The 72,089-nt window shown below is 44.2% G+C and overlaps 1 protein-coding gene across 1 annotated transcript; it reads left to right on the top strand.

The window, feature by feature from the left end:
• Positions 1–19,265: 19,265 nt before the first annotated feature.
• On the top strand, positions 19,266–38,886 carry LOC146189523 (uncharacterized). The gene is made up of 5 exons (XM_084605292.1): positions 19,266–19,404; positions 33,959–34,072; positions 35,439–35,518; positions 35,838–35,931; positions 36,157–38,886. Exons 1-5 carry the CDS (start codon positions 19,266–19,268, stop codon positions 38,568–38,570), a joined length of 2,841 nt encoding a protein of 946 aa, XP_084461418.1. The 3' UTR covers positions 38,571–38,886.
• The last annotated feature ends 33,203 nt before the right edge of the window (positions 38,887–72,089 follow it).

Here is a 72,089-nt window from a genome sequence, read left to right on the forward strand (position 1 = left end):
TTCTTAGATACGATTACTGCACGCAAACATGCATTATTCAGTGTATATGCCTGACTACACTCCTTACCGATCGTTTTTCTTCCGCATCATACGTTACACCGCATGCCTGCATTGTCCTGCGCCCTACGCTAGCTTAGAATGCTACGTGTTGCCGCCCTGGTTGCAATTCCGTCACCTTAATTTCCTAATGCTCCTCCTCCAGCAAGACGGGCTTGATTAGCCTCTGACCAGCTGAAAGGCCAATTGAACTTAGTGAAGCAGGCCAACGACATTCTCGCTCCTTAATAATGTGTTTATCAATGTTGTTCCCCGCTCCATCCACCCAATAAAAGGAAATGGTAATAGCTGGAATACTCGAATACTGTAATGCGACGAATGTTCAGAATTAGTGAGTGTTCGACTGAGATGTCAGAGTAGTTCCTGGAAACTGTAATATAAATAATGCCTTTTTGTATTTATCCTCAAAACGTCCCAGAACAGAATCAGGCTGAGTCGCTTTGAAACAAAAAGCCCAATAACCAAATCGCACCTATTCAATACTTTGAACGACGTGTTTTAGGATTAGCTTGGTAGCACGACACTGAGACGTACAGTCTTTGTCAAAAATATACGGCCCAAGGGTTTCGCTTGTAAGCCCTGTAACGCAGCTTCTAGTAGCAATACATAAATATGAATGTAAGCTAGAGTAGAATGAGGACAAGCTTTGTCATCTATAAGATTTCGAACGCCAGAGTTGCGATACGGGCCCCGTTACGGGGCTTAGAAGGAAAATCCCTGGGCCGTATACTTATATAGCGCCTAGCTTATATAACACCTACACCTATTTTTATGCCGGCCAAATTAATGCCTCATTCCTGCGCCTTTTCCGTGTCTTCCTGGTCGAACCACGCCATATAAATATGTTTTATCGCATCCAATGGTACTGTATTCTCCACAAGCTAGTCTTTGGTGTGCCCATTCTAGGGGCACGTAAAATTCACGCAGACATGACGGGGCGCCGTGGAATTATTTCACGGCCTGCATTCATCAATTTTCTCTCCTTCATTGCTGTGCGTTATATAAGAGGATATGACCAACAGTATTTTATGCTATCAATATCTTCAGTTTTCGCTAGAGTACATTAAAACGTTTCGAGTTTTGGTGACAAGCTTCAGACTACAGACAGTTCATAGGGCTTTGTAGCCAGGTAAAAGCCTTACGCAGTCATTTGAGCCCCTGGAAAAACAGTCGTTGAAACAATTATAGCCCATAAAGTTAAGAAATCACCTAACTGGAGCAATATTTTGCACTCATTAAAGCCTTTTTTGTCCACTTTGCACTACAGGGTCGGTTGCCGCTCTTCTCCTGCCAGTGGTCCCCTCTCTAGCAGTGTTTTTTCTAGAACCCCCAATGGATCAGCAAAATGGCTCAAAAACTTTGGACGACCAAAATGCAACAAACCGTTCTCGGGGAACGCCATCTGTGATGTTGCCGTACGAGTGCCCCTGGTGTAAGTCTGACGTTATAGAAAATTGCAAAACGAACGCACACTGAACGAGCAAAGGCTGGCTTCAATGATACTATTTCTAATCTTGTAGTGGAAGTTTTCTTGAATCGGTGTAAATAGTTTGCGCGCAGTTGTCATAAGCCCTATGTTATTGTTTTCTAGGTACAGCTGTTCAGGTTGTGTTTTACGGATTCAATATTTTTCGCGGGGCCTGTTTTCTTTGGAAGCAAAAAGCAAGGCACACGTGTGCTGAGCCATGCCAGTGTATGCTAAAGAGCCCCAGGCAGTCAAAATTTTCGAGAGCTCTTCACTACGGAGTATCTCATAGAAGTACCCGTTTTTTGAAGACACACTACTAACCAAAAGACACCTATTCAATATTTTCCCCATGCGTTTTTATAATAACCTAAGTAGCACAAAGTGGACTATGAAATGAAAACCCGGTGCGTCCGATGTCGGCAATTCTGACTAGCCCCGAGAGGAGCAATGCGGGTGAAGCAACGGGGGCCGACGTAGGTCTGAAGTGGGCAGCCGACAAACTCCCCGATGGACCCAACAAGGGACCAATGCAGGCAGCCTTTATGGGGCTACTAAAATTTCTCTCACATTGCCAAATGAGGTTCAGTTCAGTTCAGTCGTTCAGTAGTGTCCGACTCTTCGTGACCCTATGGACCATATCACGCCACGCTTTCCAGTCTCTCACTATCTTCATAACATCACATAACTTTATCTGCAGCGCGTAAAAAATGCAATCTAACCATCGCGTTCACTGCCTACCCCTTCTCCAGTGACTGCCAACCTTTCCCAACATCAAATCTTTCTCCAGTGACTCGTCTCTTCTAATCAGTAGAATATGACCATCCAATGAGCAGTCAGGACTTATGGTCGACAATATCGACTGATTCGATCTTCTGGCAGTCCAAGGAACTCTCAGGGGTCTCTGCCAGCACCACAATTCAAATGCGTCAATTCTTCGGCGGTCAGCCTTCTTCACAGTCCAACTCTCGCATCCATGCATCACAACTGGAAAGACCATGGCACGAGTTTTACGAATCTTGTTTGGCAGTGTAATGTCTCTGCTCTTTCATCATCATCATAATCAGCCTGACTATACCCACTGTAGGGCGAAGGCCTCTCCCATATTTCTCCACTTAACCCGGTTCTGTGCTAGCTGCATCCACTTGACCCCTGCGAACTTCTTAACCTCATCCGCCCACCTAACTTCCTGCTGCCCCCGGCTACGATTTCCTTCCCTTGGAATCCAGTTTGTTATCCTAAGCGACCATCGATTATCCTCTCTTCGCATTACTTGTCCTGCCATGCCCATTTCTTCTTCTTAATTTCCACTTTGCTCTTTAGTAGGCGGTCAAGGCTAGCCATGGCTCTCTTTCCCAAAAGCAGGCGTCTCCTGATTTCATGGCTGCGGTCTCCTTCCGAGGTAATCTTGGAGCCCAAAAAAAAGAAAATCTGTCACATCTTCCACTCCTTGTCCTTTGATGCTCCAGGACTTCATAGGGCAAGACGCCATGATGTTTGTCTCTTTAATGTTCAGTTTGGTGGAATGTCCACATTCCAGCAAATATCCCTGATGGTCCTACTTTGGATAGATTTAGGAAGCCGCTTTAAATAAACATGTTTTTTTATTAAGGTCGAAGGTTTGCCGGAAAAAGCGGAATACTTATAAAATTCGATAAAATCGCAGGCGCTACCCTCCGGCATTGGCACGCTTAGTTTTTCTCGGAAATTGGTGTGGGGCGGCGATAATGGGAGGAATATATCGATCGCGGGGCGGCGGTGAGCATTGAGGTGCGTGAGAGTCAAGATTCGACTGTCCCGATATGAGAGGTGTTCGTGGACGAAAGGCTGCTGCCAATGTCTCCCTGTACTCTCACTTACTAGCTTTTGTGGGAAGAGGGACAAACCTTTCTACCCGAGTGCTAAATTTAATGCAGGACAAGGTGACTAACCAGCGATAGGTACAGGCGCTCGATCAGCGACCGACCAGAGGCACGACACAGGAGTGAGGAATGACAGGAAAAGAATTGAATTTCTAAAATACAAAAATCTGCACGTTTAAAACTGTTAATTTGTAATCCAAAACAAAGCAGGTGGCACAGTATAAACAGAACCGAACAACAGCCTCCAAATATACAGACGAAGGGACATACAACACAGGACAATTTGGAAGGGAAGAAGTAAAGAAAACGTTCACTAGGTGAGAGTGTAGTGAGTGCTTATAGTTGTTCGGAGTGGTAGGGGCGTATCCGAAGTCAGCGTCCTGCTGTCGTCGTCGGCTCGCCGGAGACATTCCTTGCTGGGCCGGGCACTTTGCGACGAGCCAACGCCCCCTGGCTGACGCACCACACACACGACGGTTAGCAAGCACACCACCACCACTTTCTGAGCTTCGATCCCGGCTCAAGTCTTGACAAAAGCATTGCACCATACGCACGTAGCATCCCTCTCCCCCGCCGCCGTCTGCAGACAGCCCGGGTCCCCGGACGGACGAATCAGCGGCTGCGGTAAGACGTAAACCCTCCGGCCGAAACGTCTCGCCCTGAGCCGCCGGCTGCCCTCGCAGAAGCTGGCATTCCGGGGAACACTGCCTTTCCGGAGTCGGGAGCCCGACATGAGAGGATGGGGGACGGAACTTTTGAGACGGCGCCCTCGGCGCTGGGTTCAACAACCGCGTCTGATGGTCGCAACACCGAAGAATTTTGCTTCAGCACCCGGGCGTTAGGAATGTTATTCACAATAGCATTAAAAAAAAAACACAGTAGAATTCGCGCACGCTCGCAGAAAGCCACACAAGAATATCGCACTGAAATCATATCAATTATAAAACAAGGCGCAATACATACGCATAGACCAATATAACACTGCGCAACACATTGAATACTGAGAACAACGGAAAAACACGATGCTCGCTAGTTGTCAGCAACCAATCGACCGAGTGCTATGGACCCTGGCGCCCGGCTGAGGTATTCAGCCCCGACATTATCTTTCCCCCGTATATTCTACACTGTGAAATCGTACTCCTGCAGTAGAAGTTCCCAACGGAGCAGTCGAGAGTTCATGAGCTGCACCTCGCGGATGTATTTTAGGGGTTGATGGTCTGTCTGGAGGGTGCATTTCTTCCCATAGAAGAAAAAATTAAATCGCTTGGTGGCCCAAACGATTGCGAGGCCTTCTTTTTCGACTGGTGAGTCGGCTCGCTCCCACTGCAATAGTTTCCTACTTGCATAGGCCATGGGATGGAGCAATCCCTCTTTACTCTGGAGAAGTAAGTACGTCTCCCAGACCCTCGTCAGAGACATCCGTGCGAAGCAGGAAGGCTGATCAAAATCGTCCACCTGAAGTATGGGTGGCTCCGAGAAGAGTCTTTTCAATTCTTCAAAGGCGCTTTCCTCTCGGTCCCTCCACTTTACCCTGTTGGACGCTAGCTTCTTAATCACGTCGGTCAAGGAGCTGCCATAGTGGCGTAGTTTGGAATGAAGTCCCTGTAGTAGCCTGACAGTCCAAAGAATGCCCGAACTTGTCGTTAAGTGTAGGCCTCGGAGCGTCGCGGATCATCTCCAGGGTGCTTTTCATTGGGCTTCCGATGTTGTGCCCGAGGAAGGAGAGTTCCTCAAATCCCAAGTAGCACTTTTTCGAATGCACCGTCATTCCAGCTTCCCGGGCTCGATCGAGAACTTTGTTGAGAGCTTCAACGTGGTCCTCCCAGTTTTCGGTCGCTATCAGTATATCATCATAGTAGTGGTACACACTGTCCACTCTCATGAGCTTTGCGAACACGGCTGGGGCAGTTTTATTGCCGAATGGCATGTTGAAGTGGTAATGTCCGCTCGGGCTAGAGAAGGCGGTCTTTTCTTTTGATATTTCTTTCAAGGGCACCTGCCAGTATCCCTTTGCTAGGTCCATCTTCGAAAAGTAACTCCTTGAGCCAACTTCACCAATTAAGCAGTCCTCCTGGGGAAACAGTTCTGCGTCTGCCACTAGCACGTCATTTAGTCGTCGGAAGTCCACACAAAACCGGTGCGAACCGTCCGGTTTCTTGACCAACACAACATGGGCGTTGTAGGGGGAGTGGAACTTTTCAATTACGCTCAGCTGCACCATGTTATGCACCTCCTTCTCAACTGCTTGCTGGACGGCGTGAGGGAGCGGATACTGCTTCAAGTGGATCGGCTTCCACTTCTCCGTCGGTAGAGTGCATTCTGCCCATGTCGCGAAGCCTGGCCGCTCCGTGAAAACGTCCCGATATTTTAATGCCAGGCATTGCAGTTCTTTCGTCTCTTGAGGCATTAGCTGGTCTTATATAGCAATCTCTTTTGGGCCTACCTGGTCTTCCAGCGGCCACATCAATTCGGTGCACTCTTCGTGTGCCGCTACCCTGGAGACAATCTGCAAGGGGGGTTCTGGTTGCGCCACCGGGCAAATTATTTTTAGCATGTTGACGCGGAAAGTCTGTCACTCCCTCGACGTCGATAGTGTAGTCCACTTCGCCTTTTCTTCCCAGGACTGTATACGGGCCTTTCCAATTCATTGTAAGCATGAAGCACTTGATCACCCTCCCGCAATTACCGCGGCTTGCCTTGTTTATCATAGTACACTTTCTACCGCTCTCCTGGCTGACTCTCTGCTTCATGATCTGCTGACTGCTCCTCCTCCTCCAGATCAAGTGCACCTTTGAGAGCAAACGTTCACTCAGCTGCTCCGAATTTTCTGGAAGAGCCAAATTCTCAATGCCCAAAGGACTGGCGGTTTCATCTGCTTACGACAGACCTTAGACTTGAGGCTCACTTCGAAACGTTCACGCGTGTTCGTTTTCTTTGTGACTCCCCGTGTAGAGTCTCTGTGCCAATATCAAAACGCTGGCGCACCAGAAACAGTTCGTATGACTGGAATGCGCAGCTACAGCTCCAAGGTCTGACGGACTACCTTGACGTCAGCACTGACAAATCTCACACTCTCCACATATCACAAGAATCGATTTCCACCGTTTTCTTTTCTTGCACACAGGCCTTTATTTTTTATATGCTTCTTAAACAGTGGTCGGCACTTTTTCAGGAAGTACGATTACTCTTTCTTGTTCTTCACCACCCTTGCGCACTTCACATCTGCTTGCGAAATTGCACAACTAAGTTCATGCGGTACTTTAATAAAACCAAGATATGCTCTTCGTTTTGCACCTCGGCCTCTTTCGTAAGGTCTACAGAAGCCGGCGTGTCCGCTAGAATTACTGCTGAGGCGTCTTCCGCTTACATATTCTTTTGACAGGTTGTATTTGTGATCTCTTCGATGGAGGCTGAGTATCTCTGCTGTTCACTTCATTTCTTGTTCTCACAGCCACTACATTCACCTCCATCGTTCTTTGTTGCTAAATTCTGAATTTGTTTGGACGCTCGCACCGTGGTTATGTTGTCAGGCACAAAATCAACCTGCTGCGCTCCTTAGCAGTCTTTCTTCGTTGGCAGTCCGAAAACAATATTCCTTGCACACATTACAGAAGCGTCTTCCCGCCGTACAACGCGTGCAACTAGTTCGATGCTCTCTTCACTGTCGGAGAGCGCCGTCTTGGTAGGTCCGAGAGTGTTATACGCTTCTATAAGAGGTGCATCCCACAGTACGGCAGCCACTCCTCGGTGACTGTCGACATCGCTTTGGGCCCACTTAGAATTATTATTCTTATCAATCACTCTCCCGGGTGTTTCAGTGTACTGGGGTTCCTTCATTAAAGCCTTTAGAGCTGACGCGAAAAAAGGAAAGTCAGAAATTAGTGTGACCGTGGTGGAACTTTAGACTTGTATCTCTGCAAGCATAACGTGAGAATCGGCGATTAAGTAGAAAGGTGATTCGACGAACAGCGATTTAGGCTTTGAAGGGCTTCTGTGAACTACAACTAGAAGAGGCTGGATGACTGAAGACATCTGGAACGATTTGATGTCTTTCTTCGAGGCGTTGCACAAATTCTCACTATGCAGCGTCACTTCTCTGAAGCTTTCCTGACAGATTTCTACCTGACCAGAAAATGACTTTTGAATAGAAGCGTTGTTTTCCCGCCGTAAGCTGCACTTATCTGTGACGTTCGAGCCTACTGCTGCTTTCGCATAGGATGCGACTGCTGCATGCAGCTCCACTGCTGTCTTCATGAAACAACGACTATCGGAAACAATAGATGCGATAGCAGTGGAGCGTCATCATTCGTGTGGCAGTCTCCTCATACTTCGTGTACATATGTTACTTCTTCTGCAAGGACGTCGATTTCCAAATCAAGCATTTTTTTGTTTAGTGCACGTAAGCCGTCGTTGCATGTTTCCAGCCTGGCGTGAATGAGCTTTATCGCAAGAATATCTACTACGTTTGAATTCAAAAGTTCTTCCGCCTCATGTAAAAGCTGAGCCAGAAAGGTTCGTTGAATGTTGCGCTTCCTTTTGAATCTTTCAATGGTGTCTCGAATAAGCCCTCTTCGTCTCTGTGTGGTGGCGTTCGCTGGCGGAGATCCTGAAATCTTCCTGGAGGGTCATTGGCTTTCACCTTGCAAACTCCAGGAAGGATCGTTGTAGGAGGTCAGATTACCCTCCCGGGTTTAGGTACCAAAAATATAGAAGAATGAGGGCGCTCAGTCTCTACCACGCGCCTTTCCAGTTCCAAAAACTGTTCTTCTTGCCCTTCGTTCAGCTAGCAGATTATTGCCGAATCTGCAGTAGTGCATACTTTCAGGTCAGTTGGTCAATCGACATAATGAAAGATTTTGCGCAAAATAAGCAGAAAGCTAAAAAGAAACACTTACGCGAGGGCCGGTGGGCATGTGTGTTTCTTCTTAGTCATTTTGTAATGCGTTAAAGTATCTGCAATAAATCAATATATAGTTCCTCTAACGCACCTTCCCAGTCTGTGCGAGTAAATCAGGCACAGCAGCACTAAGGCGCCCCTTGCTAGCGAATGCTTTAAGGAGCATCTCTTGAACATTTTGCAGTGCGTATAAGTTAATGTGTGTTTGAGATTGGTACAGGTTTCAAATAATTACCAATATAAAAACTCAACTAATTTACCTAAGAACATTGAAATTTTCGACAAGTAAAAGACGGTGGTATAGGCGATATCATTTCCACGTTTACGGAACACTTAAGCTTCCTCCTAATTTCCTGAGTAGGCGAGGTAAGCAAGTACACAAAAGTACATAAATTATCAAAACACAATCCTCCAGTACTCTTCATATATGTATTGTGCATAAAGTTATTGCTCCCTGCAGTTTCGAAGCGCTGCTGAGGAGATGCTGGAAGGCAATATTGCCGCTAAAACACGTGTCTCTGCTTTTTTATACAATGAATGTACTACCGACTTTGTGACGGAATAATTATACATATCTACGATTTCGTAAACGAACCGAAAACATCAGTGTAGCGGAATATAAGAGGCAATACAGAAAGCAGAGGCTGGAGTTCAACACGCGCGCCTAGCTGCACATTATTTCAATGAGTCATGAGGTATTATGTTTCCTACCGGGGCCAATACTTTGGATGCTTTATATATATTTCGCCCAGGAGTGAGTAAGGAATAAAGCTACAGTGTTGCAATTCATCGGAATGTGGGATGCTGTAACGGGAAGATTAGGTTATTGGGTTTTACACCTATATATAGAGTCATTTGCCGAGTGAACACGCTAAAGCTACGTGTCCGCTAAACTGTTGCGAATCATGCAGTTGCCTTTAAGAATGTTTTTCTTCTGAGAGTCTTGCACATGCTTTCCCAGTCACGAAAGTCCTGCAGAACTGCTCCAGGCTACGCCTGAATGGATCGGTATTCGAGAGCGTTTATAAGTCGGTACGTATATCTCAAATATTAGCTGTAATTTCTCTATGTCGTGTATCATGCGTCGTCGAGGTGGTTTTGCTTAATAATAGACACTGCGCAGATGTACTGAAATTACCTCATAAATAAACATTCGGGTCCATAACGAAAAGTGGAAATTGAGCTGCATGAGCGCGGACATCAAGGCAAACGGCTGAAACGGAGTGCAAAATCCAAGAGTTGAGACTGCGGGAATTCAGAATAACAAAACACAAGCCGCACAAATGTGCACTGTTTTAAAGCGTTATGAATATGTGTGAATGCATAAATAGTTTATGCACCAGTCCACCCGTCCTTTTCTCGGGAGTGGTGGGGGAAGGCTACTTTAAATATCGTTCGAAGGTGGATTCACAAGCTGAGATCATCATAATCATCATCATCATCAGCCTGATTATACCCACTGCAGGGCAAAGACCTCTCCCATATTTCTCCACTTAACCCGGTTCTGTGCTAGTTGCATCCACTCGACCCCTGCGAACTTCTTAAGATTAAGAAGCTGAGATCAAGCATGCCGTTATCCCAACTTCACATCAATTACTTATTATAATAAGCCAGACGATGCGTCACCGAAACAGCTTCACGGTTCTTTCGAATGTAGAAGCATAAAAGATATATTGCACACTGAGCATTGTACGCACGGTGGATGCAAAGCGTGCAACATAAATTGAGCAGCCATGACACGACACCAGCTTAAACGCGCGGCAAAACAAGATCAGTGCCTGGGTCAAAGCAGAAAAATAGTTACAGTATATTCGACTAATCCTGTTCAAGTGTTCCTTAGCTCCTTAGGAGGAGGAGGAGGAAAGGCAGGGAGGTTAACCAGTAAAAGCAAGGTGTTTGCTACCCTGCGCTGGGGGAAGGAGATGGGTGGATATAAAAGTTGTGAGAGAGGGATAATTGAAGTTAATACAGTCACATAATCTAGTGTGCGGAAATGAACCCCGGCGCTTTTTGAGCTTTTCCCTATGTGTAAGAGAGCCATTAATTCGCTGTCGGTTGCTCTCAATCCTGACAGCAGAGCAGGCCAGCGCTTTCAGTGCATTCATATAAGTGGATACCGCTAGTTTTAGTGCAAAACCTGCACGATAGTTTCACTCCGGCGGAGTAAGCGGCTTTATGAACTTCATAAGGACCGCTAACTACACTTACTGAACGTCTAATTATGCAATGACAGTTTCAATGCCTGTAGACGTTTGTATCCAATGTGATGTGATCAAAACGTTTATTACTGCTTTCGTTAGGCCACTCCAGCAAGAAAAGAAATTATGAAACCAATCAAGCTCCCCGTTGAGGGGTATGATGCGACAGTGATAAGCTGCCTAGTTACCGCTTTAAGCAGCTACCGTTTGTAGGCAACAACATGACAAGTAAGACATTCTTTATCAAGGCCGTATAAACGTGCCTGCGTGGCCTATGACTAGGGTACCTGACTCAGCATACGAGATCAATGAAATATTGATTCTTATTCTATGTCTTAACCTTAAATAAAAAACAAGATTTGGCATTTCCTCCCAACTTCCTGATATCATGTGGTCTCTTCTAGTTCCAAAAAACAATAGAACAATCAGTGCTCGGCCATGGTACTGGCATCTAGCAATTTCCGGTGCCATGCCGGTGATTTTCCGCTCACAATGCCGACGCCGCGGCCATATTTTCTGGGTAGCGGCCTTACTAAATTCTTTCTTTCAGCAGTTAAACTCAGTTTAAGGCAAGAGGTAGGGAAGTTCACAGCGCTTTAGTATCCGCCTCGGGTGACTGAATGAATGTCGCCGAATTCTGCCATATTTGGTAACTCAAACATCTTCGCACATCGGTGCAAAGGTACGCTGAATTGTGGAGCAGTTCCGCTAGACCAAAGTGAAAACAAATCGTCTCACAGTTTGTTCAAAACTGTAGCAAACATAATGTTTGTTATTTTTGTTTATTTCACCAGATTTTATCTACACGTTAGTTGGCAAATTCAGTTGACACCTATCAATAGATCATTTAGTTTAAAAATAACAAATACAAATAAAGTGCGCTCTGTACATGTGCGCGATTGCTTATTAGCTGTCTTGCTTATTTAACAAAGTTTATCCTAACTAGATGCGCCATTAAAGAAAGCGTGTCTCAAACACAAACCTATATTGTCAGCCTCAGACCCTTACTTACTCAAATGTGCCGCAGCACATTGCAGTGACTGCATTGAAGGAAAATAGAAAGGGCAGTAATAAAAATGTCAAAAGCTGTTCTCACAAAAAATGACCATATGATGCCGCAAATGTCGTAGAAGCACTCACATCATAGATTCTGTTTTTAAAAGATGAGATGATATATACAGCTCACTTGCTGTCGACGCATAAATAAAATGTGTCTTAGTTCTGCTTTTGAAGCGGCAAGGCAACAACAAAGATAAGAGATGAGATTGGCAGAAATATGGAATTGAAGAGGAACCATGTTTTGATAAATTGAAAAGTTACCTTCCCAGACACAAAGTTAAAAAATTCAGAAAGAAAAAAATTAAAAACAGAAGCACGGCACTTGATGATGTGACAGCTAAGGTTGCCACTTTAGTTATGACCTCAATTGTGCACTTATCTTTGCCTATTTACATTTTACTATACGCCTAACCACTGATTCCTTATTTCTAGCCATGGTAAAGTACACAGTCGTATTGACTCAGACTCGTAAGCCAGCATAGCTTGTGAATTACTCCATCCCCCTCCCCACATAGATGTGCTGCACCCCTCTAAGTACTCTGTAAGAAAGGGTTCACGCAAATAGAATATTGCATGCCTGCTCAGGAATCTAAGAGTTTCGGATAGATTCATATTTTTCCATTCCATCAGGCCAGAACAGAATCCACCGACCAGTCTATGCCACGCCATATCAAAAGCTAATGACCTCTTGCCAGGGGCTGGTCATAATTCAGTGCACGAAAAGCGGGCACCACCAACGCCTGATTTTATGCAGAAACACGGCTTTAAACGCTCTCGCTTTAAGCCCCAAACACCACGCATTTGCGAGTTAGTACGCTCGCCCAGTTGCTCTCAGCGGAGGCGTTGCTGTAAAGGAGTGTTTCTATTCAAACGAGTGTCAGACGTTTTACTGCTTAGTACTTAGCGCCTAGCGTTGTGTCGTAATAATGGTCATTGAATTTAATAACAGAAACAGCATCTTTATTGAACTGTATGCCTGCACCTTTTGAGCGAAATGGCTGGTACCGGACGGGCTGAAGACAGATGACCATTTCGGACAGCTACGAAAAAAAAATTATGACCATTGCTTGATGGACGATTAAACTGCAATAAAAGTAAAGTGGTTCCTTTTTCTTTTCTTCGCCGCTTGTGTCCATGACGCGTTGTCAGCTGGATATCCCAAATGCTCAGATGTTCTTGCTGCGTTGCGTCATCTTGAAGGCAAAAGAGGCACCGGATGGAATATATTGCACCGACAAGACTTCGGTGAGCAAACCTTTATGTCCCTATTGCTAACTAATGGCTTTTATCTGGTAAATTTCGTTCCTTATCGCGCCTTCATGTATGAGCCATATACGATGGGCACCCTGGCTATATTGTGCATGTCAAATATGCATTGTTTCTGCTCAAACCATGCTACGGCACGAATATAAATCTACAGAACATGCACTGAAGCATTAATAATTAGATGGAATCGATATATTGCTGTAACAACACCAAAGGGCGGAAATCGCGTTACGTGCGGTGTTGCCGTTTGCTGTAGGAAAACAAAAGAGCGCTTGGAAAGTTCTGGCGTAAGAAGATGAATACCCTTTTAACAGAGTTGCTGAATTAGCACTTGAAGATATGCTGCTCGTGAATTCTTTCAACCATCGTTCATTTCGCGTGAATATTTTTACTATATGCCTATACCTTTGCATATTGTGAGCACTGTGTGGCGCTTCATCTTCCACGCGGCTGAACGTGCTGCTTCATCTTAATCCTGCTCCCTCTTGTAGATACCCATCGTCATCGCGGAGTGTGATTGGCTGCAGTGTGCGACCAAGGCTTCAGATCTGCGATAAAACCTGATCCTCCAAGCCTTTAATATTTGTGCCTTTACCCTTGCGGCCTGCTTTATGCTGGTTCTTCTGGCGTTCCATCTACTAATCGCAGGTGTAGTTGGATAATGGATCCTAGTAAAGTGGCCTTCGGCCAAAAATGACAGCATCCATACAACGAAAGACGCAGGCGTGTAAGGGATTAGGGCTTCGATATGTTCTAATGGACACATTTTCAGTCTAGAGAGAGTGGTGATGGGGTGAGCTTAGAAAAATGCTATAAATCCGTGTGAGCACGCGTTCAAAAGAATAATATAGCATTTGATCGCACCTTCAGCTAATGTAATCAAACCCCAGAAAAAGGACTTTCGGCAAACTGACACCTTCTTGTGCAGCTTCGTTTTTTAAACTGTCACTAACCAATAACATGCGTCAAGTTCTGCACGTTTTGCACGTTTGGTTAAACCGGGGCTCTATGACCCTCGCTCCAAATAGAATGGTGTGTACACATCATGCGTCTGCTCATGCTCGTACAGGCTCGCGAGGATTTACCACACGGACAGGCACAAAGACAAAGTCTTATAGGCGGAATGGAAGGCCTAGCTCTTGTGCCCTATAAGCAGAATCATGAAAGATTCATGCCAAAAACCATCTGTCATGTTCATATGAGTCAGACTAATGCGAAAGCATCAGAGGCTGTTTTTAGACAAAAACCCTGCGTCACTCCCAGCATTTTCATGAAACAACCTACTAACAACCTGTGTCAAAATGATTTCGACCAGTTAGTGCGTAAGAGAGATGAGCCTGATTAGCAAATACTTATGATGTTACAAAAACTGCGGAGTCCTTCGCAAGATATTAGCCTAATGCCAAGACGCCAGTGCACAGTGCCCCAAAGTATTTATGGTTCATGTAAAGAAGTCGAAGATGAGAGCTTAATTAATGTCGTATACAATCATGACTCATAATGACGACTAAGTACACAGTTAACGAAGCATAGCACTTTGCATGTACGCCGTGGATTATGTTCATGCATTAAGCGCAGTCAGGACTAGCAGTCAGAGCTCTTGGATTGGTGTAAATAATGGATTTTGCATTGTTAGAAAGAAGCGTTCGTACGGAATTATAACATTACATATTTGCCGGAAGCGCAACGTTTAGTTACTGCACCTGACGCAACCAATGCGTTCCTTGGCGTGGGTACCCATTTGTGCTTCTTTTTCCAAACGCGGAGCATACGTGAAACTTAATATAGGTCACTAATGAACCCCTTTGCAGTTTATAGCTGGAAGCTCACCACGTCTACATCTTTGCTCGAAATCAATTATTATTTAGTCATCCAGGTGTTTCAAACAACAGCCATGCACTTTCTTTTCTCAACTTAACAGGTCGCCGCCGTGAAAACCTGTATCAGGGATACGCTTGAGGTCTTCAACGTATGTAACTTTACAAATTGCACATTCCATATATATCCATGCGTTGCATGCACAATGCAGTGTGTCTTCAACAAGCGCTAACGGCTTATTTCTGCTGTGATCGGGTAGAGTAGGTCTAAACTTCTCCTCAGGCGTATGATTTTGATAGGCATGAAACAAACTTCAACTGAATATAATTAACATGTTTTAAAAAAAGCACACTAACAATCGGAAGGAGTTCCGTCGGCTGGGGTTAACGCTGATAATGATCTTTCCGCAGATAGCTTATCACCTTTCTTCTTCCTAGGGTTAGCACCTTTTCTTTTTAACACTGGCTGATTTCCTGGCGTGTGTTTCTTTAATTGAACCATACGTTTTGAAGCCGTTTCCTTTATGAAGGCAGAAATAATTACTGTTTCCCAAGTGGTGTGTCACACATTCATTATCATTAGTTTCTTCACAAATTAGGATTGATTCCAAAGGCACATTGAAAAGCTGTACTCACTACCATTCCCACCTGTGCTTTCAGAAGCATTACAAGGAGATTAATGACTTTTTCGCTGGTGAATTTCAGGTGAGTATCCGCTGGCAGGTGGTTTTTATGGATCCCGCAATCAGTACGAACAAATCCTAATTAGGCAGACAGGTCACCCGTTGATAGAATTCAGTGCCTTGAATATGCTTCTTAGGTTTTCCGCGGAAGCTCTAGAGTCACGGTTGTTTGCCTCGCCTTCGCCATCTTTGAAGAAAATAAGTGTGAATATAAATAATAACAAAATGATGAGTCGTAAGACAAGGAACCGAGCCCAAAAATGACGACATCGTTCTGCTGTTAGTGAATTTCAGAGGCCTCGTAAGGAGTTTTATTCTGTGCGCGTCGGAGATAACTATGATGTCAAAATTAAAATGGAGGCTCTCCGACTATGACGTCATCTTCTTTTTGCTTTTGTTCGATACGGTCTTACCACCTTCACTCTTGCAGCATTCCAGGGCGGCAGAATAACAAATTTAATATTTGTTTCCTTTCTTTTCACCAAATTTTAGTTTTCTCGAGCTTTCAAATGCAACTTTTTAGCAGCCTCCAATACTTTGAAGGCAAAGTTTTTTTTCTCTCGTGAACTGGACAATGGATCTGGTTTTCACTTTATTGAGAAAATGTAATATAGAATTTCTTATTCTTCAACCAAACATATGCGGCACTAAGCGCAACAGCTGTAACTTGCGACATCATCAAAGTGTTTACAAAATATTTTTCATGTCTTATATCAAGCCCACTCGCCAAAACAAAAAGTACCACCATTTAGCAGCTTGTCTAGAACTGCTCGACATGGAAGATACTTAGTAATGAAGGCTTAAGGAAGGAATTTGAAGCAATAACTGATTTGTGCACCAGAGACGTAAATATGTAACGTAGACTAGTAAGATATATGAAATAGTTAGCGATCTTTGGCTCTACATCAGTCCCAAACACAGAAAAAATGCGCAGTGAAGAACTATTTTAATTCTCTCCTTGGATAAATGAGGTATGAATTCAAAAGTAGCGAACATATCGACACTCGATATAAAACTGAACCCGTTGAGGTGTTCCAGCGGTTAAGCCACTCGACTATTCAACTCAATGACGCGAGATCGATTTCCGTGCTTGGCGACCGCTCTTTTTCAGCGGCTCAAAGAAAAATGCTCGTGTGGTGTGCAATGTCAGCTGGGCATGTTAAAAGAAACCTGGTGTTTGAAATTTGATGAGTCCTCCCCTACGGCACCTCTCATAGCCTGAGTCATTGTGGGGTGTTAAACCCTATAAACAGAGCAAACCTTCGTGTCAAGAAAAGCGTTTACGTGCGGTCATCAGTATTTCCTAGCGGAACTGGCGTATCTCAGTTTAGTAAGACAACATCAAGCATAGCTCCCTTCATTTTGTGCCATGTTTTCAAACCCTTCAAAACCTAATAGTGACCACCTGCAGAAAACTGCCAGAATGGATGCAAAAATACCCACCCTTGTGTAGTAAAGCAATCATTTTTTTTTTGCCAAACTTAGTTCAAATTACAGCATAAGCAACCAATGAAACAAGCTACGGAATTTTCCAAATTTTCAAAAACAGCAAAGCGCGAACACTGCTGTCATAACTTAAAAGTTGGGACCTAATAAGAATAATGTATATAAAGATTATTGCCTACAAATCTTCTGTCTTCCTTATTCCAATGAAACTATAATTGAAATCTACCCTATTTACTTTTTATCTCCACCATTGCTAAAGACCTAATTTCCAAGAAACTGTTCCTTATGGCACCTATCAACAGCGAATTTGAGAGTGAAGCGCTGCGCTTCCGAAATCTGATTTGAAACACAGATAGCAGCACCTTCGTCCCCGCAGAACATAAACGTCGTCCAAGCATGACAGTCACCAATTCTACACTCAAGTATATCTCCACACACCTCTTCTTTGCCCAGCAGCTAGTACCACTATCGTCCCAGTGTAACACAACCATCATCCAAGCAGGACAGTCACAAACTTCACCAAATAGTCACACACTAGCAAACAATCACCACCCATGTGCAGTAAGACATGTCTATCCAAAGCACTTCACTTGCGAAGTCCCTAAGCAAAGAAAAATTGTAACCTGCCCAGCATGTCTGCGAAGCAATTAGTGTAAACATAAAAAAATATGTTTTTTAGGTCAGACTGAGGCTGCTGCTACCGGAGCACGTTGTTTCAACTGGAGACTTTTCCACAGGGATTAAGGCCTCTCATAAAGAAGTCGTAGCAAGTGTTCGGTTCCTTTCAGCGCGGTTTTCAAGTGATTACTTGTCACTGTAAAACAAAAGAAATAGTATCGTTAATTGTGTGACATTATGTTCCCTGTGCCTATGTACAGGGCCTTGTACAGCGGAGTCCCAGGTGCAAATGTTTTAAAAATGGTAAAAAGAATACAGGTGACGCCCGAAGCAAAAACCTTCTTTTTTAAATTGCACACCAGAACCTTTCCGGTGAAAACATTTTTGGAGAAAAACGGACTATTCATGCCCTGGGTATCACACTGTTTATTATGCAGGAAGCCAGAAACCATAGACCATGTTTTTTTACACTGTTGGGAAGGAGTATATTTTTGGGACGTATTGCAAAGAACGCTAATGAAAGCGTTTCCGCTAGACCCGCATGGAATTCGGTACTTATGCGTAGAAAGTGAGGATGGGGGGGGTACCATTTGATTTATATATGATCATGTGCCTCCACTGTATATGGCGCTCAAGAATGGCGGATTACCATTGCGGTAAAGATGCACGGCCTTCCAGAAGTTATTTTCAGGAAAGCGTGGACAGGCTTTTGGCAATCGAGAAAGCTGCAGCAGAACCTCCCGAGTGGTTCTCAAGGCTAGACGCTTTGTTGTGTATGCGTGAACTTTAGTGTCATATGTAAATAGCGTATGTAAATAGTATTTTAGTGATTTTTGTGGATTTTGTTATCGTGTCCAGACCAGGCAATAAAGAAAAAAAAAGTAGACGTAGCTCAGTTGGAAGAGCACTGGACGCGACATTCGGAGGTTAGGAGTTCGACTGCCACCATCGGCGCATTGCTTTTTCTTTCGCTTTGAATTCAATGTTCTTTATCCCGATAATCACATGAGGCTAATTCCTTTCAATTCCAACAGTGTAAACATAAAGAAAGCGTTTGCCTTGCACTTGTAGACATTTCGCTCTTTATTATATATATATATATATATATATATATATATATATATATATATATATATATATATATATACATAAGCAGGCATTCATCAAAGTGCGGAGACGATATTCTAGTATTATTTTTCGTACTGTTACTCGTGCTTCGGTGAGCCGGAACTAAAACAAAAGTGAGGGAAATCTGCAGTTTGACTAACAGAGTCTCCTATTTTTCTAATGGTTCCATCATGTGCTCCGCACAGCGCGTTGTGTATATCTGAAAACCATTAGAGTGTGTGCACGTAGTCATTCTCGCTTTATTTCTTCTTTAATTTCAGTCCTGCATGCTTGACCCAGAACGGAGAAAGTAAAAATAACCAAATTCCACAGCGCTTCCGAAGGATCTTCACTGATTTTAAGTCCAGTCACCATTGACCAGTACGGTAAAATGTATGACCTCACGAATATAAAAATTGCTCTGAGGTGTCTAAACACTGCCTCGTGGCTTTTATCCAAACTCTGCATACAGTGCTAGAAAAGCGCAGCAGCCGCCTCGCGCTCGAGAAATATCAGGTTTCATCAAAAATGCCGCCAGATATCCAGCGGAGTTTTTTAATGGGTACGAGGTTTTTCCCAGTCTTTTGCTCGTCTCATCTTGGGTGAAATGCTTGAAAATGTTGTTACGGTGCGCAGCCTCGAAGAAACTGAAGGTGTGCTTGGGTAGTCACCAGTGACGACGATCAAGCTAGGATTTTTTAGTCCTACGATTGCGCCCCCGACGGTCCCGGGTACCACGCCCATACCACCATATGGATATCCACAGTGGCCACCTGCTTTTTGCAGCACTATGCTGTGCGACGCAACCTCTTCTATAGCGGCACAACCAGCCCACACTGTTGCCGTGGCACTGCCTAGTCATCCGGACAGCTTTCGCGGCACTGATGATGTTGACATCGAAGGCTGGCTCGCTGTGTATGACCACGTCAGTAAGGTAACCGATGGGACACGATCCTGGTGCTTTTGAAAGACATTCTTTACCTGGCGGGTATGGCGCGCGTCTGATTTGAGACGCACAAAGAAATGGCATCCTGGGATATGTGGAACGAGAAATTCCGGGATCACTTTGGCAAGCCATCAAGACGCAAGCTAGGCGCCAATAAGAATCCAAAATCGCAACCACAGTCGTCGACCAAATAATATCAATCGTAGATACAATACGTACTAGCTCTATGCCACAAATTGGACGGCGCCGTGTCCGAGTCTGACGAGGCCGGCCGTATTCTAAAGAGAATTGCTGACGATGTTTTTAACCTCCCTGTTAGCAAAAACCTACTATGATTTACTCCGTCCTCGAGGCATGTCGGCGGTTTCAGCAAGCTAAACATGTCGTATTGCTCCCAGCTTCAACATCTCGCCAAACATAGCTGCTACGTCTTAGGGCTAGGATCTGACAACACTGCAGTAGCCGCACCATTAGCCAAACGTGACCAGGATTGTTGGCAGAGATTTGCAGGAAATGGCCACCGTCGCCTTCACCCCACAGCCGGCGGACGCTACTAGAGCACTGATTAAAGCTGTCGTTCGCCAAAAATGAGCGAATGTGGGCCTTAATGTGAATGTACGCCTAGGTCTGGTCAGCCGTCCGCACAGCCATCTGTCCAGGTCTCCGTTACAGTGGTAGCTGCTGCGGCTCCGACTGCGCCGTTACCGACGCGATACCGCTACCGCAACCCTGAAGAATGGTGAACCTTGGACAACCGACCCATCACGTGCTGGCAACACTTCTCTCCATTGCCGCTGCCGTTAGGTTCCCCCACCTCGACCTCTTTACTATCATGCTCGCAGCGCCGCCTACGAACCACATCCAAACTCTCTCCGTGATACACCCTCTCGTGGCTTCAACTCGCCGTCCCCGCGCATGTCCAGCCGCTCACCGTCTACTCAGACGGTGAGTGGCTGGAAGCGAGCTGGAAGCGAGAGGCGAGAACGCTGTCCCATCATGCCGTTAAAGGTACGAATAAAATGTGCCCGAAACCTTTCCATAAATTGGCATAATGTTTTCTAACCATATACTATTCACGAGGCACTAGCATAGCCTAATACATGTATCGCGTTCAGCTTCTGGGTAAAAAGTGACTGTTTTCCATCTACCCCTAGTTATATAAACAGATAGCCCCAACTAGACGATTAGCTCCGAACTTTGCCTAAGAAGGCGAGTCAAATTCATGCCTATTCTTTACGCGGAAAATTCAAGAGACCGCTAACATAATTTCGGCACTCTGCCCACCCGGATATCAAATTTTATGCTGGGAAAGGGGAATTTCTGGCGTGAATCATCAGGAATATGCACACTCCTCCCCCCATTTTTGCGTTCTATCGAAACGAAAGAACTTAAATATCAGTCTCTACAGCCGAGACACAATTGGTGTGCCGTTATGAAGGTGTGCTATAATAAAATTATTAGCACCGCAGAAGAGAAAACAGAGCTTTAACGTAGCACCTGTTAAGAGCAAGGGCACTGCGCATACGCTAAACAGGTTTTAACATCTTAGTGCCGATATTTCTCTTTTCAAAAAAAAAAGATATCCGGTGGAGTGTATGAGGTCAAGATGTATATTTATTGAGAAAAGCTTGGAATACGCAAAAGCAGCACTGATTCTGCATTTTGAGTATTTAAAACAATCATTGCGGCTCTAATGTAACTATTCGCTCGATCCTTCGGCTCTAATACAACCGTTCGTTCGGCCCTCGGAAAAGCTGATATTCTCTGGATTTCGTACGTACTGATTGCCATGCCATTTTCGTTTGTAGCAGAGGCTAGCATTTCCAGTCATTGAAGAGGGTGCAAGATACCGAACACAAATCCAGTCTAAGAAGGTAGAATTTTCTATGAATACACAATAGGACACCTTGTCTTGCGATTGTTAATTTTTCATATATTTGTTAGAGTAACATAGATGACAATACACGATTTTAATTCCATAATATACCGTTTTTTTAAATAACCGCATACCATATGCACTTCCTTGATGTCGTCTTCAGCTTTCGTGTTTTTCTGCCATTGTCAATGAATCATTTTTACTTCCCGAGAAATTCCTCGCTCTCAATAAAATTTACAGAATACTTTTCAGGAAAAATGAACGCGGATACGTGGGAGGTGGTAGGCGAATGAAGACCACTTTGGTCACACATGACTTCTTTGTGTCATGGATTACACAAGTCTTCGGAACGCCTGAAAAAAGGTCACATATGGACGCCTAAGAAAGAAAGAGAGCAAAATAAACCGTGCGGTCGCAGCACGGTAACATGTGTAATGGTGAGTTCAAGTCGAAGTTTCATACAACGCCATGCCAAGGATTTCTTGAGGAAGGGAATGAAAGACTGCTACGGATTACGAGACAAGAAGAGAGACATGGTCAGTGTCAATGTCCTTCCCTTGTTCCGTCGTCCGTAACACTACTTAATTCCCATTTTCAACATGCCCCAACCAGCCCGTATTTGCCCTCTTCTGTAAGTTTTTCTTCTCGGAGCAAGGCTTTCAAGAGACACTGGGCATAAAATTTAAATTTTAGGGGATATCTGTCAGCAGAAAGGTCCGGCCATTCAACTCAAATAATGAGATGAATAGAAATCTATTCTCATTTGTTTTAACTTTACGTTCTTTACTTCATGTCGAAAATGTCCGGTAGCTCACCAGATGGCGTCCACTGGACAGGGCAAAATGCGTAGTAGTCCATTGGACAAAAGAACGCCTTCAATCCTGACTTGCTGCCGTCGAAGCATGAGTTACAGCACATAGAGAAAAAATAGGGCTGTGGCTGCAATCTCGAAGCACGGCGTCGTGATTACCACATCGAAGTTTCTGCTTTCACGAGGAACATCACTAACACTAATGCGCTTTCTAGCATCAGCTAGGCGAGCTAAAAACAAAAGACAGCCTGAAAGGTCCGCAAACTTCCTCTGATGTCCCGTTTATTGTACATCTTCATACTGTAAGAGTGCGAATACTGCAAGTCGGAAGAATTAGTGAGTGTGATCCGCTTTGCCAATGCCTTGAGTGTGGAACGTATCCAGATCTGAGAATAAACATAATTGCATTAGCTATGGTTGTAACATGGGCGGCATAAGAAACTGGCAGTATAATCCAGTAAGCTATTGATTTTATTCAACACACTTAGCACATCGGCATCTGTTCATGGTACAAGGCTTGTGAAAGAATGTTGTCATCAACGTCGCACTGACCGACTTCACCTATTAGAGAGCCAAATTGTAACACCAACTGCACGTTTGCCGAATTTAACATCTGCAAGAAGAAGTGTTCGGAACTGTTGTGGAGTGTACTGTCACATTATTTAAGGCAAATAGATCATGGCCATATTTGCTTCGCCCGTTTGAATACTTCGCTTGATTTCAAACCTTCATTGTGAGCTTCGCCTCTTTCAACACAAAGAAAAGTTCGTTCGATGAGTCAGGCATTATATGTACAGATATAATGTCTGACTCATCAGTCTCGTACGTTCGCATCCTATTGTAATTAAATATCGTTAGACCTGTTATCCTGCTATCGTGACGTGCGTTAGTCAGAAGAATCACTGAGTGGTCGAGAAGAGAGTGATACCACATGGACATTATACTTAGCTGAACTCTGAGTGGTTGCCACGCCGTTTGATGTCAGGAGGCTAGCAGAAATGGCTGAATAAACATGTGACACTCAAGAGCGCAGATTGGTCAGCGGAATGTGGTGTCATGAGAGGGCGTGACATATTTGAGTTTGCAGGTAAGGTTGCACAAGGCTGATGTGCTGGTGCCGTGACTTGAAGAAGCGTGGTCGTTTGCTCTGCAACGTTTCGCAGTGTTTGGTTTCAGGTCAGAAGGAAGGAAGGAAAACATTCTTATTTGTCTACCACAGTGGAAAGCCAACACAGAGTTGTCGGGTTCTCCAGGTAACATTCATACCCTACTGTAAGCGTTAAGAAAAATGAAGCGACTCCAGTCACTTTGCTCTCTAATATACTAAATAACAGCCGCATCACAGGACGCGTTTTATATGTAAACATGGTATGGGTGTCTCTACACGCACGGGATAAGATGCCTTCTAAGAAATAATTTTCCCCTCCGGCCACTGCACAAAAACGACTGGAAACTTGAGTCTGCTATTGTTACCCCAGAAGGCGGATCGGCACCAACCCTTTGTTTTATTCACACTGTTAAGGTGACTAATGCATTTGTATAAATTTCATATAATTTGTGGTCGTCCTGCTCTGCTTTCGGGTTCAACGCAGAACTACGCGTCACTCTTCAGTGTCATTTTCTTTACTTAGGCGAAATCCTTTCTAGGTTTCGGCTGCAGAAATGTTTGCAGGCAGTGTTTGCCGAAAATATCGGCATGAACTGCCATTGCAAGAGAAACAGTTGGTCTCCACCGGGAGTCCAAGAACAAATAGGCCTTTCCGGGCTCTTTTTTTCTTTAACTTCTTTATTTTATGGGGAAGCCTTGGATAAATAGAAACTAAAGCAGCTCACGCCTTAAACCACTGGACTGCGTAATGCAAGCCCACTATAACCAAGATATTCCCACATAGCAAATGTCGAAGTTCAGACAGGAATACAGAATCATTGAGATGCGGTGGCCAACTAAGCGCTCTTCCAGGACAGCTTACGTTCCTCGCACCAAATCGCACGGCTCGGCACAAAGACTTCGGTGATCGCGGTGGTTCAGCAGGGAGGTCCACCATTCGGCTTTTACATAAAAAATAGCTCCATTAACATAAACAAATCATAAGTCACATCACAGTCCTTCCGAAGGGGCAAAAAACGAATACTTCTTTAGCGTCCGCTGCAATATACATAAAGAATACGCCATCACGGCGCTGTACAAAGCAGTGGTCAACAGTCTGGCGTGTTAAACAGGCGACAATTGACATCCATGGAGCAAACATCTGCTTGGCGTAAATCCGTGACACAACATGGTGGGTTGAGTGTACAATTAAGAAAAGAATGCTTTTGCAGCAGACGCCTAATAAGCACATGCGCCTAACAAGCTTTAGTATGCCTGTGTCACGAAACTCTTGAGAAGGTTGTCGATACAAAAGTAGTGGAAATAGACAGGAGTATCTCGGTCATCTGCCATCTGGATTGGTTATACAGGTTATCTAAAGAAAACCGCGTAAGCGGGTTATTGAAAGTATCCGCAATCTTTTCGAGGAATCGTTAAAGAGGAATCGCCATAAAGTGTATAATAGGGAATGTCAACTAAAATTTACACTCGAATTTACTTCTAATTCTATGTTTGTCTGCGGTCGTAATCTTCCAGTTGTTGCCAAATTGCTGGAAAAAAACCATTCTAAATTTTATTTGGAACTTGTTTCTGAGTTAGTTGGCTATTGATGGTCGGTAAATGCGGCCAACAAAACGACAATGCACACTTCGGAAGAATTCATTTACAGAATGTTTGTGTACGTGAAATTTTCCGCACTTTGTAAACCCTTTTTTTTTTCTGGCTGTGTTTCCCAATTTACCTCATACCAGAGGCATTGCATGATGAATATTACTGTGACAAAACTGCAGAAACCATCTTCCTGTGACTAATCTGGAGCAGCGTTAACGATACTTCAAGCGTGTGTTTTTTGGCTAATGATGGTAGCGAATGAAGTGATGCCTGGTCCCTTGCATGGCCTCATAGCGGCCGCACCACGGCCTGTTCGTTCCCTAAGAAAATATATGGAATACCAGGCTACTTTGATTACCAGAGGTCTGATGGCACTCACCTAGTGGTTTAACTTGGTTAATTTACGGGTTTGAAAGAATGTCATCCTAGAGGGCTCAGGACAAATTCCAATCTGTTCACCTGAAAAACGCGGGTACCATGCACTTTGAGGGATGACTTCTACGCTTTTTACGAAAACCTGTCAATAACAGTACGCAAGCGAATGCAAAACTACACCACCCCCCGTAAACAAAAGGGCGCTGAGTTCTCTGCCACGAGTTTTCCAAGTTTAATGTATGTCAGCCTAGATGAACGAACCACATGGAGAAACTTCAGAATATGATTTATTATTTTTGCATGTCAATATCTGATAGTTTACTCTACTGTGTTTATTTATTTAGTAAGCAAACGTCTGTTTCCATGCGTTGAGATACATGAAGATACATTGTGGTCCTCCTTCCATACTTTAGTCGAAAACACTCTTGCGCCGCTGTTTTTAACATCAATATTAAAATAAAAGTTTTCAGTTGTTCTACGCTTCAGCTCACTTCGTCTACAGCTGGCGTTTTGTGTTTGTGCAGGGTGCGTGTGGCAGGCAGTGAATAACTACGCACGGCAAACAATTATATCCAGATCTGTGCTGTGATCCCCCTGAAAAAAAGATATAATAAATACGGTATTTAAACTTTCCAGCACTAGCTAAGCAGGTGCGATATAATATATAGTCATTCTGTGAAACAATGCCGGGACGCGAGCGTTCAAAGTTTTTTCTTGGTTTATTTGCAAATGGTTGTGTAGAAACAAAGTTTCAAGCGCATCTGCTCTGCTGAACATGAATATCGAGTGTCTGCTCATGACACACCACCGTTGAGGGAACATCTATATGGTAGCATTGCGTTAACTTCGTGACTTTTATAAATATTTTTTATTGTTTATTTGCTTTTTTTCGTATTTTGCTTCATTTACATCGCTTTATATTATTCGCTTCATTTATATTCCTCCTTATATTTTATAATTCATCTTGTCTTGATCACGTGGTATGCAAGGATACGTGGAAAGCACAGTGCCTAAAGTGAAAGCTGAGCGTCGATCGCGGCATCACCCGAAACTCGCTGAATATGCGGAGTAGAGCGAGTGCACTAAAATCTACATCTCGTCACTTCTCATCCCGGTTTCCAATACATCAATCGCAAGAGGCAGAAAACAACAGTTGTACTCAGCTGACAATATCGCGGATGCATTTACAGAGTGCGATGAATTGCTTGAAATAATTGATTAATTTTTTTCCCATTTGAAACAATATACCCATACAATTGTTCAGCCAGGAGAAGCCGCTAACCGCGAGGTAATAGCACTAAAGGTAGCGAAGTTAATGTGAATGCATTTATGAGAAACGTTAGAAAAGGTATTCATGTTACGCATTGTTCAAAAAGAAGGCAAAGTCCCACAAAGTACAAATTCAAGAATGAAAGTGTCTTCGGAGTTGAATTCCGCAAAATGTATTTAATGAACAGGAAACGTTAGAAAGAAATATTTATGACTAACAAATCAAGTAGATATTTATGAAGGAAAAATACAATATGGCTGAATGCACGGGGCCATCCCTCTCATTTGTTTCTTGGAGGGTGGGGGTGCTTACACCAGGCTTTTTATGCAGGAAATATTGACACTCGCCAATTTATCTATATGTGCATCACACAGAAATCGGTTTTAAATGGCCATTTTGTGTTCTCTTTAACTGCGGTTTTCACAAATTAGAACAAACGCTGCAGTTCGTTGATACGTGGGGTAAATTGATTTCCCTTCAGCGACTCTAAGATATCACAATATTTTATTTAACTTTTGGCACGACGTACATAGAAACAACTCTAATCCTTTGTTATCGGACTTTGGATGGGGTAGAGTAAAGGATTTAAGACTAGAGAAAATGTTTCCCTGGCGAGGTACAACAGAACTAGTATTTCCTCTCAGTGCCCTGGCGCTAATACACTTTCATACAAGAAATATTTTTCGTCCTCCACTTTTCCAATTGAGAGGGGAGACTGTGCTCCTCCAGTTGTGATCTATTACAAAACGCTACTGTGGTGAGTGGTTAACGGCTTAATAAAAGAAAACTTGCGTACAGGCCACAGTTATAAATATGGTGGGATATATGAACATTCTCCTCGGACTACGCGGCTTCATAGAAGCTACGCATCTTTAGCGGTAAGAATTTTGTGGACCGAACAATAGGTGCGAGTTCGCTCATCCTGTGTTTCGTTTTTGTTTTTCAGAACTGCCCGTCTGCCTTCCATAACATACAACTTAAACAATGTTTAATACCTTCCATAACATGCCAATAACAAAATGTATATCTGAATGCTACCAAACATGCCGCCTCCGAGAGCATGTGGAAGAAGAACAACTTAACTGAACCAGACCAGTTACTTCAGCTGGCGGCTGGAGTCCTTATTTCTACTTTCTCAAAACTTGGGCTTACCTCTATTCCGGAATGATGAGGGCCGCTTGTCATCCTGTTTATCGGCCTTCAGCATCATCGCAACAAAACGGTATGTTTTCCGACTAGATTTTCTGTGAAAAATTAAGTTTGTGCTAAAATAAACGCTGCGTTGCGTCATTTTTCATATGCTAACGAACATATTTGTTGGTTATAAACTTGCAGCAGTAATTTTAGCATCCCTCCTGCTGGCGACATCGTTCCTAATAGTGTTTATAAAACGCAATAACGTGCATGTCCATACATGTCATTGGAAACTATATAATACACCCATATATTCACTGCTACATTTTTTCTTGGTCAAAGTATTTAATATCCGTCTTCATCATTTTATTACATCTTTGTTGACGGTCGCCGGTTTACGGTCGCAGGAGAAGGGGTAGGCAGCGAGCGCGATGGTTAGATGGCATCCTCGAGGCACTGCAGATGAAGTTATGTGATGTTAGGAAGATAGTGAGAGACCGGAAAGCGTGGCGTGACATGGTCCATAGGGTCACGAAGAGTTGGACACGACTGAACGACTGAACTGAACTGAACTAGGCATCACAATGTGACTCTGAAGGATCAAACCATCTGTCCCTTTCCTAATGAATTCATTAATGATTTCTTACTATCAATTAGCTTTCCTTGTTTTCAACTCTTCTGCTTGTAGACTAATTAAATTTCCCGTCGAAAGTAAATTTTGATTCCTGCCTTCAGCACATTTCTGTTTTCCAAATCATTGCAGTTAGGAATCCGTGGAGTTAGATCACGCTTCCATGGAAATTCAACTCTCAAAGTCTACAGAGGCTGAGCACAACAAGAATAGGCGGGGCATCGAGATATGGGAATGTTTTCGGTAACGTGGGCAGCGCCTGCGTCAATGTACAGCTGCTAGCCGTAAACTGCAGGCTCACTCGTTCAGCAGCAGTTGGCATGGATCCATGGTCTAATAATTAGCGTGAAAAAAAAATGAGACAGAGCGAATAGGCACTCAGAAACACGAGAAAGCCTTCTGCCTTTAAGGGCGAATTCATTGATAGGCTGATTTTCGAACAGCAACCATGCTAATCAATAACACGTCAGCGCGGCCTGGGTAGAACGAGAGACAGATAAAACATGGCTACATAGTATCAAAAAGCACTGAACAAAGGTTGAGGGTGAGCCTCCGTTCAATAGCGCAGCCAGCGTTTCTACCAATGGACTCGTATTGGTCTGGGCAGCGCATCCTCACTGTCGGAGGTTTAAATAAGCTTTTCTTTTGTTTCAAAAGCGAAAAAGCTAGGGAGGATGGCAAGAAAAAGGTAGGGGGAAATATGTAGGGCAAAGAGCAAAAAGGGGCTCCTTTGGGTTGTATTTCTGTACCTAAAATTGCTGATAGCGTGGCCTGAAAACAAAAAAAGGAAACGGCAACTGCAGGAAACACTTCACCGTGAATGGTCAGTGACCACCAAAAGCAGGTTCGATGCTGACACGACCTTCATGAAAGGAGACAGGTATTCCGGGTCTGGGTAAAGAATAAAGCTGCAGCTGCAGCTGTAGTATTCATCAGGATCCTGACGGTGAAAATAATACGTAGGAAGAGAAGGAAAAGGAGACACTACAGCCAAGGAGCCAGATGAATTCGTGGTGAAGACGTCTGTGAAAGCCACTGCCTCAGTGAACAAGCCTGGTCTGTGTGAGCGTCTTGCGTGCTTGCCGTGTAACAAATAGATGCCGCCGCCAAACCGCTTCATTCAACCGCAAAACACCTTCTTCATCCTTGTAACAGTTGGGAAGCGGGGAGTGCGATATTGCAAGAACTACATTTCGTTAGGTCATCTATACCTTTACGACCCCTTTTTAGTGGTTGCACCCCCCCTCCCTCCAAATCGCTCACATACATTTTCTCTGGTCTATTAAAGCCATGCTGAAAAACATTCAAGGGCACGCCCAGCCTTCAACGCTCGGAGAATGCGTAAGCTTCTCAAATTTTGGGTGTGAGCCACCTAACTGAAAATTTCCGATGGAATGGCCATAGTATTATTAGACACAGCATTTTGATATAATTTGAACGACGTAAACGTTTGAAGGCGACCCTCCTTAATGTGGAAGAAAGTCCACAATAATTGCGCCGAATTCAAATTAGAATAGCAATGAATTTAGTTCAGATTACGATGAAGTAACATTTTAATGTGCAGATAGCACATTTTTAAGGCACACGGTTGTTTTGACCGTACTCGCATTTATTTGGACACGAGAATGTGTTGAAATAAAACTTCTGGGGTCCCGAAGGGGGCGAATTTTAGGAGGCAGGGCACAAATTTTCTGCACGCAATTTCTGCGGAAAATATCCAGAGAAGCTTTTTAAAGAGAACGCTTTACTAGTCTAAGCGAGTCAAGATCATCGGCGCGATGAATGTGACCACAGGGGCGGCCCCGGGAGCTGGTGCCGCCCGCTCTTTGCAAACGCGGCGCCCGGAGACCGCGAAGCTCGCTTCTTCTTCAACTTGCCCAACTGCTGCTTCTTCTTCTACCTGACCCGCCTGGCAAATTTCATTCATTACGGTTCTTGTCTCCACAAATATGGAACACGCTTCACAGAATGCTACATCGCTTTCCAGTCCATGGCCTAGTCTTCCCCTTTCCCTCCACAGGAACCACTGTGTCTCGTCTTCTGGAACCTGCCTGTTCAAACTTCCCTGATGAAAACACAAGTAAAGTTAAAACTGCAGCAAACCAGGCCCATATCAGTAGGAAGTTTTGTGCAACCTCCCCTTAAGACGGTATTAAATTTGGTTTGGTTTGCGGGGTTTAACGTCCCAAAGCAACTCAGGCTATGAGAGACGCCGTAGTGGAGGACTCCGGAAATTTCGACCACCTGGGGTTCTTTAACGTGCACTGACATCGCACAGCACATGGGCGCCATGCATGCTTCTCGCCTCCATCGAAAAGCTGCCGCCGAGGCCGGGATTCGATCCCGCGTCCTTGGGAACAGTAGTCGAGCGCCGTAACCACTGCGCCACCCCGGCGGGGTGGTATTAAATTTAAGGCCAGAATTCTCGGTCTCTCTACGAGAAAAAACATGCGCTGTCGTTGTAACAAAAACATCAGCTTGCCCCATTTTACCCAGGTGTAATATTTTTCTACATTGCCAATACTTAAATCCTTGCAAATAAAAAATGGAAGCCCCTGTGTCAGAAATAATAATATTAATAATACTAATAATGATGATGATGATGATGATGATTATATTTGTTCAGTGGAAGGAAAAAGCGCAGTATCAATTACACTCATTGATGTAGACGCCTGAACCACGCCGTAAGGTAGGAAGGAAGGTGTGAGTGAAAGTGGAATGATATGCTCAAGATATATTATCAAGAATGAAGCGAAGCTGGCACATCCTCTAACCGTGCTCTGTTCAACAGGGTACAAAATGAGTGCATTTTTCCTGTTGTCAACCACTTTCTGGTGTTGCGGGAAGTTTTCGTTCTTCTCTTTATTAGCTCCAGCCAGCCGTGCACCTTTGCAGTTGCAACGTGTTAATGGCAACGACTAAATTATGAACATGTTGCAAAGTGCGTAATAATTCAGTGTAACAAAGGCAGTTTCTATCCAGTCATACTGATCGAGCTAGATGCTCCCCGCTCTGCGATTACTTTATTTTTAAGCTACGGTGACCTTCGGAAAGTGCCTTCATTTTATCACAATGGGCACCGTCTCTTGCATTGTGGATTCATGAAGATCCACATGTTTCAAACGTTTCTTTGAGCTCAGAAATTGTGTAGACCTGCTTTAACGACCTATACTGCTTGCAAGAGCGCATTTGCTTAGACTGATTCTATGGCTTTCGTTCAATTTAACGACTGCCACATATGTTCAGTTCCCCCATCAGCGTCTGACCTTGGTTAAACAGTCAAGATTGCTCCAAAATGAAAGGTAATCTATGCTCATAGCCTTATCAAAGTACTCCGTGGTGCTGTTGCTTTTTTACTGAAAGGAAGTACCTTTCCGAACTATGCATGACGCGAAGATCAGTAAAATAAGCTCTCTTTATACCATTACGCAGTACTCGTATACAAATCGATTGCTCAGCTCTTTTGCACATCAATTACCATACGCTTTGATCGAAGAAGCGTATGTTGCAGTTTTATTTCGGTGAGCATGATGTTCCTGAAATTTTATGCACCATGATAAAAATTAAATACAATCCAACTAAACAACTTTAGTTTCTTAAGTTATTGGTCTCTAGCTGGAATACTAATCTTGAAAGCCTAGTGAGCAGAATATAGTCTACAGTGATGTTCATCAGCATTCTAACCACTCAGATAATACAAACTACATTTTGCACGTCACTATAAGGTAGCAATTCATGCTTGTTAGGAAGCCATATTGAAGATTTGAAGACTAAAATCACTAGGATGGCAGCGGATAAGTAGTTTGCACGGGCGCTGACTGCTTTCTACTAACATTGAGAGTAAAATCTACCCCAGATGGCGCATAGCGCAAGTGTTTAGTCCTTTGGTGTTATCTGAGAATGTCTGTAGAGCTGAGGGACGGGGTGTGCTGGGAGTGCACAAGCACTGACGAAGCCACACGCGGTTAAGCTAAGCAAAGTGTGCGGGCGAGCTATTAAAAAAGTTCATTCTAAACATTTTATGCAAATCTCTGAGCAAAAGCCGAATACAATGTTGATATCAGGAAGGATAGCATTAAAATATGAGGAATAGAGTTCCTTATGCGTAATAAGGATGGGTAGGTACTAATGCAGCCGTCACTCTAAGCACTATAAGCGACCTCAACAGCTCAATTTCTATAGCTTCCTTCATGCATAACTTGGAAATGTTTGTTTTCTTGGCAGCAATAACAGGGACCACTTGCAGTCTATTGAATATTTGAACCATAACGTCTGCTTAAGAATGCAGCATAGGCCTTTTATATATTTTTATAATAGAAGCCAATGTTGATGATCTATACATTTTACTGCCCCTTTAAAATGAACGTCGTGCGACGGGCGGTTGCATCTGCAGTGTTTGTTTGTGGGGTTTAACGTCCCAAAGCGACTCAGGCTATGAGAGACCCAGTTGCGTAGGACTCCGGGGATTTCGACCACCTGGGGTTCTCTGTCGTGCGCTGACATCGCACAGCACACGGGAGCCTTGCTTTTTGCCTCCATCGAAAAGTGTCCGCTGATGCCGGGATTCAATCCTGCTTCCTTGGCAACTGTAGTCTAGCGCCGCAACCACTGCGCCACCCCGGAGGGGGGCATTTGCTTTCCCCAGTCAAACAGTAACAGTGGTAAAAATTACAATTTCTTGGATAGTAGCGCGTTCTTGTGAAAGTTTCGTATTTTATTTCTTTTGTATCCCAGAAAAATTACCTTCTGTCTTCCTTCGAATTGCCTGCTGTCATCAAAATTAGTGACATTCATTCTTGGCAAATGTCGCGACCGTCTTGGATTCCTTGGGGTGTGATAAAATTTACTAGTCGCAAACTGTATCCATGTATAACTGATCTGTGATGCGCGAAATGGTTTGTGGTCCAATTGAAATTTATGTATGTATGACGAAAGCAGCTAGCCAGCATAAGAAGGCTGCATGCCGGCCTCCATAGAAAAATAAGTTACAGATTTTGATTGATTCCCGGCCTTACTCGCTCCTTAAAAGACATTTCCTCATGCTTACAAAATAAGCATATAAAGGGAAATAAATTACGAGAAATATAAGATAACTACGGCCTTTAGCGCGTGAAGTAAGGCTTTAGGCTCGCATCATGGACGACTTTTGGACGCGCCAGGCGCCGCTGCTATGCGGTTGGGCCTTCGGGGAATGACCTCGTAGTCAAGCTTTCCGACGCTTCGAAGGACTCTGTATGGCCGAAAGTACCACCGCAGGAGCTTTTTACTTAGTCCGCTGCAGCGCATTGGCGTCGAAAACAACAGATGGTCTCCCGGCTTGTACTCTGCGTCACATCGTCAAAAGTTTTACCATTGGGCGTCGGTTCGTTGCTTATCTCTAATGAGTATTCGGGCGATTATTAGGGATTCCTCTGCACGTTGAAGGTATGAGGCGACGTCGAGGTTTTCATTGTCTATGACATGCTTTAGCGTTGCGTCCAGCATTGTTGTAGATTCCCTGCCATACGCAAGTAGAAATGGCCTCGAACTGGTTGTCTACTGGGCAGGGGTGTTATGCGCGAATGGCGTTTCATATCTTGTGCTCTGCGTCGAAGTTCAAGGCGAGCATGTCCCCGATCCAATGTCGCAAAAACATTTGTTCGGCAAAAAACTTCGTCTTCTGCCGCGGTACCATTGTTAAGATATACTTCGGCGTAGCGGGTAAGATAATCAGTGCCCCGACGATCCACTTGTTACTCGTAGATGAAGATAAGAAACCAAGGCGATCAAACCTGATTGAAAGTGCATTGTCGGGGATGGTATCGGGTTCTGTAGCCCAGCTGGTCTTGGCGGTGTCTTGCGTCGCTGACAATCACGGTACGTTATTACGTAATGGCCAGCGTCTGCAAGCCGTCGCGGTCAGTAGCACTTCTTCTGGATTCGGTGCAACATGTGCACAAACCCGGATTGTCCTGCTGTTGGCTCACCATGCAGTACATGAGGAATTTCCTGCATGGGGTTTTTAGGCACAACAAAAAGGTGCGCGGTCTTGTTGGGGGCGAAGTTCTTCACAAGGACGTCATTTATTCATGCGAACGACACCTCACGCCTGAACGTAGCAGGAGGGGAAGCGGCCTTGCCCTCCAAGTAATCGGATAGGTCTTAAAACTCAATGACTGATCGCTGCTATCCTGGGAAACTGCTAGCGCCTACCGGTCCTAAAATGGCGTCGTCGTCAACGTATTTGGGGGGAGCGCCAACGGGAGCGCGGTATAAGCAGTATGCATCGGAATGCTTGCGGTCCGACTTTGCAGTCACGTCCAACTCACGAAGACATAGGCATCGTGCAAGGTGGCCGGAGGGAGCCTTGCAAATTCTGCAGCCAGCAGAGCGCGTGGTGATCGTTTACCACCTTGAATGGTCGACCGTGTAGGTACCGACGGAACTTTTAAATTGTCGAGATGATCGTGAAGCACTCCTTCTCGGTCGTCGAGTAATTAGCTTCAGCTTTGAGCGGGACATACTAGCGTCGGCGATCACGTTCTAATGTCCAGCACTTTAATGAATGAGAATGGCGCATAGAGCCACACTGCCCACCATCTGTGTGTACTTCAATCTCGGCGTTTTAATCAAATTGGTCTAGGACAGGAGGGGACTGTAGGCGGCGTTTAAGTTCGTAAAAGGCTTCTATTTGCAGTGTTTCCCATTTACATGACACATCAAGCTTTTCAACCTGCGTCAACGGTGCGGCGATGCGTGAAACGTTTCTGACAAATCGTCGATAATAAGAGCACAGCTTTATTGTCGGCAGGTGGTAGAAACTCTGCGATCGCAGCTCTTTTCTCCGGGCCTAGGCGAACACCGTCGTTACTAATAATAGAGAGATTTAGCTTACCTTGATCCGCGATCCGCCACCGTGACTCTCTACCGCGCGTCGGCGGCGCGCTCAAGCTGATTGGTCGCGACGCGGCAGGTCTGTGTGCCGACATCTAGGGTGCCTGGATACTCTCTCTCGCCCCCGCTCCGTTCAGGGTGGGGACATTCTTAGAAGGAGCTGTCGCCGCCTCGACCGGTTTTCGTAGCCGCTGTCCGCCATTGCATAGCCCAGTCCCCACGGAAGCAGCACGTGTGAACTTTGCGCGGCCGCCTGGCTGCGGTTTTCGGCGCAGAATGCCTGGTTGCTGCGTGCCGTTGTGCACGAACCACTCCAGAAATTGTTGGAGAATGTTTCATTTTCCAACAGAACCGAAAAGAAGGCTCCTGTGGATTGTGAAAGTCAAGCGCGACAAGTGGCAGCCGACAAAGGGATCGTGCGTATGCCAAGTGAGTATTGTGCCTTTGTTTTTCGTGTCTACAACTTATTGCCGTGCACGTGTAGTAACCGCTATTGGAGTCTGTCCGTTTGTGCTGTGCAATGTGTGACGCCTGGCAGCCTGTGCACTAAAACGCAATAAAAATGCTGTCATGTAACGAATGAGTTTTCTATGCCTGCATCATGAAACTGTACAACGCCGGAATCTTTCGAGGGTGCTAAATATGTTGCATGCGAACCAAGTACTGAAAGAAATATGCGTTGATGATCCATATCGATATTATATTAAAAGCTTCCCTCATTATGTCCCGGTTCTGACATTGCCTGCAGGCCCACTTTGAAGAGAACAACTTCGAACAAAATCGGGCCGACGGCTGGAAGAAGTTGAAACCAAATGCTGTGCCAACCGTATTTCCATTTAACGGTAAGTACATACAATACTTTGACATCAGCGTTGCATTCATAAGGCCGCTTGTCGTTGTCGTATTTTGACGAATGTCAACGGCACTAATGTGCTAGCGCTTGCAATTCCAGGCTTAAATCTAATTCCGGCAACGGGCATTCTTATTTGCACCTTCAACTTGTTCATTATTATTATTATTTATTTATTTTTACTTTACTAATATTATTTTTTTTTTTGCTGTTGTAGCCTTGCCGCGGCAGAGGAAGCCACCGAAAGAAAGGATGCGACCTCCTGTGTCATCCGTGGCATGTGAAGATGAATCTTCACTAACAGCTGCCGCCTCATCACCTGAAAGCAAGGAAGGAGCTTCAGCGTCCCTCAAAAGCAGCAATGAACTACCTCCAGGACATAACTGCAACCCAAAAGCAGCCAGCCTGAGCCTTTCGCCAAGTGACAGAAACAACGCGCAAAGCTCGGCTTCTGCTGTGCTGTCTACTGGAGTTCATGACCAACAATATGCTAATAGCTCCTGCGCAGAGTTAAATAAGCAACTGGCAGATATGACGAGAAAATATAACCAGCTCCATGAAGCGCACAGCAAGGCAAATACAACCATTCAAGGCCTTAAAAAAAAAGTGAATAAGCTGGAAAATAACTTAGAAAATGTTGGAAAGCGCATGAAGTTCTTGAACAACGATCAAGTGGAAGCACTTTCACGAAACAGTAACCAGGGGAGCACATGGTCACCACAAACAATCCGGCAAGCACTTCAGATTAAATTTGCATGTGGAACCTCGGGTTATGAAACAGTTAGGAGACTTGGGTACCCACTTCCGTCCAGTAGAACTCTTGCGCGTCGCCTACAGGGTCTGAAGTTTACGCCGGGGATCCTAGCTGAGGTGGTCGACTTGCTAAAGATGAAGGCAGAAGGCATGGAAGACGTTGAGAAAGACTGTGCCCTTTTTCTTGATGAAATGGAGATCGACGAGGGATACGAACTTGATCGTGCTGGAGATGTTGTGTATGGGGGAAAAACTTTGCCACTGAAGCCAGATGAGCCTGCACACCATGCCCTCGTATTCATGGTGGGTGGCCTCACTCAGAGATGGAAGCAAGTAATTGCATATCATTTCACTGGAAGCCACGTCGATGGCTTGACCCTCAAGGAGTGCGTTCTGCAGATTGTTGAACTTTGTGCCGACATTTCGCTGAGAATCCGCGTCGTGACTTCGGACATGGGAGCTTCAAACCGGGCGATGTGGCGGGAGCTTGGATTTGCGAGTCACAGAAATTCTCATATTGTTTGCACAATATCACATCCTTGCCTGGAAGGTAAGGAGCTTTTTTTTACTGCAGATGCAGCACATGTTCTAAAAAATATCAGGGGACAACTTCTGAATTCATCTGTGTTTACTTTAAGTGATGAAACTGTATGTGAACATGGCTTGCCATCTAACGAAGTAAGAATAGATCATGTACGCGCTGTAGTACAGTATGACAGTGACAAAGAACTTAAAGTAGCTCCAAAGCTCTCAGAGGCGCATGTTACTGCCGGCCACTTCACTAAAATGAAAGTAGGAGTAGCTGTACAGTTTTTCAGAGAGGCTCCATCCGCAATCCGGTATCTGGTGAGGCATCAAATTCTGGGCCCGGAAGCCGAGACAACCGCGTGGTTTCTGGAACTCATTTCTAAATGGTACACGATTATGTCTTCACGACACCCATCAACGGCCCTAAGCCTTCAAAACATGGAGAAATACCATTCAGCTATCAGCACACTTATGCTGGCACTTGATACCATTCAAGGTATGAAAGCAGGCAACACGCCTCAGTGGAAGCCATCTCAAGCAGGTCTTATGATTTCTACAACCGTCGTTCTTCGACTCCAGGACACGCTCTTGAAGGGAGAAGGCTACAAGTTTTTTTTGACTAGTAGAATACTCCAGGACTGCCTGGAAAACCTATTTTCCGTCGTACGTCTCAGGAAACCGGTTCCGAATGCCTACGACATGAAGTGTGCATTGAAGCTTGTTTGTGTGAGCCAGTTTTTGCACACACCAACGACAACAAACTATGAAATCGACGATGGCCAATACCTTGTTGACATGCTGTCGAAAGGCCTGAAAGAGCAGGCTGAAGCAGAAGTAGAAGGCATTGACGACGCGGAGATATTTTTCATTGAGGAGCTACAATCAGCTGATTGCGCTATTCTTTTCCACATTGGTGGGTTTCTTGTCAAAAGCATTGTCAAAGCGTTTGACTCCTGCGAACAGTGCAAGACTGCAGTCTTGGGATCCAACAGCAGTGAGCATGCATATTTAACAGCGCTGAAAGAATATGTTAGCGATGGGAACAACCTTCACTATCCAAGCGGTCCAGTCATGAGCACCCTAAAGTCTTGCGAAGAGCATTTCCGCGGCATCACCACTTGGACTGATAGCGCACTCACCATTAAATCGCCAGTGCAGGCAATAACAGCATATCTGAGCAAGATGTTGCGATTCAATCTGGAAACATGCGAACAGCACAAGGAAGCAGTTCAGAAGATGCTCGTTTCAAGCTACGCGAGACTGCGGTTACGCATACACCTTCGTCAAATTGGGGCAAGAACAATTAATGGAAATGCAAGTAAGACATGTGCAGGAGTCAACCTGCCATAAGCTCAGAAAGTGTCATGTTTTTCTATGTACATAGCCAGATTATATGTTCCTCCATTTTGGTTTAGGAATAGTGTTTCAATGTTGTCTGCTTCTGTCAATTTGGGATTCTCGTCATGCTACACATTTTCTATTGTTTTTTTTTTCTGTAATTATTTGCATTTTATACTCAGCTCATTTCCCCTTCTGGCTCACTATCTGTTAAACGAATAAAAGCTTTCAAAACATTGCTCTGTACGCCTGTTCTTTTAAACTACGGGTGTATCCGGAACTAGCATGATAATAGCTGCTGAAGTATATTCCCCAACACTGATGTCAATACCAGTATTTACATCTATTAGGATTTTTTTTATTCATACAATTCAAATTAGCATTTTGATGCTTCGTAATGGCACTTCAGTAAAAATTTAAAGAATTCAGCCAGTTTGCTTTGGGAACGTGTAACATCTAGAGTTCACCTATGCTACAGGGAACAAGTCCACACCATGTCAATAAGGATCATCTGCCATGCGCGGCGCGAGAACACAGCGATTCACGTCTCGTACTTTCTACGCGAGCATTTCCTACCTGGAAGCAAAAAAAAAAAAAACACGCCTCGTTTATAGGACAACGCTTTGCAACATAGGTTGAGCAAAACTATACCATCAAAAAATGAGCCTCCCTGATCTATTATTATGGCCTGCCACCTCTTCAAGGGTCTTTGTCAGCGCGAAACGCGCTTGCGGATGAAAATTTAGTGGTACATTCGTGTGCTTGGAGCGCGCTACCCGAGTGACGGGCTACGCAATGGCGGACGCCGTAGCAGACGACGCGGTTGTCCTCACCCTGAACGGAGCGGGGGCGAGAGAGAGCATCCAGGCACCCTACCGACATCCAGTATGTGGAGCCATCTATCGGCGTCAAGAGGGGTCTAGGCTAAAACCCCTTGATACTTTGAAAGTTACGCCAACGATTGAACTTTGCCGCCGCCGCGCTACCTCCTCGCCTCCCCCTCGCCCCTTGCGCGCCCCTTCGCTGAAGGCCGGCTCTCCGCCCGATTTCCTGAGCGACGATTGGTCTCCCTGCCGTTGCCATTGGAAACCGACGCGCGTCCGGCGTTTTCCTTGTGTTTTATTTTTCCTTCGCGCCATTTTTCCCCTAGTCTCGGCGAGCGAATATTGCGCGCTGTGCTTTTATTGCAGCGTGCAAGCTCTATGCCGTGCTGTTGCGCGTACAACTGCAGCAAGCGACCTGAAGATGGTTATGCGGTATTCATGATATCTCAAGGCAAGCGTGACGGCTTGCGCACGAGTCAATGGATTCACAAGATTAGTCGAAAGACGTTTATTCCTAGAAACAACAGAGTTGTTTGCGACGTCGAGTGCCTTTCTCATCCCCGTAATAACGCGTCACCTGACGCTGCGTTTTTTATTCCTGCTTGCTGCTCAATATTTTTGCGGCGGCAGCATGTTCATTGTATAAAAGTAAGGTTGTCCTCTGCAGCATGCTGAATATTCTGCGAGGCTCCAAGGCTCCATCATTTAACACGCTTCGACTTCTGTACAGTCAGAAACAGGGCGCTATAATCTGCTTTTTGCTGTCAGAAATAACTGGAAAATTACAGTCTCTCGATTGCATTTGTCGCGATTATGCTAGGATCCCTGGCCTCCTTCACTAAAAATCAAAATTCGGGCTTATAGAGGAGCTAGCCTTTCCAGCTTTTACTTGTAGTGTGCGTCGGTTACTCGGGAGCAATGAATGCTGGCCCAGAAAGACTCTTTGGCAAGTAAACCAGAGGTATTGCGGGTAATCTGCACTAGTTAGGTCGTATGGCATTTTTTTTTTCAATTCTTGAATGTGTCTTGCCATGCTTCGACGCACGCGTGGGTTAAAAAATATGCGTTCGTTTTATCAGGGATACGGCCAATGTGCAGGAGGTGTTCATATGATCACACACGCTTCACTTTGACCATGACTACTAGGCGTTGGCAGGTTACCTTCGCTTTGAAAGCTGGAGCTCTAAAAGCGCGATTCCGCGTATTCATTTATTGCGAGAAAAGTTATCCCATCGATGTCAAATCAGCCGGAATCATTGCATCAATTTTCTGTATTTACGAAACTTAAACAATCAATAATGATTATAGTTATTATGTAAAAATAGGGGAACATTTTGCGAGCAACAATTCTTAACACTGTAACATATTACTCATTTCAATTGTATGCAAGATTTTTTTTTTCACCTAGCCTGAGTAATTATCTCATCGCTCTATGTTCTAGCTACATTTCACTGAAGACCAGTTTGAGCCGCCAATATTACACGCACTCGAAAAAAAGAACAGACCAAACGCAGTTCCATCAATTTTCTCTCACCGACCTGTCCTGAAGTAAAGGAAGCCTCCTCGACAGAGACATGAACCTCGCGCTGATATTAGTCAGTTATTTCTGTGGCTTGCTCTTTTCCCACCTCCATTTATGAGAAAACAAGAAAGTATAAGAATTAAAAGTCAATGTATAGTTGTCTCGTCAGATATTATGAGATAATAGAGATATGACTGACAACTTAAGTCAATGAAAATTGAAGTATATCAATGGGTCATAGGACGGCATCAGATTAAACAGTGATGGTTATGAATAGTGATAAGTAATGATGGTGACTGTTACGGATAAGAATAGTAAATTATATTAATAGGCCCGGATAGTGAGGTGATAGTGTTCGTTGCGGATAGTGACAGTTACGATAGGTCTCTGGCATTAGTAGATATAGTGATAGATAGGATAGCGATAGTTAATGAATTGGAAGTTATATGCTTTCTCATTTCCGCACGTTGAAGACCTATGTGCACCTTGTAATTTTTTTATTTGATTGTTGCGTTCAATGAAATCAAGCTCTTTTACACAGCGCATGAGACCACAGCATGCTTGCCCCAGAACTTCAGTGTATCGGCAATAGGGCCCACCACTTCTCCCAGTGTACCCTGCTGTCTTTTAACCACACGCGAAGTCAGTGAGGGGCCACGTACTCATAAAATTATTTAATTCCTCCATCAGCATCATATCAAGACTGCCGTGGCAAACCTGTTCCTTGCCTCGAAGCAGCAAGGAACAGCTCAAAATTTGATTTTATACAAAATTAACTAATGAACGCAGATTATCGCGGATCGCTAACTAGCACAGTGCCATTACGCTTGGCATAAGCTTTCCAACGGTATACGGTTCTGTGTTGCAGCTAAAATTTAGATTTTAATTGCAATTTACTAAATATCAATTAATTTGGCCCAGTAATTGATTGAAATACATGTACAATTAACCAATAATCCAATCTCATGGCTGATCACGTGACATATACTATGCTTAGAGAAGTAGCGAAATAGACTAAGTCCTGCTTTAACCTTCTCTAATCTTGAAGTTCAAAGCACCAGCCTGGATCGTTTTCTGAAGTTTTACCGCGGTGACAGATTTCACGCTCTAAAAAAAAACAAACACAAAGTCAGAGGCAGTACTAGATTAAGTGCACAAAGTAAAACCTTATCATGAGACTTAAAAAGCGTCTGTAGCACAGAACTCGCCTGAAAGCTTTGTTTATAAGTATTCCCCATTCAAACAGTTCTAAGAAGAAACCAATCAATTCATGAACTTTACTATCGGCATTCTCAATGCTTTTCTCGCAATTTTTCAAAAATTTTGTGCACTCCTGGAGCGCAGACCTGGCCCAAAAGCTCGCGCTTCACTCACTGCTGCGGCCGGCCGGCGGGCGTCAGGGGGAAAAAGCGTGTCGTGCGCAGCGCTCGCCGCCGCCGCGCGAGGAGAATCGAGGAGGAAAGCGCGGCGCGGAGGAGAGTGTCGCTACTTTCAAATTATCAAGGGACTTTAGTCTAGGCGTGCGCAGTGGAAAGCGCGGTGGCGGATCACGGTAGCGCATCGCGGATCACGGTAAGCTAAAACTCTCTAATTTGATCCAGGAATCGCCGCTCTTCGCAGGGGAAGTGGCATTTGTCTGATTTCACTGTTAAACATGAAAACGTGATTTCGCCAAGCACTATTCGAAGCCTTCTCAGGTGGTATTCAAAGTTCTAAGAGTGGACAACATCGTTCTCGAAGTATACTATAGACACAGTAGATATTTCACGACAGCCCGTACGGTGTCCATTACTCGCTAGAAAGACGCTGGTGTGGAGCATAAGCCAAATGGCATTGCCTTGAACTCGAAGGGGCCATTTGGTTTGATGAACTCTGCCTTCTCAATGTCCTGCCATCAACCTCAATTTGCCATTACCCACTGTTCGAGTCTATGAAAGAGGAAAACTTAGCAATGAAGAGACGGTCTAGAGCGTCATCAATACATCTTTTTTTGCTACTTTGTTCAAGCGGCGGTAATCGACGCAAAAGCGAACGTGTGCATCTATCTTCACAAAAACGACTGGTGTCGCCCAAAAGATCTTCGATGGCTGGATCACGTCATCACGAAGCAATTTCTCAACTTGATCGTGTATGGCCTGGCATTCTTGCGGCGATACAGGGTAGTGGCTTTGACGAAGCGGTCGAGCGTGTTAGTCCATGATGATGCGATGCGTTGACAATGGAGGTTGCCGCGCCTTCGACGCTAAAGAAAAGCGCTCGCTGTAGCTTTCAAGAAGAGTGCGAGTGAGGTCTTGCCTGTATTGTGGTAGTGCTGCGTTGATGTCGAATGTGCGCTGCTTGGCTTGGCTGCGTGCATTGTCTTCAGGTTGGCTGGGGAGGGCGAAGCTAGGCGTCTTAGGTGTCGGCATGTTCGTCGAGGAAAGCGATCGTCGTGCCCTTGTTGAGATGCCAGTATTCTTCTGTGACTTTTGTTACCAGCAGCTGAGCTTGCCCTCTCTGCGAAGTTGGCGATGCTTCTTGCGATGCCGATACCTCGTTACAAGAATAACTGTGTGTTTTCCTTCGGCGGTTTCGGTGTCTGGACTACCCTAACAGACTACGACGCTTGATCGGGGTGACACCGTGTTGGGATTTAGCACCTTCATTAGATGTCACGTGGCTGTGACAATGCTGTAATCACAAAAGACCGCGCAGGCGTAGAAGCATTGAAATTAATTCTTTATTGGGCTGACTTGTGCCCTCAAAGTAACTTAACTCGGTGGCGGCGATAGCAGCGAAGGTGTTCGCTGGTTGTCGAATTACGAATGCCTATTTCATGCGTCAGGATTCGATTTAAATGCGGCGAAGAAAGATCGGGATAAAACTGCAAACAGCGACTAGCATACCCTGGAACATCATAGAACACATACGCGTGGCTACAATCTTTCGAAATAGATCCCCCCCCCCCCCCCCCCCCCGAGGTACCTTCTGCAACAAAATAACTGCTATAGTCACGTCTCGGGACAAGGAGCATGAACAAATAACCCATAAACGATCGATGCGCTACAATAACTGTGATAAGGGCGCATGCCGGCGGCTGTAGAAAGGAACAATGAAGATTTGAATAATTCGCGGCAATATATTGAAATAGTCTCCTGAAGAAATGTATATTGTTGGTCGTGATGCTCGCAAATAATTCTGTCGTCCGCAGCAATTGTTCTTGTTTTACGGGATGAGAGCCTTGTCGAGCTGCTTAAATGCAGCTTTTTCTCTCATACCTCACGTCCTCCTCAGTATAAGAAATGAATGAACTGAAATTAAATATAAAACACTTAAAACAGTTTACCAAAATACGCAGTCTTGTGACAGTATTCTTGAGACCAAATGTAACAATACGTATTAAGGAAACAAATGAAGAGGGGCCGAATGACTGAAAGCAAACACTATGGCAAGAAAAACGTCAATATCATCCACTACCCATACTTTATTGTTGCTCAGAGATGCAATGCGCTGACAATCAGTCTTCTCAAAATTCCTTAAGAAACATAAAAGAGCTGGCGCTTGAAATAATAGAGGAGCGAAGAAGAACTCAGCTGCGCACGCATAAGTACCGTTTTTGACCTTTACATTTTCCACGCAGGTGTATCTGGCGCAGGAATCCTGACAGCTCTCGCTTCCTTTGCCCTCCTCGCTGGAATACCGGTGACGCAAGGCCAGAATGACACCGATCACGCCGATCACACTGACGTCCCACCAAATCATCATGACCAAAACGACAGCAGTGTTCAATCGTCAGGAAAACTATACGAGTGCCCGTGGTGTAAGTGAACGGTCAAGCAGAACGTCCCAAATCGCACAATGTTATTCCAATGCGGGATTATCGCACTTTGTAGAATGTCAAATTTACTGTTGCGGTTCACGTATAATACCAAGTTACTGAATGTTTTAGCCAGTTATTCTCATCGGTGTAGGCCTTTTCGTTTTGTATTACATCATTACTCCAATTATTGTGTTATGACATCAGTAGACAATTAGGACATGTAAATATAAGATGGGGGATACTTTTGAGAAAGATACATGATGTACGCTTCTAAAGATATTTCGCTCCAGGGAGGTCAATTAGCGCAATAAAAGATATACTGGCTTGTACATTTATTAGACGCCGAACAAAATGCAAGACCCATTTCCAATACGTTCTACTGAAAAGCTTTTCATAGAGGTAGCTAACTTCGACAATTCTGCGCGTGCAGGCCTAGTTTTGCTTCGAATGTTAGGCAAGTTTATTCGTACATTTCTGCTGGATAGCGGCACCATGCTTTCATGCATCAGTTACCTCCATATATGTACAGATATTTCAGCTGAGTTCCAAATAGACGATCGGCTTTGACTTCAATATTATCGTTTCCTTGAAGTTCACCAATGTACAATAGAAATCGTATATTTCATTACACCAACCACATAGAAACTTTAGCTACCAAACCGAAAGTGACGAAGTATTGATTCTGGCCTTCAACTAGAAAATACAAGGAATTATACCACGATACCACGATAGTATGTTTGAAGAATGAAGAATGTAGCTCGATTCTGAACTTATTCAAGAGCTTTACTAACTCAACACACACCTCGATAAAAGGCTGCGCCAACGTATTCATGTTAAAGGGACACTAAACAGAAAAATGAAGTGGGCTTGCATCGATAGAATGCCCGTTCCTGGTTACAAAAAAGCCACTCTTACTGATAACAGAGCTGTTATAAGGTAGTAAAGAGGAAGAACAAGAACGCAGCTAGGTAGCGCCGCCACAGCAGAAACGGCCGAGGCTCGCAACTACAAATCACGTGACGCGCAAGCGATCCCAGAGGCTGATAAATGAGAATTACGTTGACCGTTTGAATGCGGTAGTCGGTTTTTTTATCGAATATGATAGCATGCTTTTATCACACGTAAGCGACGGCAAAAAGACGAAAAGAAAAACATAAATGTTGCAAGGCAATTCATTCATTCAAAAACCTTTATTCATGAAGATGACCTGAGGCGTAGAGGGGAAGGGAGTGGGTTAGGTGAGGTTTAGGTCGCCAGATTCCAACATGAAGTCTAGCAGGGCACTAAGCTTGCACTTGGCGTTGGCACTGGGGGCTGTCCAGTCTTCTTAACTCTTAATGCGGTGAGCAGATGTGTAGCGTGCGCGGAGGCCAGCCGTGCCAGGACAGGTCCAGACCAAGTGCTGCTGGTCAACGGAGTCAGCAGGGCAGTTGGGGCAGCTGATCTTGGTTCGGCGCCATTGACTCAGGATGTCCGGTGTGTACGCTGCACCGGCTCGCGCCTTGTGAGTTAGACCTTGGGCAGAACGAGAGAGGCCGGAAGGGATCGGAGGAGTAATATCGGGGACAAGGCCCCGCAACAAACCCCTCCGCTCATGTTTAAGCAATATCAAAATATACTCATTTCGTCCGCTTGCGGTAGATGCCGCTAGTCTCTCAGCTAGCACGGCGCTACAGGCGTCAACTTCTGTTTCGTTATATTCCGGCTGAGGCACGTTGGGCGTGCTCGCATAGTTTAGTTTGAGCCTGCAGCGCCTGAAATACGAGCTCTTAGTATTTACTAAGTGGAGTACAGTTTAGCGATGTGCTAAAACCATAGGTTAATTATGGTTTCGGGACAAGGTAAAGAGCGCCGTCTGTTTCACTTCTCTTCAGTTCAGTCGTTCAGTCGTGTCCGACTCTTCGTGACACTATGGATCATGTCACGCCACGCTTTCCGGTCTCTCACTATCTTCCTAACAACGCATAACTTCATCTGCAGTGCCTCGAGGATGCCATCTAACCATCGCGTTCGCTGCCTACCCCTTCTCCGGCGACCCTCAACCTTTCCCAACATCAAATCTTTCTCCAGCGACTCCTCTCTTCTCATCAGATGACCAAAGTAGCTGAGCTTTAACTTTAGAATTTGACCCTCCAATGAGCAGTCAGGGTTTATGGTCGACAATATCGACTGATTTGATCTTCTGGCAGTCCAAGGAACTCTCAGGAGTCTTCGCCAGCACCACAATTCAAACGCGTCAATTCTTCGGCGGTCAGCCTTTTTCACAGTCCAACTCTCGCATCCATACATCACAACTGGAAAGACCATAGCACGAGTCATACGGATCTTGGTTGGCAGACTAATGTCTCTGCTCTTTACTAGGCGGTCAAGGCTAACCATTGCTCTCTTTCCAAGAAGCAGCAATTGCAGCAAAGACGTACAATTTGAAGAGCACCTGCAACCGGCTCGAATCATTATCTCAGAGTAGCCTCCAACTTCACCTGCAAATGGCTGATTTATTTATTTTATTTATTACATACTGTTGGCCTCAATTTGAGGCCGTAGCAGGATCGGGTTTACATGCATATAAAAGAGTACGGAAACGTACAAAAGACACACAGAAGAGAATCAACCTTTTCACCTTTATACAAACGAAAATAATAAATCGCAATGGTGACAATGTGTTTACAGTTATTCAAAATAGCTTGTCAACTGCGACAGAAAAGTTTCAAGGCACAATTGATTTATAATTTACTTATAATTTAATTCCACTCATGCATCGCATTTGGAAAAAAAATGAAAATTTGAATGTATCACTATGGTATCTGTATTGGAATAGATGCATGCTTTGCATGTTTAGTTTTTGAAAGTAGATATCGGTCTCATGAAGTTTAATATTATTGTCTAAATGGAGGAAAAAAAACTTGAGCCTCAACAATCTGGCTCGTGTGTGGATCGTAGGAAGGCCTGCTCAGTGTGGGTGTCATGACGACGTTATTCATTGAAGATAAATCGGGAATCAGAAGGGGGAAACAAAACTGTGCTGCACAATTTGAAAGACTGCTGTAAAAAATACGTTTGTTTCAAATTTTTTATATAAAACGAGGGATACGGTTTTGGGACATTCAAACGAAAAACTTTTTGTTGAGCAGCTAACCCCAAATTCTCGTTCTCTTTTTTGTGGAAAGGAACTCAAGCGAGCTATTGCTGAGCGGTCCCGTTGATCAGAGCCTTTTCTAATTCTTGCTCTTTCCTTTGTGTCTTCCAGTCTCCGACTCTTTACGCAAGTGTGCCAAGCTATTGCTTTGGAAGAAGACTACAGGAGAAATAGTTTTATATGTATGTATGGTACCAATCTTTCGCACATGATTTAAACCTCAAGGTTACGTCTTTGCGAGTGCGTGGGATAGAATGATTGTGGGAATTGAGATTGCCGTTGGAAAGGTAGCAAACTAAACGAGGGGTCATATATTAGGGTCTGCCTTCAGCTTAGACAATATTTAAACAGTTTTGAAAGTTCGCGCGTTGCTTCGTTGCGACGAAGAAGCCGTCGTCAGGAGGAATAAGATGCGATCAGAGAGCGCATTGGAATGGTGAAGCTTCAGCATAAGGTTTTTTTAAATAACATGAACCAAGGATAAAAAAAAAACGGTAATGCGAAGCTTCGCGAAACCAACTGAATATGTTTTGCCGCCATGTAGCACTCCTCAGAATGTTTTATATTTCGCTTTATTCAGCAATTTAACCAAGATTACATCTGCCAAATATGGTTTGCTCAGTTTGGGACTAAGTGAGGTACATGAATTGTTAAGACGATTGGGAAGCAAAAAATCATTTTTATTTCTACAAACGTACCTACAACGTGGCCGTATTATCGGAAATTTGAGTTCCTGTTGAATATGAAAAATTGGCCTGACGACCTAAAATTACGTGGTGACCATGAACAATTGAGCAGCTGTCGCTCACTTCGCCGTCTTGTTTTACTCAGGCGTTTTCATTGCTTTTCTTCATTTTATTTTGTTAGTGTGACAAGTCGATAAAAGCTACACCCGAGCTGGCTGTCGAAGCTGAGGCCATCGCTTATCTCTGAACGTTATCGCATTCAGTGCTTTGGGAGAATGTGCCGGAGTAGGTTTGATACTTACGCTCATAGTTGCGTCGGTCGCTTATTTGGAGATGGACCGCGCGTAAGCTTCGTTGACTCAAAGCGGGATTGGTAGTTTTGCAAAGCGGTAGCGCAAGACAGCAGTCGCGTAGTAGCTTTTTTTAATGTTTCATAGGCATTCTCGAATTGCTGAAAAACAAAGCTTTCACGTAGAGGATACATTAGTAGACAGCATCGGGTCGGTTTGTATCTGAACTTTATCTATAACTTAATGAAGGGCAGCACGCCCTAAAGAGAGCAAAGAAGATATTGCATATTTCAACTTAGTTAATAACCAATTGCACAAAATATAAAAAAAAAATTACCCGAGGAGCATTACAAAGCGCCGAATTTTGGGTCATTGGTTTCATAAATGTGTAAGGGTCAGCTATTTCTAAATTCTTTGTTGAAGTGGCTTGAAACAACCTTCACAGTTACTAATATAGCGTGCTTGTGGGGGAGGTGTATAGACAGGAATGGCTGCGAAACTGCAGTGAAATCGGTTGTCTTCCGCAAAACAAATTTTGTAGGTTTCGAGATAAGCAATGGGAACTTGAAGTGTTGTGTGCAGGCGCGGGAACATTCAGATCTTATATTTTAGTGGAGGGTCGAGTTCAACTCGAAATGCGGACTGGGGAAAAAAAAGTACAAAGGTGAGGGAGCACGAGATACAGAAGAAGCAGAACAACGCCATCAAAACATTATTAAAAAACGAAGAAAAAGCAAGCAAGGGAACCAAGTACCCCAGAAAATAAACCAAGAGAGCTGAAAGTACCAACCTTGGATGAAGAAATGGAACGCTGGATGCAAGACTTCCTGAAAATTATTTACACTGATGAAAAGCACATTAGAAGAGACTAATAAACTGTGAAGCGAAAACCAGAAGCTTGATTATTTGAAAAACCTAACAATAAAAGATAACACAGCTTTTTCGAAATACGTTATAGCATGCCTTGTAATTGTATTACAGGAATACGGCCAGAGCGAACCCTGACGACAGAAATAACGACATGCAGAGGCACTAACTCGCAACTATAGGTTATACGAGAAAAGCACAAGAATATGTGGGGAAAAAAATAACAAGCCAACCCAAGACGAACAAGCAAACAAAGGCGACAATATTCTTTCGACACCTGCACAAGAGAATCAAAAGTGCACTTGTGGAGGTAGCGGGGAAGGGCGACCGAGTACACGTTTATTGCAGACAGTTGGAGGAGCCGTATTCAAGCGTCCGGCCGAGGTGAAAGTCCGCATTTAAAGCATTTCGTTCCCGTCGCTTGATCCTCTTCCGTACGTGGCCGGTGGTGAAGTTTTCATTCTGCATTCTTGGATTCAATAGTCGAGCGGCATAGCCCCTTAATCGCAGCGGCAGTGCAATACCACCATTGATAACTTTTTGAATTGCCGGATGAGTACATCAATTACGACTGCTTTTTTGCTGCAGTGTGTTAGACCAACAAATATGACCTGGTCGGACGCATGACATATATCCGGAAGCTGAAGCATACCATCCTTCTCAGTCGCTATTGTGAAAAAAAAAATCCTAGCTACTTTTTTTTAAATGTTGAAAACAATGCTGCGTTGCAAGTTATACTGAAGCCACAGGGAATAGAGAAATTGAACTGTTCGTCGTTTTTGGGGGGGGGTTTAAAAGATAAACTGCAGTTTTTTTGCTATGCTTATAGCCTCGAGGTATATATATGTTGTGAAGGTTGGAGGGTATGGTCGAATAAATAAAAAAAAGAGAAGATTGGCAGATGAAATGAAGTCCAAGAGTGAACAATGATGGGGTACCTGCGTACAAGCGGCATATATCGATGAATTATGGTTTTGGTTTGCATGTGCGAGCGTTGGAAGAAAGCTCGTGCCTTTATGGCGTTATTTCTTGCTTGAGGTATTTTTCATTTAAAGTCCAACTTATTCTCGAGCCTTCATTGAATATATTGAGTTCCCACTTGGGGCCTGTCCGCATTGTTCTTTATGTCACCTGCGTTTTTCTTTCGAGCTTTCCCCGCCGTCAACCTTCTCCTCCATAATTCTTGCAAACCCGCTTTTGTGCCATAATTTTTCTCATTGCTTTCAGGCTACCTCATTTCCCTCCTTTTATTTTCTCTTTTTAGACAGACAAACTTTATGCATCATTCATTTCATTGAAATAATTATATTGACGTTTCTCCATTACGCCAGATGGGCGCTAAGAAGGCTCAACCAACGTTTATTTCCTGCTTGTCCAAGGGAATGTCTCACGCCGCCGATGGAATATTCTGCACTGAAAGAGGATCGGTAAGCACACATAATTCAAAGTGAAAAGAGAACACGTATTCACACTATATATATAGCCATATATATAGTGTGTTCAAGCAAAGCAGTCAATAAGTAAAAAACATTTGAGGTAGGCCAGGCAAACCATTGCACACAGCTTCCAGCCATATGGAGCACACTTGCAATTATTTTAGTTTTCGTATAACTCACTAGTAAGCGAAATAACATTTATTTTATTCAACATGGCTGTTAGGTAACAAATATTGTTGGCAAACTGAAGAGCACAGTCTGAAACCCCTCTTCTATTCTCTTTCGATAAAGAATACCCCCCATGCATCTATGAGCTTAAAAGAAAGCGCGACCAATAGAAAAACTATCATGTGACTATCGTATCCGTGCGTAACAAATTGTAGTGCACGCAATCGTTGTCTGAATAAACGAAATTTCTGCGGTCTTGACTCAACGGCCCAGTTCCTGGGGTAGGATGATATATCGGGGATTTGTTTCAGTCTGCAGCGAGCTCGCTGCAACTTGCAATGTGACGCGTGTACTATCAGACTCGGGTGAAGAAGCCACTCCAGATATACCGGCCTGCCGCTGCAACAGGGCCACTGAACCACGGCGAAACAGAGTTTGTTAACTCAAACCGCATTTAAGAGCAGCCCAATCTTGTTCGTTAACTTCAGCTGCGTTTGAGAGCGGTCTTCGCAGTTCTTTGGGATGTGATCCGCACCGTCATAAGCGCAATTCCGAGATGCGCCCACGTCTCCTGGACATTGCAACGGGCACAAGAGAAAAAAAAGTGTAACGAACAGTAGGGCCTATCGGAGACCACCCGTTATATTTCGCTGGGACAGGCCCTGTTTTTTATGAACAGGCACTGCGGAAACTTGCGAAAATATGTTCACTACATGTTCTTTGCATCAGGGACTGGGCTCTGCACAGATTGAATAAAACACGTCTTCCATGACAGACATTAGCTCACAAGTTTCAGAATTGGGCGGAATGACTAGGTAATTACGTTTGTGAATAGGAATCTTCTAGAGCGAGCCCGCTTCTCTGTACGCTTTTCTGTAGTAATAATTTCCTCTTCGCTTTGAGCCCGGCTCTAGTGTGAGCCTTTATCCCTGGCTTTCCATTATCATTTCCATTTATCCCCGCGAGCACTGGCATCACGCTAAGGGTTCATAGGTGCGCGCTACTTTTATTTCATTTTTTTTTTTCTACAGGAATAGTTAAAGGCAAGGTTTTACAATAAATAAGTCGTCGGCGATGTTCACGTTGTGCATGAAACATTATGCGCCCGCATGCGGGCGACCTGTGACATGCCTGGGCAATATTTGTATCCGATCGCAGTTACTTCACTAGATCACTTATCATGGTTGTGTTAAATCAAGATGGCAGCCCGAGACTCTTTATTGATATTGCAGAATCAGATAAGGATCAATCCGTAAGGAGCTCCACAATCCAGATTTAACAGATTATTTTAAGCTGATTTTACGTCTCTTTGTGCAACATTACACACGTTTTGGTAGTTTACATGTGCGATCTAGTCAGTATCAATATAAGGCTAATTAATGAATATTAATCACGTCAGTCCTACAGCGATTATTTGCGGCAGACAGGAGCTACTAAGGGCGTCACGTCATACCCGTACACGAGGATCTTACGTGCTATTTTATTATTTCTCTCTCCCTTGCTTTCTCGCTTCGTTTCTTCTTTTACTCGGACGTTTTCGCACCTTCCACTCCCTCGTAGCAGGTACAGAGCCACAACAATCTTAGCGGAAAAGAAATCGTCGGATTATACCCAAGCATGATAAAGCACACGAAGTGACAAAAATTGTCAGCACACCCCTATATTTGCTAACTTCTATCCTGTATCTACTCTGGCTAGTACATCCAATAAAACAAACTTAACACATTCCGTATGTCAGCCTCTCGTCGCGTTCCACTCACCTCATGAGCACAGACCGAAGCATCCGCATCCTCTTCAAAACGAACACGGCTTTTATCTTCATTTTCAGCTGCAGGGTTTAGCAACGAGCTCTGGGTACGCGAAGCATTTCCGCTTTTTTCACCGTTACCTCACATCTGCCTCGGCTTGGTTCCGCCTTCCTCCTCGTCACTCTTCAGCTTCATCACACGACTTAAAAAAATATGCCTCATCGGTTACCTGATACATACTGTACAGAGCTAACCAATCAAGGAAGAATGTGTTTTGTTGCGGCATGTACAGCCCACGTTGCTGTCTTTCTTGATCTTTTAATGCAGTTGGCACCGCTGGAACGTCACGAACGCTCTTTCTGTGCACTAAGTACATACCTACTGGCGTCGGACCGATGGCGGATGCCGAAGTACTTCGCATAGCATCCTTATGAAGTATCTCGCAATATCTTGTGTAGCGTAGTGAAGTGAAGCGATCATATTTCCCATGTACAGGAAACAGGCAGCACATTCTCATAGTATTTAGCTCTCTTTTTCGAGCTGCCCTTGTTTACGCGCGTATCCTTAACTTTAGTAACGATCTCCTAACACCATTTTCTTCTGATTTCACATGTGCAGGTAAGGGTGATCACGGAATGTGCCACCCTTGTTCTTGACATGTACAACGTAAGTTACTCTAATCTTCAATTCTTTGAGAGTGCTTTCTATTAATGGAATAATTTCCCATTGGCTTGAAAACACCCCTCAAAGAGGGACTGGGTTGTTCGAGCTCTTAATGTGACGGCAAGATCCAGAAATACAGCTTTTTCGTAAAACCCGCTCGCTAATGCGATGCAACAAAAATATTTACTCCCCACATCTAAAATCTAATTATCCAAAACTTCTCAGCAGCGAGAAAAATTCGCAGTGTTATGAATTAGTGTTAAGTGTTCACTGTACCCAGAGAGAGAGGCCGTTGCTAAGGTGCGACGGTGTCGTTCACGTCACCGAAGACATTATAGGAAAGAAGTTACTTTTGATAGACAGGCTTTAAACACTCCTGCATCTTGTCCTACTCCTACACATGCTGCACTAACGCAAAGGATCTCGACGGGGAAGGTAAGCCGGAGGTGCTGCCTCAGACGTTAACTGGCTTCCACTACTAAAACCTTCCACGTCCACTGGGCAAGGAAACATGCTGCGAACTCAGTGTTCTGCACCTACTGCCGAACGAGATAAAAATCAGGATCTGAGAACTGGCCATGAGCTACTGGTTATTGCCATTCTCACGTTCATAATGAATGCCGTCCACGCTGTGCTGTCTAGCCTGCGCACGACAGCAGCATAGATAGCGCTGCATATACTAGATGCGCTAACAGCAGTTCTCACGACTCTACAGTAGCAGGCACAATGCCGGCTCGAGCATTACCGCAGGGGAAGCAACTGAAATGCATCCCTATTCTTCACTGGAATGCCAGTGGGCTCCAGTCCCGAATTGCACGAATCGAGTAATAAGAATCGAGTAATAAGTTCATATAAACATGTCCCCATTTTTGTTAATTGTAAAGCGAATATACCAAGAATCTTGCAACTGGCAGACCACGAGGCATTTTACGTCTCCCACAGACCATGGAAACAAACAGCAAAGTCATCGCCTATATTGGACGTGAACTCACGCATGTTCTCCATGCGGTTCCTCTCAATAGCGTGCACCGTTAGGCTTGCCTGAAGTGTAAAGGCGCAATTTCACGTTTACACTTGTGGGTGCGTATATTATGCTATCAAGACGTTTTGACGCCACACAAGGATTTTTTTCGTTCATACAGAAGTGTATCAATAAAGGAACTATTTGCATACTCTGCCTGTGGCGTTGTAATCTGAACAAGAAATCACGTTTTTTTTTCCCTCGTTTCGTTATTTTTGTAATAGGGTTTGTATAATGTTGTTTTGTATTGTAGTTGTTTCATTCCACACTGGTAAATATGTATTTTGTTTTCTTCCTGAGTCGTCAGTAGACATACTTGTATCCGATTTGTGATCCAGGACTAGCTTCTGGTTAAGTATCCTTGAGTGCCTAATGTAATACCATGACTACTTCGAAAACAAAAAAGAATCAAAAAGACCTAATGGCCTTTACATCTGGCCCTTGGATCATCATAGGAGACTAACGCCACCATATTCAGTGTCTTAATGATGGCACTCTGACCTATATTTGAGGGGCGGCTTACAGTAGCTGCCTTGACTTGGCTTTCAAAAAGAGATGCCTTACCTGCAGCGTTTGCGGATGTATAAATGTACGCAAGCGACAACATACATACATATCTGATCATTATTGGCCTTTCCACATCCACCTCTGCCACACGTATGGGCCGTATCGATTGCCAAGCGTTTCATTCCTAACCGCAGTGCTTAACTACACAAAGTTTGATGTGAAATTAGAGCCCTTACGATCACTGTGACAAATAGCAGAGCGTAGATACCGACGCACTAAGTCGCACCTCGACCTCACAGATGGGAGGCGCATCCGAAAGAAATTTCAGCGCAGAATACAAGCCTTCCAGGCAAAACGTTACCGGTCATTGTGTGAAACACTTGATCTACGGAGCCTTTATTACTCATCTGGAATTTCGTTCATGGCCTTCGAACATCCCCTCAACAGTTCTCCCCATTCAAATCTCGCACTGTAACAAAGCGAGATTTGTTACAAAGTCTAAGTTGTTGACTAAGTGGCTGTAAAGTCTAAGTGGCAGAATATTTATGCGGTAGCTAGGTGGGCGATCGACCCCAACCGCACCGCTACATTGGAACGATGTTGTCGTTTTGGACTCGTGAATGGATCTTCTCTTCTCCGTGGAAGAAGGTGACGCTGCGCTGGCTTATTCCAGATTGTTATCATCGCTGGTGCTTACGATGTGACATACCCTAAGGTTGTAAACATTGTGCAAAAAGCTAGGCACGTTCTTTTGGAATATTACAACCAATCATGGAATAAGGGTGCAGCTTTAGGCAAGTTGAAGGGCAGTGATTCTGTTCGCTCCCAAAACAAGGCAAATTGACTCTTGAAATCACACCATCCAAAGGCATTTGATAGCTGCATCGATAAAGTACTGGAAAGAATGCTGCATACACTATTGAGTTAACCTGAAACGCTACCATATTTATCAAGATATATTGTCCGGGTTTAGACGTGGAAGCTCTTCAGTTGACAGTATAGTGTACCTGGTATTATCTCTGCAGCATCAATAATTTTGGAAGAGCTTACGCGCGGCCTTGTTCATGACGATAAAGGCCTATATGACAACGTCACTCACCAGGTCATTTCGGACTCTCCCAAACCTGCTGAACTTGGCGTTCGCGTATTCTACTGAATGCGGAGTCTTTATCCAACAGAGAATTGTGCCGAGTTCAAATGGACCAATATCAGCTTCTTTCAGTTTCCGTGAAGTCCTACAGAGTGAAGTACTAGGCCCAATGTTTTTCCGTTTTATTCTTGTTGGGGTTGTGGATTTCATACTACAGTTGGCGCAACGTTCAGTCTATTCAGACGACATCTCTGTCTGGGCATCAGACGTTCAGCGCCCACAATTTCGAGCAAGACTTAAAGGCCAAAATAATAGTTTTATCCTACATCCATCTGCAAGGTCTCCATATTTCAACCGAAGAGTTTTCACTCGTTGCGTTTGCACGGAAGAACATGTCTCCTTACACCGTACCTATAAATGGGAGCTCAATACCCTACAAAAGCAGTCATCTATTTCATCAACCGAAACCTTTGTGGACTCCATATTTCACTCATGAAAAAGACTTACAGCTATTGCTCAGGTCCACGACTTTCTAGTGGGAATGTCGTGGGGTAGGCCAGTGCGATCGGTGCTCCAGTCTGACAATAAATAATTCGTAGAATTCCTTCGGTAGAGCCTACATGCACTTGAAAAGATGAACCAAAACGAGTATATACCAAGTCTACAGAGCGTTCAGTCTCAAGCTCAGCAAACCTGCCTGGAAATGTCGAAACGCGCCTCTACGGTTCACATCGTTTCGATTGCCCAGGATCATTCTATCACTGCCTACCTAACAGTTGACGCCTTGAGGGCACATCTCCGACACATCTCCCGGGTTTCTTTTCACCATTTGGTCAGTCCTCGTATACAAGGCAGCGTACATCCTTTACAGAGACCGTTGATGCCCATTGCGCTATTCTGCCGTCTCAGTTCACACCCGCCTCTAGACCGTTCCCTACACTATGGAGCCTGCACCAATCCCATGTGCTTCCTTCAATGCTCGGCATCATGAAGAAGGTCGAGCTATCGTGGACAGAACTAGAACAAGTCAGTGTGGAATACTTTCATAAGAACCATGCGAGCCGTCTCCACAACTACTCGGCGGCTCAGTGAGCGTCATGAGATCTTTGAGCTCCATAGGCACCCCGCAAGGGCTACAGAAATCAAAGTTAAGACAACTAACCAGATCTCTACCTACGGCGCTGGCCTAACCATTTTTCCTGTCGCAATTGGGCACACCGGTCAGCACAGCCTCAGCAGTGTCGATGTTACAAGCCTTACAAGCTGCTCTTAGCGGTGAAGTCAATGAGCACCTCGTGGCGGAAATATGAAAACTGCATCCCTATGAGATCAATAGAGGACACAACATCTTCTACCAATGGCTTCCAGGATACAGCGACATAGCGATAAGTTTCGGCGTGGACGAGATCGGGCGGCGATGGTGTGTCGATGCCCTTTTCCAGAGCAGACGCGACAGGGAGGCTTCGCTAATTTGCGCTGGAGCTCAAGCTCGCCTTGGGAAATTCTGGCTAGTGTTCAAACTCCTGCCTAAATTCCCTAGACCCTGACCTGAAGCTCCGGCTTCCACTCGGCCCACCCCAGCGGGAAGCAACTTTGCTGTGCCACCTGTGAGTCGGCGTGCGTTCACCAACCATTCATTTTTGATGGGTATGGCTAATAGCCCTGCATGAGCAACCAGCGGGTGCGACGAAACAATAGCCCATATTATTCGTGAGTGCCCCACATACATTGCCAAAATACAGCTTCTAGACGGACGCATGCTGAAAGAAATGAAGATTTTTGTCCACTGGCCACGAGCCTCCCAGGTACTTCTCCGCTCTTACAAACCACGGGTCTTCACGATATGCTGCGAATTAATGACTGTGCTGACTTCAGTGATTTACTGACTATACTATACTGACTTCATATTCCTGTAACTACCTTTCATGCTTCCAGTTTATATCCACTCACCATCTTCCCCCCGTTCAGGGTAGCAAATCAGTTTCTTCTTCCGGATATCTTCCCTGCCTTTCCTCCTCCTACTTCTCCTATGCATTGGAAAGGCGCTGTACTACCCTACTATCATAGCGTCGTCCACGGCATGTATAAAAATGCACGCAAAAAACCATTCTAGTTCTTGTTCCTGCCACTACATTGTCGCCTCGGTCTCTTGGAAGATTCACCTCACGATACGTGGTGTCGGAAATGTGGCTGCATCGTATCGAAGAAGTTGATTGAGCGCCGTAGCGACAAAGATGGAACTTCTGAGAGCGCCGCCAATATAGCAAACTACAGGGAACATCTTGAAAAACTGGAGACGTTTGAAGCAGACATTTGGCCTCTTCCTGTAGGCAATCATGACGAAGGAATAACCGCGTAATGAATTTGCAGACGCCTCGCGGCTGCTCAGCATAGCCGGCGAGGAAGCGCTGGACGTGATCAACGCGTTGTCAAGTTCGAAGTTGCAGAAAGCGAGCACTATGAAGCTCTGGTCGAAAAGTTTTAGTCCTACTGCTCTGATGTGATTAATGCGGTACAGGAACGTTACTTGTTTTGAATGCGGAAACAGGCAAAGGGAGGAGCGTCCGAAAAGTTTGTTCGGGGCCTCAAGAAACAGGCTTCCCACTGCAATATCAGAGACCAACGTGATTCTCGTATCAGAGATCAGATCCTGTTTGGCACAAACACTCAAAACTGCGCGACAAAATGCTACAAAAAAAAATCTTACTTTGTCGAAAGCTGAAGAGTTGTGCAAGGTCGCAAGATCTTTAGCACAGCGTAAGGAGGCATGTGACTCGGACCGCGAATGCGCAGTGCACGAACATCAAGGTAGACGAAAAAGTGGCGAATATGGCAAGAAGCAGCAGCGTTGGAAGAAGCGCCATCTATGGCACAACTCTGGGCAGAGTCCGGGCTACAGGAAGATCATGGAATGCCGCCAAATTTATGTATTTGCAGATTGCTGTCCACGAATGTCGAAAAGAGGTCAAGTCAGACAGGAGAGCAGCGTCGATAACTTTCAAGATCTGGAGGTTGAAGCAGACGAACTGGGGTCCACTAGATCGCGATCGAGAGAAGAAAAGTTCTTGTCTTCGTCCCTGGTGTCCAGTGAATATTCCTTGCGGGTTTCAAGAAGATAGCTTCTTTTGCATCTGAGCACCCAACTATCTTCCGTTTGTACCGCGTATAGGACCTAGGAGAAACCGCAACAGCCGTTGCTCATGCGCCCTGAGCCTTAGCGTACATGGTATCGAGTTGGTGTGGTTATTTTTCTATTTCGTAGAGCTTCATACATAGTAGCGCATGATGCATTTTCCAACTTCCCGGAAGTATAAAAGTTTGGGAACACCATAACAAGGAGTGCAATTACAGTACCCATCGTCATGTTCGCATGGTACGGCGTACCGCTTGGGATGTGCACAGACAACAGGCCACAATTTGGAAGCCATGAGTTGTATTTGCCAGAAAGTATGAGTTCACTCAGGTCGCTTCAAGTCCTCATCATCCGCAGTCCGACAGATTGGCAGAGAAGAGTGTGCAGCTTGTGTAGCGAATCATAAAAAAAGGAAATACACGGGGATGACTTCTGGCTAGAGCTCCTGGCCTAGTCACTTACACCCTTGGAGTTTGACCGATCGCAAGGAGAGATTCTTCAGGGCCGGCGTTGAAGAGATAACCTTCCAGATTTCGACCGACATCGAAAACTGAAGTAAGGAAGCATCATCAGAAAAGTGGTGGTAAGAACCTACCATCTTTAAATAAAGGACCAAATATGCGGCTTGGGGAAAAAGGGACAAAGCAGCTGTATTATTAAAACTTGCTGCTGGGCGAGTTGGCAGTACATCTTGAGGTAGGGGTTTTTAACGCGAAGAAAGACAAGGACAAGAAAGGCGAGACGTACACACACAAGCGCTAACTATCAACTGAGTTTATACCTTGTGAGGTTACCTTGTGATTTTTATTTATTTATGTTTCATTGTTATTAGCTTTCGATTCATTATCTCCCACCCTTCGGCCTATATATGATGCTGTCTTCAACAAATAAACTCAGTTGATAGTTAGCGCTTGTGTGTGTACGTCTCGACTTTCTTGTCCTTGTCTTTTTTTTTGCGCTAAAAAGAGAGCAGCTCTCTTCGCCACAGCGGCTCCTAGGTCCTACATGTTACAACGGATAATCGTAGAGCGTTCAGATGCACCAGATGGCATCTTCTTCAAACTTGGAGGAATATCCACAGTACACCAGGGACGAGGACGACGACTGTACATTGCAAGATCGGAAGCTAATAGACCCACGCGCGTCGGCGCGTCGAATAAGCGCTACGATCTACATGCTCACTCCTGCAACAGTCTTCCGCCGGCAACGCAGAATCTGAAAGTACAGTGGGTTATGCGCCACCATGTGATCTTAGGCCGACGCCTGTGCCAAGAAGTTTAACACGTACAGTCAAACCACCGCAAAGACTTCATTACGATGCTAGGGATTATCAAAAATCCTGACCTTTTGTTTTTTGTTGTTACCCTTCAGGGAATGTATCGCGCAGGTGCTGTACTACATTACTATCGCAGCGCCGGCCAGGGCTTGCATAAAAAAGCCTGCCTATAAACCATTTCGTTTCTTGTTCCTGCCACTATGTAGTCGCCTCGTTCTCTAGGTCTTCACATCAAGATACCTCCTGTATATAAACTCTACAACTGTCGCTACCCGGATCAAGACTATTCGCATGACGTTTCATATCTCTTCTTTTCAGGGTTTTATATCAATATTTTTCTTCTTAAATGCCTCTTCTATCAGAGCGCAAAGCCGATGCACAGACATCAGTATGTTCTCTGATCGCGGATGCTAAAACTCAGGCTTGTACATTTGTGCACCTCTTCATAAAGTCGCATTTCACCCGGCTACTGCTTTTTTGTTTCCCTTCATATACACCTGGGGCCTAATCTTACCTATTGGTTAAATGAATTCAACTGCTGAAGCCCCGGAAATGACCACTGAAGGAAATTTGCAAGTTCGCACGTACCGATGTAATGAACCATATTTGCAGGATCGAGGAGAGGTAAATTTAAAGATTCCTTGATGATTTATTTGATAGCTAGCCTGTTTCAAGTGGTAGATAAGAAGGACTGAAGACAATTACAATAGCAGTATACCTAAGCTACCAGGAAGTATTTTATATGGTCGTACTGAATTTGTCAGTTTGCAACAGGTAATATTGTGAGTCTTTTTTAAGTCCTAATTCAAGCTGTCCCACTCCACGTAGATACCCATGCGGTGTTTGTTTTTTCGTTAGCAATAAAGGTATACTTGTTGCCCAACAGTCAGCATGCATGCTGTGCCAAACCTGACAAGTCCTTAACCAAGGAAGAAATCAAGTATTTACTGAGAAAAGGATCAAGTACCATCGCATGCCAGGTTCAGGCACTTCGTAATACGCAGTAAACAAATGCCCCAACGGAGTTACACGTTTTATACTTAAGTCTTTGTTAGTTCGCTATTGAGGGGTGCTCGCATGGAGACGTGCTAAAATAAAATTTCAACTGCGGAATGGTACTTTTAAAATATTTGTAATAGTGAGTTTCAAAGGCACTAAAAGAGTAGGTTACGGCAGAAACCCAGGTAGAGCGCTCTTTTCTCAGGTAAATATAGAAGATGAAGTGAATGTATAGCGCGTATCCAAATCCTTAAGAGACAGGAAACTAATCATGCTGTTAAATGGGTATATTGTACGGAAAACTAGCTGGGAGCATACGTCCGACCTAAGCCGAAATTATGAACCGCCTGGATGAATTTATCCCAGCTCCCGCGAAAGGTAAATAAAACTAGAGGACGGTTCTGCCCGGCAATAGACGAGGCGAAAACTATGGTTCGAGAAGTTGCTCGCGGAACACTGATCTAAAACCTATGAAAACATAAATCACGTATCCGGACTTTCTTGTAGAGCTACTCTTGTCTTCTTTTCTTTGTTTTCTTAATTACTAATGCACCAACATTACCATGTGTAGCAGCAGCAACTCCGGTTTAAACTAGCTGTTTAATGAGTGTCTCCCTTTTCCTCTATTTTTATTCGCAGAAAGGCGATGAGAACAACCAAAATTTGGTTAACACACTTGAGGTGAGTAAATTCGCGCCAAATAATTTCAGACAGACAGAAAATTCTATTGACATCATCTATTAACACCATTACACGTTGGTGTATGAGAGCATGATGTTATATTAATGAATAACTCATGTTTTAGGTTTTACAACAGCGAAAATGTGTCCGGAATTATATTCATCAAAACATTCACTAAACTTGACACGGCCGACTATGAAACTTGTAGTTTTACCTCCTGAAGATGATCAGGAGGTTTGGAATAATTACAGGCAAATGCTGCAAATAGGAGAGCATGAAGACTGCTCTGAAGCGACACTAATGCAACCCAACGCGTGCACATGGATGCTAGATAATGCTAGCTAATGAAACTGTTTCAGATTTGCAACACAGCTTCACCGCAGTTATACACTAGGCTAGTCGTCTAGCAGAAAATAATACCAACATAAGAAATAATATATATATCTAGCCCCAAACAGAGCATTGTAATTACCTGCTCGATTACAGCAATTACCCGATTACCTCATTAAAGATATATTTTGAGAAAGCTGTACATAGGCATCGAATTTCTACGCGAATCAGAGGACAAACTCGAACAGAGTTTATTTCTTCGACATTGTTATAAGAAATGCATCTGTGTACTTCATTTACGTACTTTCGAAAACATGACATTTTTCCATTAGTTCGGAGAACTCGTGAGCATATTATTGCCTCTGTTTTAGCATAAGTCTCAGTAAAGTGGGGCTATGGTGTTGTTGTCAAATATTTCTTCAGTAAACAGTGACGTTCTTCCCGGTTTCTATTTCCAGCAAATGGTGCTTACGGTACCTTGTATTGAGCGTGAAGTAGGCTGAAAATACATTACTCAAATGCCGCAAACATAAAAAGTAAACATCTGCACAATGTAATTCATCGTCTCATAATTGCTAACATCATAACACTAAAAATATTTAAACACTTCGGTACCCTTTACAACGTTATTAAAGCAAGTGCTAGAGATGTGGGGTCTTGTTATAGAGTATGAAGAAACCTGACCCCTGTATTTCTTTTCTGGCCTTTTTTCTTTTCAAGTGCTTTTATACAAGACAGGTGGTCTTGCTTATATGTCCAGTTCGTAGCACATACAACAAGCCCAATTTGAAGGCAAGGGTCCAAAGGCAAGGGTCTCCGCAGTCAAAAACCAGAAAACAAAAGAACCGATATATCAGTGAGAGGGAGCAGAGTCGGTTTGTGCTCTAAAGCTTTTTGCAAACGGACTATGAGGCTTTCCATAGGTGCGTACTTCGCGCTGTTGACACCTCTTCCCTACAACAATATGCACGTCCCGGTTCATTTTTTTGTCTTCATTTCTTTTTTTATTTTCAGAAATGCTTGAATGGCATCCATCGCCAACAACTTCGCAAAATGGATTATGTCTGAGTGACATGGCATCTACCCTACCCATGCGTAGAGTTTAGAATTGTACAAAAATAAAAGTTCCATTCGAAAGTTTCGGTCACTGAGTAATCCTTTTCTGTTAATCTTTCACTTAATCTTCGTTGTCTTTATTGCCACAGGCCAAACTAAGCTTAACGCGGCAGCGTTGAATCTCCTAGTACAAGCCGTCCCTAAATTATTTGCCACCAGTTGCAGTTGTGTATTACGCAAATATAGGCCTCACTAGTCTTCCGCAGAGCCTGTTTATAATGACATTAAGCAGGTGGAAAGATTCGACGTACAGAGTCACAGGCGTGACGGCAGCAACTCCTCCAGTTTTGATAATTTCTATAATAAAGCATTTCATCGTTGCAGTACATGCAATTCCTCCGGAAAAGATATTACATTTCATTTATCTTTGCTATGTAGTTCTGTTGTAGAAAAGCGTCGTTTCTTCTAATAATGCATGTCTTAAATTCGCAATATCTTATTTGACTTTTTTCTAACCACTAAAGTGATCCCACACGGAAAATTCTGCCTATCATAATCCTCTAGCAATAAACATTTCACATCACATTTTTTTTTAACCTCCTTAATTTGAAAACATCTGTAATCAGTCACGGGGAGGCCACAAGGTAAAGCTCATATGGCGGAAAACCTGAAAACAGGAAAAGAAGGAAGGGTTTAGAGATGATTGTTTTGCAGCATATTTATTGGCAGCCACCGCAGCCGCCTCTTACGTTCATCTGCTTTTCGCAGAGTTTGGACATGCTTCAGCCATACCTAGCAGACATGGATTCGTAACCAACTAGAAAAGTCCCTAGAACCGAGATATTTATCTGTGGACGTGCTCCAAAATCTGGCGTAATAAATGGCAACAGCGTTAAAGCAGTCCATTGTAAATGTTGGTTTGCATGAACAATTTGGTTGGTTGCTAGTAGAGCAATTGCATTGTATAGACCTGTGGAGCTCAGTAGCACTGACTGCTGGAGTGAACAGCTCAAGGCGGGAACATCTGTGAGATGTAATACCCTTTGGGTACCTACACAGGGAGTTCCGCATTTATCTGTCAGAGTTGGGAAAAATTCTGCGGAAGCTACTGGACTATTCCCTCAATCACCAACTACAAGGTAAATTGTGATAGTCTCTGTTTTTCAGTGACGTGATTTAATGGGTTAGCGTCCCTGAATGTTCCCTAACCTATGAAAACCTCTAGTCGTCTGCGGCGGAACCTTTCGTCGTGTCAAATGAGTCAACCGATTCGACTGGCTGTGCCATATGGAGGAGTTAGAGGCAGCCAGATCCTCCAGAGGGCACGGTGGGCCTTGCTGTTCGCCAGATGACGCAGCCTGAAGAAATTTTTCTGCGCAGGTTACTGGAGTTTTTATTTGATTACGGAAAATGCAAACCAGTTATACGTTAAAATTACATTGTCGAAACACGTGAATTATAATAAGTTTACCTTGTTCATGGCGTTTGAACCTGAATCATTCAGATGTTTGAGAAAGGAAATTATTCACGACTGACATAGATAAATACGGAATGCTATATAATAAAAAGCTAAAAATTGAAAACAGCACAAGTTTAAAGTGCGCAGAAATGGCTCAGCACGAGGTATTATCGTTCCCGCGCTAACCCGCCTAACTGAAAAAGAAGCATAAAAAATTCTTGACCCAAAACATGAAAACGCAGGTATTTTTCTTTATGTAATTAAACTGCTGAAATTTCCGCCTTCTCATATTTCTCCAATGGATAGTAAGTGTGGCTGTACTAAACTGATCGCCCCTAAGCATGCTGAGCGATTTTATCTAGATATTTCTTCGCCGCCTTTAAACGGACCGTTGCCGCGTGTGACGGGCATTCTCCGTTCGATGACCAGAGTACGCTTGTTGCTATCGCCACCGCCGGTTTGTTTAGCTCTTTTGCGGGCGCAAGCAAGCCCAATAAAGAGTTTCTTCATTGGGCGTTTGAAATTTATGGGTTCAAAACGTGCCTCAAGCCGATTTTATGTCAATGGTTAGATGGTTCTTTTCAGGCAAGTAGCCAGAGGTTAAGCCGGGCGTTTTCAAGCTCGGCTTTTTGTCTGGCTGTAATACTAGGTTTATAAAGGATTATTTTTTAGACGTCGGAGGGGTGCCTTCTGAGAAAATGTTCTTGTCAGAGAGGTTTCGGGTCAGTAAGTAGGTTATCCGTTTCTCATAAAGAGCTGACGTCTTCTGCTTTAGCTGTTCTAGCTCCCACTCGAGGTCCCATAGGTTAAAAGGATAACCGATTCCTGCAGTGAACGCGCCAGTTTAGGAGGGTACATTCTAGGTATTGAACGAGGAAATTATACATCGAGGACCCGGGTATTTAAGGTGTCTGTACCTAGCATGGAAATGATGCTTGTCAAGAGTGACAAACGTAGCGTGTAGGGCCCCAAAGGATTCACTACGTAGAAGTCATGTTCTCGTATCATTTAGCGTGCCGTTATTTGGTATTACAAAATTTGTTCCACTGACGTGCGGCAAATATAACGCAGTAAAGCAGTCTGTTCGACCAGTAACGTGAAACAGTGACCGGCTCGGAATGGCGAAAATTGTTGAGCTTACTGCAAAGTATTTGGAAAAGTCGTTTCTACTGTTTACAGATGCAGGGTGTGTGAGGGGCCTGAAGTAAAATGTTCCTGCGTGGCTTGTGTCAGGTCGCTTTGTGCTTTTGGTTTTACAGGTATTGATTATAGTACGGAAGGCGTTCCAGCTTGTGCGAGAAATGATATGTTTATGCTGGTTGATACTGCCTGGAACTATTATACTGTAATGATAGCTAAGTAGTTTTTTGTCTTTAACTTGGCAGGCCACATCTTGCGTTGCTCTTCCAACCATTTTAATTGGAGCGATGTTTTTCTCGTGCCTAAAGCCTCTTCGAATAAGGCAATTGACGGTATTTTAAACAGTTTTGGGAACTGTGTTTATTTTTCGTTGAATACGCGGCCAAATACAGCAGGTTCAATGGTAACTAGAACAACATGTCGCGGATTAAAATCCCCGCCAAGTAAAACGTCGTAGTCTCGACATAATTTCAGATCAAATTCAGAAGGTGCACGTTGTCTCTGCCAGGCCTCATGGCAAGAGGAGGCTTTGTAGCCTTTATAACACTTGCGTGAAATTAAAGCCGCTCAGCTGATAACGCTGCAGTAGCGTTTCCGCACGGGGAAACCAAACGGAATGTGTTACAAACTGTGGTACAGAGCACTAAGTGCACATGTTGCACACTATACCCTCCTAAAATATAGGCTCTTGCGTTTTTTCCGCCGCCGTATGGGATCAGCGAGGCAGCGGAAGAGGATTAAAGATCATTAGTCTGTACGACGACAAATTTTTAGCCATTTCAGCACGCACAGAACGCCGCCCAACCTTTTTTTCCGACGTTTCTCTGGCCGGCGTCTTCCGTCACATGTGAGCACCTCGTGTCCCAATGTGTGTGAGTGTTCGCACAAACGGTTGTGAATCTCAACGCTTAAGGGAACAGTCGTCGATCCCGAGCTTTACCGATTCCGGCGAGTGACTCAGCTATGCATCTTTAGACAAGAACACATGGGTTGAAGCGAGTGCTTCTTTGGGCCCGTACCCCATTTCCGTCTAGACTGCCGAACGTGGAAAAGCTGCGCCCGCTCCCGTCTAAAAGTCACCAACGAGGCACCAGCTGTATGAACGTGTCTTCTTTTCTGGACCTGCTTCTCTGGCCTTTATTGCATGAAATGATAAACGTTAGACCAATATTAAACGTTGTACATTTTAGACTACGTCTTATTTTTTGCAGTGGCCTTATCCTACTTCGGCCGTTCCCAAGCTAGTTCTGGGACTTGCGAGCTTCGTACAACTGTTATCACCGCTGCGGTGCCAGCAATTCCTTATCCAGACAATAAAGGCGTAATAATTAAGGGCTTACATTATTCTTTGTACAACTTTCCTGCCTAAGTTAGCCCTCTATGGAACAATAACCAAGTTTAAGATGCACCAAAAATGTCATCACGTGAGTCATACTTTATCGACTGTCCACAGAAACCTAAAAATGACACACCAGTTGTACTAAACCCAGAGTCAATCTAGATGATCTAATCAATTTTTCGGCTTTCCAAAGGTTGAATTGCACGTGTTGATATCATTTGTTTACCACCTGAAGGCGTGGCTAAGGCTCGGATATATCCCGAGTCTAGACGAACCAAGAGTATCCTGCATGGCGCCACAAAGCCGGCTTTATTGGGCTATATTCTTGAAAATAACACATCTCTTTACGGTTTTGCTTTGTCTTTCCCTGAATTTTACGATCGCATAAGTGCCGTTTGTTCTCCACCATCTGATTCTCGGCTAAACGTTCCATCCTGCTCCAAGATGAACGGTAATGCTTCTTCCTTAATGGTCATCTTGTGAACATGTCCTCTGGTGCCTGTGCATTCAATTCACATTTTGGGAACAGCCAGAGTGATTTGCTTCATTTCCACGGTGTACTCATAAAAAAACTACACCCTTACCTCTAAATGTCTGCGTGGTAGGGGCACTTTCCTTTACATATTTTATTCCACATTTAAAATTGAGGAAGATGTGTAGGCATCACTATGAGTCGCACCTTTGTTGCAAAAACAGTACAAACCATGGTCAGGGTACCCGCATAAATGATTGTAGACTTTAAATTACCCTTGAACAAAGATTCACGACCGTAATTTATCGGCTGCAGTCACACGCTACTGGTGCTTCGATCTTGCAGGGATTGCGAGTTTAGTAAGATTTGCTGCATTTGGGCGAGTGTGGCTTCACGTTGTTCGATGCTCTCGGCAGCCGGTCTGGAACGGCTGCGGTCTGTACGTATCTGCACTCTCTTATGGTGAACCATATGTTTCCCGACGTCATCACTAATATGGAAAAGATAGTCAAAGTAGCCGAGGAGTTTTATACAGATCTCTACAGTAGCCAAAGTAGTCAGGACCGTAATGAGATTGGCGGTAGGCAAAAACTGTCAGACGTTCCACCAGTGACGAAGGACGAGGTCAAGAAAGCACTAGAAACTATGAAAAGGGGGAAATCAGCTGGAGAGGATCAGATAACTACAGATTTGCCGAAGGACGGGGGGGATATCGTGCTAGAAAAACTGGCCACCCTGTATACGCAGTGCCTGGTGTCATCGACGGTACCGGAACCGTGGAAGAACGCAAACATTACCCTCATTCACAAGAAAGGGGACTCTAAGGACCTTAAAAATTATAGACCAATCAGCTTACTGTCTGTTATGTATAAGGTATTTACTAAGGTAATCGCTAATAGAATCAGGACAACTTTAGACTGCAATCAAGCAAAGGATCAAGCAGGGTTTCGGAAACGGTACTCTACTATCGATCATATCCATACCATCAATCAGGTGATAGAAAAATGCTCGGAATATAACCAGCCCTTATACATAGCATTCATTGATTACGAAAAAGCATTTCACTCAGTTCAAACCTCGGCGGTGAGGCAGGCATTGCGAAATCAGGGGGTAGACGAGCCGTACGTGAAAGTGCTGGAAGATATATATAGTGGCTGCACAGCAACCATAGTTCTGCATAAAGAAAGTAACAAAATTCCCATAAAGAAAGGTGTTAGGCAAGGAGACAAATCTCCCCAGTACTATTCACAGCTTGTTTAGAGGAAGTTTTCAGAGACTTCGAATGGGAGCAGTTAGGGATAAGGGTAGATGGAAAATACCTCAGTAATCTGCGATTTGCTGATGACATTGCCTTGCTAAGCAACTCGGGGGATGAACTGCAAATAATGATTGATGACCTAGACAGGAAAAGTAGAAAGGTAGGCTTGAAAATCAATATGCAGAAGACTAAGGTAATGTTCAACAGCCTCGGGAAGGAACAGCAGTTTACATTAGGTAGCGAAATACTGGAAGTGGTAGGCGAATATGTCTACTTAGGACAGGTAGTAACCGCGGATCCGGACCACGAAAAGGAAATAACAAGAAGAATACGATTGGGATGGAGCGCATTTGGCAAGCACTCGCAGATTATGACTAGCAGCTTACCGGTATCGCTCAAGAGGAAAGTATACAACAGTTGCATCTTGCCTGTACTCACCTATGGGGCTGAAACGTGGAGGCTAACCAAGAGAGTTCTACTTAAGTTGAGGACAACCCAGAGGGCTATGGAACGAAAAATGGTAGGGGTAACATTAAGAGATAGAAAGCGTGCAGAGTGGGTCAGAGAAATAACTCGAGTTACCGACATTCTAGTAGAAATTAAGAAGAAGAAATGGACATGGGCAGGACATGTAGTGCGAAGAGAGGATAACCGATGGTCTCTGAGGGTAACAAACTGGATTCCAAGGGAAGGAAAGCGTAGCAGGGGCCGGCAGAAAGTTAGGTGGGCGGATGAGATTAAGAAGTTCGCAGGGGTCAAGTGGATGCAGCTAGCACAGAACCGAGTTAGGGGGAGAAATATGGGAGAGGCCTTCGCCCTGCAGTGGGTATAATCAGGCTGATGATGATGATGATTATTATGATGTTTCCCGAGGCTAGGAGGGATAAGCATAACCTTTGTGGGGCAAGAGGGACACCCGACCTCATAATACGAAAATGCCCATACTCTCCCGGAGGGACGCACAGTATAGGCAGTAAAGACACCTTAGAGACCGTACGGCGCAGCTAGGACCCTGAGCTGTATCTCCTAGTCGTCCAACTGGCTGATTGGCTGCTAGGATCCAAGACTTTCCAGCCTGCATCTGAAGCGACGACACTCGCCCCCTTACCTGCTTGTCGGAAGCTGGGTAGATCAGATTATCCGTTAAGTTTATTATATTTCAAGAGAGACTCGCAATCGCAAGAGAGACTAGGTTTTTTATTAGTCTGGGTGCGAAAGATGCGAAAAAAAGTTTTCTTGATTGCACGATTGAATCGCGCGGTTTTATTTTTTTTTGAATTGAGCGCATAACTAAAACTTGTGAATAAAAGTTTCCTTTCTTGGGCTCAGATCAAACACGATGAAAACTGGAAATGTTCGCCTCTCTGTAAATACCTGCTTTGCGAGCGAAACATTGCACAGTTGCTTTGAGTACGTCACTCGCGCTGAGTTTCCCTTTACGTAGGGAAATGTAGGCACCGTTTTAGGGTTTATCTTATCTCTCACGTAAGTAAGGCTTTAAAAATGTGTCCGATACGCTGAATCCTAAAGGGGTTCGCAACAATTTCATTTTTTACTCTGGTCTCCTTCAATCTGAATTTCAAAGCTGAACGTTAGTACTACTGATCTGTGGCCAAACCTATATTGGGGAAATTCATATATCTGTAAGCAAACCAGATTCTAGACCAGGCTTGCTAAGAGCCCTGCTGTATGCTAGGGACGAAACAATTTTCAACAGTTTGGACAATGTTTGTGTGTGTTTTGTTTTTTCATTTTTGTGCCTATGCAGTCCCACTTCGGCGGTGGCATGAACCGTAGAACCGAATCAGCTGGTATATATTTCCTTTTACTTTCTTTACAGGGGAACAATCGAGTGCTTCAAAAAGCCTTAATATTGCGTACATTGCGACATAACCTGGGGCGTCTCCTTGCAGGGGCATAACAAATAGTATTAATAGAGTAACCTCTGTGCGTTCACTTGTTGGCAATAGAATTTGGTGGATATAAAATGCGCGAAGTGCAATTGTCCGTTACAGTGTAAGGAATAAATTACAACTTTACAAACAAGTAATCTCGACCTATCTTGCTGTTTATTTTCTTTCGCTGCCGTCGAGTATGCATGTACCAACTTTTGTTGTTTCTTACTTCAATTTATCCATGCAGGTGTGACTGGCGCATGTGTCCTGACGCTTCTGGTCTCTCTAGCTCTCCTTGCTGGCGTACCCACCGTGGAAGGCCAGTACGACCAGCTCCCGAGGAGGACAGGCAATAGAAACAGGTCGACAGGAATGTTCGAGTGCGAATGGTGTAAGCGGCTAAGTAGAATGACACAATGGACACATATACGGCATGTGTTCTCTTTTCGAAGCTCCCAATATTTCAAAAAAGTAAATGTATTTAGATTCGTTTTATACCTCCAGATATATTAGCGGCTACTGGGGACACCAAGTAAAATGAAGACGGCTTTAATTAGTTCCCTAATTTCATAAATAAATCTCTAACCTTTTGATTTTTATTTATTATGTAAATACTTTAATTGCAGAATTTGAGGTCGCTTTCTAAATATTACAGTTGATAAAAATATTATTAAATTGTAGCACGCGTTACAAGCCTCAACATTGTCGCCCCTATTGGCGGTTTCACACCGTAACA

Source organism: Amblyomma maculatum, chromosome 5 (assembly GCF_055883805.1).
Source record: "Amblyomma maculatum isolate TAMU_Amacu chromosome 5, ASM5588380v1, whole genome shotgun sequence".
Lineage (NCBI taxonomy): Eukaryota > Metazoa > Arthropoda > Arachnida > Ixodida > Ixodidae > Amblyomma > Amblyomma maculatum.

What these genes read in the sequence shown, in the direction of transcription:
- LOC146189523 (XM_084605292.1), top strand. Translation starts at nt 19,266, where the DNA reads ATGCTGTGCGACGCAACCTCTTCTATAGCGGCACAACCAGCCCACACT. An exon ending in CGCTGTGTATGACCACGTCA is followed by an intron (nt 19,405 to 33,958) that starts GTAAGGTAACCG and finishes TGTTACTCGTAG; the next exon opens with ATGAAGATAAGAAACCAAGG. An exon ending in AGGGATCGTGCGTATGCCAA is followed by an intron (nt 35,519 to 35,837) that starts GTGAGTATTGTG and finishes CATTGCCTGCAG; the next exon opens with GCCCACTTTGAAGAGAACAA.